At 45.5% G+C, this 72,089-nt stretch overlaps 3 protein-coding genes across 4 annotated transcripts; 1 reads left to right on the top strand and 2 right to left on the bottom strand.

Moving 5' to 3' along the window:
* Nucleotides 1-28,966: 28,966 nt before the first annotated feature.
* On the bottom strand, nucleotides 28,967-47,309 carry LOC130406519 (14-3-3 protein epsilon). Its single transcript, XM_056612149.1, has 7 exons — nucleotides 46,951-47,309; nucleotides 46,795-46,869; nucleotides 45,366-45,565; nucleotides 39,536-39,642; nucleotides 39,048-39,254; nucleotides 35,697-35,833; nucleotides 28,967-30,381 (listed from the first exon to the last, which is right to left on the bottom strand). The coding sequence occupies exons 1-7, from the start codon at nucleotides 47,060-47,062 to the stop codon at nucleotides 30,329-30,331; spliced, it is 891 nt and encodes a 296-aa protein (XP_056468124.1). The 5' UTR covers nucleotides 47,063-47,309; the 3' UTR covers nucleotides 28,967-30,328.
* Nucleotides 35,906-67,273, top strand: LOC130406507 (uncharacterized). 2 transcript variants are annotated; one of them, XM_056612129.1, is made up of 10 exons: nucleotides 35,906-36,208; nucleotides 61,676-61,748; nucleotides 62,826-62,890; nucleotides 63,146-63,264; nucleotides 63,472-63,873; nucleotides 63,981-64,191; nucleotides 64,473-64,684; nucleotides 64,764-64,911; nucleotides 65,351-65,460; nucleotides 66,294-67,273. In XM_056612129.1, exons 3-10 carry the CDS (start codon nucleotides 62,851-62,853, stop codon nucleotides 66,603-66,605), a joined length of 1,554 nt encoding a protein of 517 aa, XP_056468104.1. In that variant the 5' UTR covers nucleotides 35,906-36,208; nucleotides 61,676-61,748; nucleotides 62,826-62,850; the 3' UTR covers nucleotides 66,606-67,273. The 2 variants fall into 2 exon arrangements, with proteins under 2 accessions (XP_056468104.1, XP_056468105.1); XM_056612130.1 differs by lacking the exons at nucleotides 35,906-36,208; nucleotides 61,676-61,748 and having other exon boundaries at nucleotides 62,245-62,890.
* LOC130406527 (uncharacterized) lies at nucleotides 57,869-60,737 on the bottom strand. Its single transcript, XM_056612158.1, has 2 exons — nucleotides 60,629-60,737; nucleotides 57,869-60,177 (listed from the first exon to the last, which is right to left on the bottom strand). Exon 2 carries the CDS (start codon nucleotides 60,103-60,105, stop codon nucleotides 59,071-59,073), a length of 1,035 nt encoding a protein of 344 aa, XP_056468133.1. The 5' UTR covers nucleotides 60,106-60,177; nucleotides 60,629-60,737; the 3' UTR covers nucleotides 57,869-59,070.
* Nucleotides 67,274-72,089: the final 4,816 nt, after the last annotated feature.

Genomic DNA, 72,089 nt, shown 5'->3' with positions numbered 1-72,089 from the left:
CTTTTTAATCCAAAAAGTAAAAACAACATATCTATGGATATATTGTATACAACCTGCGTACAGGGTCATATAGGCTAGGTTTCATTTCAACATTTTGGGGGACAAATTATAGGTGGGGGGTATGGGGGTGCTCCCCCAGAAATGTTTGAGCGTCAAACACTTAATTTCCTGCATTCTGGTGGATTTTTATTCATCTATCTGTGCCTTTTCTGCATCATTTTATAGTGGAAATATTTTTTTTTCTGTGAAGGAAAAGACAACATTCAGTGTTCCTAAAGAAATAACTATTATGGAATATAATGCAGTAAGGCTCTCAGGCATCCTGGATTTTTCAAAACTTTCTGCAAATTGAAAACATATCACATGTTTTGGGTATTTATTTTTTAGAGAATCATGAATCAGCACCCGTGTTAACTATTTATTACACTTAACATTGGTAATGAAATGACAGCCAGCATTGGAATTGAAAAGGGCAGCAGCTAGTTAGTTAGCTAAATTGTAACTTAAGGCAAAAGTTGGAAACAAATCATGTTAGCATTCATCCTTAGACACTTGACACAATCAGTCATCAATATTGGCATGCTATTTAGCCTCATAGATTGGCCTATTTACAGACCACAAAAAACGGATATATTTTCTTCAATGCAAGTTCATAAATACATGGCTTAAAATCTTGAGCAGCAGAACAGAAATTCCTAGCAGTAAGCTACGCAAGAGTCCTAACAAATGGGGGCATGTGCGACGTGTGGATATAGCGCAGGCTCTGCATGCAGCAAAAAAAAAAAAAATCATATATATTTTTTCTTTTTTTAACAAAAAAGATTCGGGGCTAATCAAATTAGATCCGGGGCTTTAGCCCCGAATAAAACAGCCTAGTGACGCCACTGGACGTGATTGGCTGCTGCATCGGAGGGCCGAGGATCCGGGAGTATAAAGCACGGGCGAGCTCAACATCCACGGCAGCTGGCCTTGGATATGAAGCTTGCCATATTGGGTCTTCGAATGGATTTGTTGGTTGATCGAGGTTCTTGTTAATTGCTACACGGGAACTTATCCCATGCTCTGGGCTAAATAAACAAATAAACAACTTCCAGTTAACCAAAGACATCTGGTTTTATGTTGCCACCCCTTCCGCTAGCGGGGGACGTAACAATCGCGTATGCAAATTTAAGCGCTGTGACGCGACTCGGGCTCTGACGATACTGCATGGAAAGCGGGTCATCTTGCATCATAGACATCTTATAGATAGACGGAGCATTGGCTGCTGGGAAGCGAGAAATACGGCCGCCATCTTGGAGTGGTCAACCGGGAGCAGCAACAGCAGCAGAAACAGGATGCCGGGCTGTTGTTCAGCGTATTCCTGCTCAAATCGGCGGACAATCCATAATAGGAATCGGGGGATTACTTTTCACAAGCAAGATTTAACATTACCGTACTATTGGTATAATTAATATTGAATAATAAAACACGCCAAACCATGTGGCCTTTATCATAGCTACACGTATGACAAAAAAACGCATGAAAATCTGTGGTATTCAGTGAGGTATGATTAATTAAATGCGCTGACAGTTCATTGCTCCAGCCAAACGGATTACACTGAGTGGAGCGGATGACCACTCCAAGATGGCGGCCCCGCGTCTCGTCAGCGCCAGTAGGCGGTAGCATTCGATGCTCCGTCTACCTATAAGATGTCTATGTCTTGCATCGCAACAAGCAGGAAGTAGCGGGAAGAACCCGGCGAAGCGATTTGATTGGCTGACGGATGCATCTGCAAAGACTACTCCCCCATCAGTCAGCCACGCCTTCCCACATCAGTCAACGGACGCATGTAGTGGGCACGGGGCGTTACTCGGTTCAACGCTTCCAACGCGTCAACGCGCCAACGCAGCTAGATTAGTCCATGTCCATGCAAGTGAACGGAGCGTTCCCTCTTCGTCATAACTATCAAACCAAACAGCCTTCTCATTCACCGAGCGAACATTATGAAAGTAAAATGCACATTTCTCGCTAAAAATGTTTCCATAAACGCATTTAATGGCGTAACTATGTTACTATTTCCACCCAGAATAAAGATAGTTGTCGGCCGTGGCTGCGCTGGAGTCCGAGGTAGGAACCCCAAACGCCGCCGTGTTTGGGTGATAGAGTTTAGATCGGGTTAGATTAAATAATCTCTGATATAAATAACAATAATCGGGTTAAATAACTTCACATGGTGTGTCTGGTGTGTTTCCAGCATTCGTAGTGTTGATCAGCAGAGAAATAGTCCGCCAAGACGTTGAGGTTGCTTATCTTCCAGACACTCAGTCCATGCAATGGAACGGAGCGTTCCCTCTTCGTCATAACTATCAAACCAAACATCCTTCACATTCACCGAGCGAACATTATGAAAGTAAAATGCACATTTCTCGCTAAAAATGTTTCCATAAACGCATTTAATGGCATAACTATGTCACTATTTCCACCCAGAATAAAGATAGTTGTCGGCCGTGGCTGTGCTGGAGTCCGAGGTAGGAAACCCAAACGCCGCCGTGTTTGGGTGAAGAGTTTAGAAAATAATAGAATAGAATAGAATAGAATAGAATAGAATAGAATAGAATTGACTTTATTTGTCATTGTGCATTGGATACACAACGAAATTTGTTTGTGCAACCACTAACAAAAGTGCAGTTGTGCTGGGTGGAGGGTAGGAGTGTAGTGTGATTATTAAGTTCTGTGATGGCCCTGGGGATGAAACTGTTCTGCAGTCTGGAGGTGCGGGCTGTGGTGGCCCGGTAGCGCCTGCCAAAGGGTAGCAGGGTGAAGATCGGGTTAGATTCAATAATCTCTGATATAAATAACAATAATCGGGTTAAATAACTTCACATGGTGTGTCTGGTGTGTTTCCAGCATTCGTAGTGTTGATCAGCAGAGAAATAGTCCGCCAAGACATTGAGGTTGCTTAGCATCCAGAGACTCTGTCCATGCAAGTGAACGGAGCGTTCCCTATTCGTCATAACTATCAAACCAAACATCCTTCACATTCACCGAACGAACATTATGAAAGTAAAATGCACATTTCTCGCTAAAAATGTTTCCATAAACGCATTTAATAGCGTAACTATGTTACTATTTCCACCCAGAATAAAGAAAGATGTCAGCCGTATGCTTCTGTCCAAGCTCACTACTCTCTGCCAGTGACGTTGGGTCAAGCTCAACGCTGATTGGCTATCGCGGCCAAGCGTCACGCGTTGGAGCGTTGAAAGTTCAGATTTCTGAACTCCGGGCGTTGGCGCGTTGGGCGCGTTACTGCGTTTACGTGCGTAATTACGTGCGTCTGACGCGCCTAACGCCCCTAACGCGACGCTTCATCGCATGTAACGCGTCTACGCGCCTATACCAATGGTTCCCTATGCAAAAATGCCGAATCTTGACGCCCCTAACGCGAGTAACGCGTTTGGTGTGGCCGTACCGTAAGACCCCGTTTACACAAGGGCGCTTGCGGGTAAAAACGACAAAATATTTTATCGGAAGTGCCTTTCGTTTAGATGGTGACGGCGTTTTTGGGGCATGAAAACGCATAAATCTGAAACCACCCTCCAGAGTCGAAAAGTTGAATACGCTCCGCCGTAGCGTTTCCGTCTACACTGCCAAGACGCAAAACACTGCTCAGATCTGCTCACGTCGCGTACGCGTTTACGTCACATACATGTGCCAGTACAAGGAAATAAATAAACATGTCAGATTATTTTCATGCGTCGGACCTTCAAGCTGCTCTGGCAGCTCTAACAAGCGTACAGGAGTCTTTCCACGAAATGTACAGGATATGTACAGATAGAATTACTGAACAGAGAAGGATCTTTTTGGTTTTTGCGGCACGGATAAGAGAAGAAGGAAGATTCTACGCATGCGCTCAGACATGGCGGTGTTGTGTGATAGTGTATCACAGCACCACCTAGCCGCCTGGCATGCATACCCAATCGAATTCCACACACTTTTGCGTCACCGTGTGCACGCAGATTTCCTCCCGAAAACGCTTGTCTAAACGCGGAATAAAAAGTGAAGACGGGAAGCCACTTTTGCGTCTTCTGTTCAGACCGTCATCGTGTAAACGTAGCCTTCATTCAGAGGTGTAGCCATGGTTTCAACATTGGGGGGGACAAATGCCTGGGGGCGTGGTCCGGCCCCCCCCAGGCAAAGATTTTGAACATGCATTAATCTGGTGCACTCTGAAAGCAAAATCTCAATACCTAGCACCTCATTTTGAAGACCTTTTTAGGGATGGATGTTTAAAACACTTTGTCAGGCGGGCTCTTGGAGGAGGACTCAGATGCAGAAAGGCGAACGGTCCAAACAAACTTTATTTCAGACTCCCTGTCCTCTCGTCAAAACAAGCGATCAAAAACTTAACAAAACACAAGAAACAATAATCACGCTTACGTGGAAAAAACGAGAAACTAGAACTCAACTCTGATTCTTGGTTCAGGTCGTGGCAAAGACAAGGCTGGGTCCGGAGCTGGAGGTACATGGACAGTGACGAACGAAATACTCTGGCAACAACGACAAGGGAAGACAAAGCCTATACACATGAGGAGGGGAGACACAATCAGGGATCAGGGGAGTCACCAGACGGACACCAGGATGGACACGGTGTGACACACTTTAATCTGGGAGTGTGGAAGACTTGAAATTAGGAAAAGGTTGACACACATATACTTCAGAGCTCTGTTTTCCTTTACTTTTTAAATTAAATATGATATTTTGTGCTCCTCAATATTTCAACCAATCCAGTCAGTTCTTTTTTTTCCACATTATATTCATTGATGTTTTGTCTTTTTTAAAAAACACCTGCACCATCACAACAAGGACACAATATCCAGCCAGTTCTTACTTCCATCACATTTTTTATTGCATAACCATCACATTTGCCAATGTTGAGTAAAACCCACCCAGGTGCATCAATCTCATCTCAACCCTAACCCTAACCCTTACCCTCATAGCTCATGCTCATTGCTACCCCTAACCGATCCCCTACCAAATGGGACAACCCTACCCTGTGACATCATCATGGCCTCCCCGTGCCCCCTAGCAGATAACCAGACCCCTGGTAATGTTACAAGAGACAGACTGGCTGCAATTTTCTCGGGCAACGAGCAAGACCCATTGTAAAGATGTTTAACCTGAAATGGTATTTATATTTTGTAATTGGCATGTTTAAATGAAGGATTTTTTTATTTTTTCCCTCGTAATATACCTTTTGTCCCTCGTAATATACCTTTATTTTGAATGTCACTTAGCTACATGTTAAAGGTGGTATTAGGGTGCACTCACACTAGGCCATCTGGCCGTGGCCGTTGGCCGTTTTCACACCTAACCGTGCTCAAATTGCCCCATTGTTCTCTGGCCTGCACTCACACTAGGCCATCTGGCCGTGGCCGTTGGCCGTTGCAGCTGTGGCCTGGCCACGGAAGGCTCTTGTACATACGTCATCACGTCGTAACACGTCATCACCAAGCGTCCGCTGCATGGACCATAATAAAGTCTGCCGCCAGTCAGAGTTTTAACAACAATGGACAACAACACAGAGAACACACCAACAGTTGAACCGCTTGACGCGATGTTTACCGTTTAATGGGAAAGAAGGCTCGTCGCCTTTATTATGTCCGTGGTCGTCGCATTGACTATACGTCATCCAGCTCAGGTTGCGTAGCCGTGCGTGTGCGCGTGTCGGCTCATTAGCATCTGTACCGTAGCGGCCCGTGCCGTAGCAGCACACCTCTCCCAAGTGGCCAAATTGGCCCGGCCTGGCCAGACTGGCCACACTCACACTGGCAGATTTGAGCACGGTTAGGTGCAAAAACGGCCACGGCCAGATGGACTAGTGTGAGTGCACCCTTAGATAATAATCGGTTAAGAACACAAACACTTTAGAAGAAACACTTTATTTAAATAAGAAACACTGAACCACACATCTAAAAATACACACACATGCATTTAAAAATACACACACACGCACACCTAAAAATACACACACACACACACACACTCTCTCTCAGCTTTTGAGAGAATGGTGGAGAATCACATCTTCTCCACCATTCCGCCATGTTTGCCTCGCTCTCCTCATGCCTCGCCTGCTCCCTGGCACTCTCCTCTTGGAAGGGGTGTCTGGGGTGGTGGAAGAGGTGCCTGGGGTGGAGGAGCATGAGGGAGAGGTGGGGGGGGCTGGTGGCAGTGGACTCAACGATGTCCTGAAAGAAAACGAATAAGAAGGAATTAGGAATTATATGCCAGAACTGGGTGATATGGCCATATGTTATGTACAATATATAATAGCTATGTACACAATATAGTACTGCCAAAAAATACATTGATTAACCATGTAATATTACTAATATAATATAATATATTAGTATATATAATAGTCCGCGGCCGGGCTTCGAAGCCCGCAGGCGGGCTGCAGAGTATAATTAATAAAATAATTAATAGTTAATTACAGAGAAAACACTTACATTTGTGTTTTTCCAATCCTGTCGCATCTTTTCGCCCTCCATCTTGTCTAGGAAATTTCTTGATTTTCCGTTTTCTCGCAAGGTATTGTGGGAGCAAGTCAGAACTGAAGCGCTTTGAGTGTGCCCATCGAAAATCTCAATTTTGAGGGGATGTTAGCCCTACCCCTTAAGCTACCTTTAAACTGGTATTGGGATACGGCTCCACGGCGCGTGAACGCGCAACAGCGAGGACTAGGGCTGAGATTTTCCTTTGAGCAAAGGAATGAGATTCTACAGGTTATTTACGCTCCATGCAAACTTTTATATATATTTATTTCATTTGTACGGTGGCGCTGAGCATTCACCAAATAAAAAAAAGTTTCACAGCTGATGTAGCCGTTAGAACACTCACGATCTCGTAATAACGAGATAAGGATCTCGTAATTACGAGATAAGGATCTCGTAATTACGAGAAGAACTCGTATTTACGACATAAGGATCTCGTTTACGAGAAAAGGATCACGCCTCTCATTCATCAATAACGTTGCTGGCTAGCTGCAGGCCGGTAAAGATGACGCTATCCGACGCTATCGTATTTTATTTCCTGCTCGGGTTGAGGCATTGGGAAATATTGATGTTCCTTAAAAGCGAGGAGGGCATTAATATAAGTGTGTCAACATTGCGCAGACATCTGAAGAGAGCATCAGTTCCTATTTATTTCATAAACGGCAGTAAAAAAACATATACCGGTGGGCATAAAAATAAAAACGGTGGGAATCATAACAAAAACATAAATAAATAATTTATTAAGCACACCATATGTGCTTGGTATTCATTAGACTTTCACAGACCCATAGTATGGATAGGGCGTTTAGTACGGTCCATCACCGTTGCTTCTTTCCCCATAAGATGCTACAGTCAGTAAGACGCTATCAAGAAAGGAAGTATTGCCCGGTGTCACAAAACGAATGTAGCCATTCCGCACGTGAACGACTTCATGCCTGTCTACGCTTCAACCTCGTGCATGTTGCAGAAAATGTGCAACAGTGCCGCCTGGGGTCACAGATTTCGGCGGGTCGCAGAATTCGGTGTAACACCGGGGCCAACGTCATCTAGCTGGCTTATTACATAGGTAACACATAGCTAATGATGCTGCTCGCTAGAGAAGCGACAACAACCCACGAAATTTGAGAGACCCTATAAAAAGCTTCACAACTTACCAGTGTTTTCGATCGTAACACGCCACTCATTTGCTGTTGTTGAGGTTTTTGATTCCGTGGTCATGTAATAAAGACGGTTGATGACCAATGCAATCGAGTGACAAGTCACCGTCACCGAGCCGCACGTGCGGGGACAAATCAAATCATGGATCTATCCCATTGGCTAGCTAGCCCGAACAGCCATATTCCCATTGGCTGTAAGAGCTGTAGATGGAATCGGATTGAGTTATTTAGGGTGTGCGGCGCGCACTGTGTGCAGAGATGCGTTCAGGGAACGGAGTGTAGCCTACTTCAGAGAAAACCTAAGTGTTCTACCCATAGAAATATTGAATTGCTATATCCCTATTCCCAGCGATTTATTTGGGGGGACATTTTGGGCATATCTGAACATTGGGGGGGACTTGTAACCCCCAATGTATATGGCCGCTACGCCTTAATCTGCCCATGAATGTACACATCAGAATTCGCTCCAATGCAAGTTAATGACGCTGATGTTCCGTGGCTCACACACGGATCCCCGTTTCAACGAGCGAGTCGACCACGGGGGCTTAACTCAAAACCCGGGGTGGTCTCACTGAAACACTTAACACGGATTTCAAGTTAAGCGTCCGACCGTAGTCATTTCACGGATTCCTGTGAGACCATGTTGTTAACCATACACAAAAAACGATGTCGATTTTCGGGAAACTCTTCCTCTCATCTGGGCGCTTTCAGCATTCTCTGTCAACGCTCGGTTTCGTCCTTCTCCGCCACCTCGCCCCCCTCCTGCCAACCCAACTCCGTTGTGATTGGTTACCTTCCTTGAAGCGCGCGCGTGGGCAGATTTAACCAGGCATATGGGGGGCGCGGCAGGAGTGCCTCTACGTAGATGATTTCCCGGAAATGTGAACAAGTGAATCGCAAACGTTGTCCCGAGTGTTTAGCGCTCTGCACAGCCTGTCAGCAGGGAACACGTCCAAATGCATGTACGTCATTATTTTACACTTTAGTATGGTTAAACATGACTATCAATCTTTATAACAACGTTTATAGGTCATAAAAGTCGAAAAGGCATAATAGGTCCCCTTTAAATGTGTGTGTGTCTGTGTTTGTGTGTCACTCTGTTCGAGCCTGCACGAGAGTTCAATGTTGTCATTAGCTGTTACGTCTTTCTGACCAATCGCAGTTCAAGGCCGACCTGGGATGTACCACTTCGGGAGGGGGCGCTCAGTTACTCCCCTCTAGACAAAATCGAATTGGTTGCGACGTTGACGGATTGTATGCGTTGCGTGTTGTGGCATCCCGCCCCTTAAACCTCGGCCCGGGTGGGGCCGAGGTACAGTGGTAGACGGCGTATACTGCCGTCACCCACCAGACGGCGACCGAGAGCAGCCCTTTCGCCTCCCCAATCCGCGTGATTGGGGGACGCCTGGCCGGTGGCAGAGGAGCCATGTTAAAAGGAGGTCGAGGACAGACAGGAGGACAGCACGGAGCGACGCGGAGATAGAGGCTCACGGAGACCCTATAGGAATGAATGATTGTGTTCCATGTGAACCATAATTGCCTGTTGCAATAAACGCCGTGAACGGCTTTAAACCCTGTTCCCCGTGTGATTCGTACCTGGAACCCGACCCTCCAAGGACCGGGTTACCACATATGGTGGAGAATGCAGGCAGCCGAAGACCCCACTACAAAACCCCGGCAAAGAACCTCCCCAGTTCGACATGCAGAACCCGGAGGGGACCGCCGCCACCGCCGCCACCGCCGCCCAGCGACAGCAGCAGGCGCAAGCCGCCGAACAGCAGCGGGAGACGGCTGAGAGCCTAGCCCTGCTCCGCGAAGCAGTGCTCCGACTCACACAGCATGCCGTCCGCGACGCCCCGATCACCGCCCCGACCAGCCAGCTCACCAAGCTCGGGCCCGAGGACGACGTCAAGGCGTATTTGGAGGTCTTCGAGCGGACCACCCAGAGGGAGAGCTGGCCAGAGGAGCAGTGGGCCCATATCGTGACGCCGTTCCTCACCGGACCAGCCCAGCAGGCGAGCCAAGACCTGCCGGCGGAGACCGCCCGGCAGTACCCAGCCCTGAAGCAGGCGATATTGGCCTATTACCGCGCACAACGCTTCCATGACTGGCGATTCGACGTCCGGGGCCCGGTGCAGACGCAGATTGCCCAGCACAGCCGCCTAGTAAAGCGGTGGCTGTCGACTGGAGAGGGTCCCAGCCCTAGGGACCGGGTCCTAATAGACAATACAATCCGACAGCTCCCGCTGGGTGCCCAAAGGGTACTGGCCCACCACCATCCCGACTCGGTGGACGACCTAGTCAGACAGCTCGAGAACTGGTAGGTGGCCCAGCGGCTGAGCGACGGCACCGGAGACGCCCCACGACCCGCCGAGACCCGCCGAGACCGACGGGGAACCCCGGCCGGCGTCCCGGCCCCTCCGCCCGACCCACCGATCGTGTCCCAGGAGAGACGTGAGCAGTGGCGGTGCTACTGGTGCGGTCAGCCCGGCCACCTCGCCCGATACTGCCCTGGAGACCGGGATGTGCCGATGCCGTCGCCCTACGCGGACAGAGGGAGGGGCCCGCCCTGTATGCTGGCGACTTGTTGGACGCAAGGACCGTCCGGGAGCCCGACCATTCCGGCGCGGGTCATGAACCGGGACACGCAGGCCGTACTGGACACCGGCAGCGTGGTCACCCTCCTCCGCCCCGACCTGGCGGGAGGACGGGAGGGGAGACCCATGGAGGTGGCCTGCGTGCACGGGGACACCCGGATTTACGAAACCTGCCATGTGGTCATCCGGACACCACGCGGGGTGTTCACGGTTCGGGTAGGGATTGTACCCCACCTCCCGGTGCCGCTCCTAATCGGGACGGACTGCCCAATATTTCACCGGCTCTGGGACCCGACCCGAGAATCCCGGGGCAGGAGAGAGCCTCCCCGCCGAGGGGCAAGGGGAGCGCGGCCGGCCTGTGGAGCTACACGAGTCCCGACGTCCCACGGAGAGTCGACGGTAGAGGACCAGGGGTCCGAGGGGAATGGTCCATCCCCACCGGGGTCCCCGATCCGCACGGGGGGAGGAGGGACCGTCCGATCCGGGTCGCGGGGCCCCCACGCCGACACCCCGGACACCCTCACGGCATCTGAGCAACCCGACCCCCCGGAGGAGCCGGAGAGTTCCCCCCTGACCGAAGTCTCCGACTTTTTACCGGGGAGGGCGGAAGGTTCGACCCAACCAGGCCAGTTCGCCAGCGCCCAGCTACAAGACGAGGCCCTGAAGCATGCCTGGAGCCACGTTGTGTCCCACGACGGACAGCCCCGAGACTCGGTGAGTCACCTGCCACACCCACACTTCAGCACTAGGGGGGAATGTTGTACCGGGTAGCAGAAGGAGAGGGGTGAGTGAGGGAACAGTTGGTAGTCCCCCGAGCATATGTAAGCAAGGTGCTTTATATGGCCCACACCCACCTCCTGGGAGCCCACCTGTGGATGGACAAAACCCGGGAACGGGTCCTTGCGAGGTTCTACTGGCCGGGGGTAGAGCGGGACGTAGAGCGACACAGTCAGGGGTGCCCCGAGTGCCAAAGGGTCGCGCCTAGGGCCACAGTCAGGAACCCCCTCGTCCCCATGCCGATCATCGAAACCCCCTTTGACCGTATAGCTCTAGACATTGTGGGGCCCCTGCCCAAGACCAGCCGGGGTCACCGGTACATCCTGGTTCTAGTGGACTACGCCACCCGGTACCCCGAGGCTCTACCCCTACGTGCAGTCACCGCAAAAGCGGTCACCCGGGAACTCATGCTATTGTTTAGTCATTTGGGGATAGCCAAGGAAGTTCGAACGGATCAGGGTTCATGCTTCATGTCAGGCGTAATGAAGGAATTACTCAGGCTCCTGCAGGTGAAGCAGCTCCGGACATCAGTCTACCACCCCCAGACGGATGGCCCAGACGGAAACCCTGAAGCAGATGCTAAAAAAGGCCATGGACCTGGACGGCAAGAACTGGGACCAGCTGCTACCACACGTCCTGTTCGCCGTACGGGAGGTGCCCCAGGCGTCTACCGGCTTCTCGCCGTTCGAGCTCCTGTACGGACGACGACCCTGCGGTATCCTGGACATAGCCAAGGAGGCCTGGGAAACCCACCGCACCACCCTGGACCACGTGGAGCAGGTGAGGGACCGCATGGCCCAGGTGTGGCCCATTTTCCGGGAACACCTCCGGCAAGCCCAGCAGGCACAGGTGAGGGCCTACAACCGGGGAGCCCAGTTGCGAACCTTCCAGCCCGGAGACCGTGTACTGGTCCTGGTCCCCACAGCAGAGTGCAAGTTCCTGTCCAAGTGGCGGGGACCGTATGAGGTAGTGGAACCAGTGACGTGCAGTCAGGGTAGGCAAGGTAGGCACTGCCTACCCTGACAAAATTCAAACGTAAAAATGTTTATTAAATAATTGTATTTAATAAACTTGTATTTGTATTTGTACCGAGTATTCTTGTGTTTTATATATGCAATATATACGTTATTCCAATTGTTTAGACGTTACGATGACAATTGTATCAGTTACGCAACATCAAATACAAAAAAACGGTAGAATAAGCAGTGCCTTTACTGTCCATTCATTGTGAACGGCAACGAAAAACTAATGTGGCGCATGCGCACTTCGATCCTGTATTCTTTAACATCTACGCCGAAAGGCACAACTCTGCTGTGCCTTTGTACGTAAATATGTTATGCCAGTAATCATCTACGCTACGTATCAAACATGGACCAATCGAAATCGAGATATTACTGGACATTTGCGCAGCTGACGTCATTACACCGGCTACACGTAATCCCCGCGAAACTCAAAAAGTTAAAATGACAGCAGTGACATCTACCGATATTTTAGAGCTAAGAAATTTCTCTAAACTCAACTTTACTAGAAAAAATGAGCTACTGGCAAAAGGGAGGCCAACACTTGATGCACTCTTGCAGAAAAAGGGACCGAAAATTGTTCGCTCGTTTCAAACGGATTGGTACGAGAAAAAGGATTGGCTTTGTGGCTGTGCCACCAGTCAGCGGCTGTTCTGCCATCCCTGCCTGCTTAGCCTACTGTTGTCACGTAGCCTATTAGCCTAAACAATAAATGAGGTAATCTGGCTTTCATAACTCAGTGCCTACCCACTTACTGACTTCACCGCACGTCACTGAGTGGAACGGGAAGGTGACGTAAACTACCGGGTTAGACAACCAGGGAGGCGGAAGCCTACCAAGGTGTACCACATCAAAATCCTGAAGCAGTGGAGAGGGGGAGGGGAACCCCCTGACCCTGCCCCCCTAGCACTGGCGGCCCAACGCGAGATCCCGGAGGTTCCGGTGGGGGAGGACCTCAGCCCGGCTCAGAAGCAAGACCTCGGGGAGGTCATCATACAGCACCGGGACGTATTCTCCGAGCTGCCAGGGAGGACCACGATCGCCCAGCATGACATCCGGACGGCGCCGGGAGTGAAGGTGAGGGATCCCCCCTATAGGATCCCAGAGGCCCGGAGGGAGGCCATCCAGGCCGAGGTACGTCGGATGCTACAGCTCGGTGTCATCAAGGAGTCTCGCAGTGCCTGGTCCAGCCCGGTAGTCCTCGTACCGAAGCCAGATGGGAGCTACCGGTTCTGTGAACGACGCATCCGAGTTCGACGCCTACCCCATGCCCCGGGTGGACGAGCTGATCGAAACGTCTTGGACCAGCCCGGTACCTCACGACCCTGGACCTGACCAAGATGTATTGGCAGGTACCGTTGACCCGGGCTGCCCGGGAGAAGACGGCGTTCTCGACCCCAGGGGGGCTATATCAGTACACCGTCTTACCCATCGGAGTACATGGCGCTCCGGCCACCTTCCAGCGCATGATGGACCAGCTCCTGAGGCCCCACCAGGACTACGCCGCCGCCTACATCGACGACATAATCATCCACAGCCCTAGCTGGGATGTCCACATCCGCCAGCTGAGGGCGGTGCTGGGGGAGCTGCGGAAGGCGGGCCTCACGGCCAACCCAGCCAAGTGTCGTCTCGGGCTGGAGGAGACTGCGTACCTGGGGTACCAGGTAGGGCGGGGGACCGTCCGACCACAGGAGAGCAAAGTGGCCGCCATTCGGGACTGGCCCCAACCCCGCACCAAAAAACAGGTGAAATCGTTCTTAGGACTCGTTGGGTGTAGAGTGAGTGAGAGGTTGTGGTCGCACAGCTCAGGCTACCGGACGGCGCTGTAAGGAAGTTTTATGAACGCAATATTGTTATCCCGCAGTAATCAGCCCGGCAGCCCCGAAACATTAACGGCCCACAGGGAATTCACCCGATTACCACTCCGCCTGTGCATGTGTCTGTGTGTGTGTGTGTGTGTGTGTGTGTGTGTGTGTGTGTGTGTGTGTGTGTGTGTGTGTGTGTGTGTGTGTGTGTGTGTGTGTGTGTGTGTGTGTGTGTGTGTGTGTGTGTGTGTGTTTTAGCATGCGTGCAGGCGTTATTCGATTGCCTGGTAACCTATGGATCTGTATCAACCTCACTCTGACCGTCACTACGGTCTAAAAAAGGAATGAGTACATCGTTCTGCCTATCCCCGAAACCATATGTCAAAATTCGAGCCCGCTAGGTTGCGTCCGCGCACTGGTGCGGGCCACCGCTGCGCTTTTTAGTTGCTGTTTGTGACCAAACACAAGGCGAGCCTTCGCAACGTGTTCGTGCGTGCCTGCAGGCCACCTTTGCACTACGGGCAGATTGTTTGTTGCCGGTAGTATATTGTTTGAGTTAAAAACTCCCAGAGTGAACTCTCCCTTATTTAAATCTTTGCACTACTCCACCGCTGTTGCAGCTGGTGAGTTAGTTAAGCCAGCTGGTGCATCCGTGCACTGGCATGAGCCACTATAATTTGTATTGTTGTAGGCACAATATCGTGTTATATACTTTTGATTTGTGGTTAGCTTCTCTACTGGCATTTATAGGTAAGTAGCCAGGAAGAGTGGAGATTGTTTAAAAAAATATAATTATTTATCATTTTGGTGTACTGAATTAGTGTATGCTTACTGAATTAGCAATAAGTGTGCATTGTCATTATTCAGCCAATTACTGTCTTCACCTGGGTAGTCAGTGTAGTTCAACCAACAGCACCCTAAAGCCGCTGTTCGCCGCCCCTGGGGGGAGTACGTGCAGGTAAGTCTGCACGCCCTTGCCGGCCACCAAGGTGTACTCCTGACTTTGCGTAAGTAGAAGTGCTTAATACAACAGCACCCTTTAGCCGCTGTCCGCAGCCGCTTGGGAGAGTGTGAGCCGGGTCAGGTGCGTCCGCGCGCCCTTGCCGGCCACCAAGGTGTACTCCTGACTTTGCGTCGGTAGAAGTGTTTAATCCAACAGCGCCCTATAGCCGCTGTCCGCAGCCGCTGGGGTAAGTGTGAGCCGGGTCAGGTGTGTTCGCGCGCCTGTGCCGGCTACCAGAGCGTACAGGTTATTCTGTGTTGGGAGCATACTGGTTATTCTGCAGCACGGAGATGAGCGCTGACGATGGGCACAGACCCCCATCCGCTTCCGACTTCCGCTCGGATGGCGGCCCGCCATGCCTCCGGAATGCGGTAGGGCCGGAGTCGGACTCAGACTCCCGGTTCCGTCCTGATGTCATGGCTGACGGTCGCGGTCCTCCCGGGCCGCTCCGAGAAGACGTCGAGGTGCTGGAGGACCACTTCCTTCATGTTCTGGGTCTGGCTTGGGCTCAGCTGCTTCCCCACTGGTACCTCGGGCAGGGGTAGTCGTGCGGACAGGGACAGGAGGGCTGGTTCTCGCGGGGCTGTTGGTGGGTGCCACTGCTTCAGCAGGTTGATGTGGTAGACCTGGATGGTCTTGCGTCTCCCCAGTTGCCGCACCCGGTAGTTGACGTTGCCGACCCGGTCGATGACGTCGTAGGGACCTTGCCATTTGGCCAGGAACTTACACTCGGCGGTCGGGACGAGGACCAGCACCTGGTCCCCCGGGTTGAAGGTGTGGAGCTGGGCCCCTCGGTTGTATACCCGGGCTTGGGCTTGCTGGGCCCGTCCGAGGTGCTCCCGGACCACGGGCCAGATCTGCGCCATCCGGCCCCGCATCTGCTCCACATGCTCGATGATGGTGCGGTGGGGGGACGGTTGGCTCTCCCAGGCGTCCTGGGCGATGTCGAGCAGCCCTCTTGGTCGCCGGCCGTAGAGGAGCTCGAAGGGCGAGAATCCCGTGGAGGCCTGGGGCACTTCTTGAATGGCGAAGAGGACATGCGGAAGCAGCTGGTCCCACTTTTTCCCATCTGCTTCCATGACCTTCTTAAAGCATGGACTTCAGGGTTTTGTTGAATCTCTCCACCAACCCGTCGGTTTGGGGGTGGTAGACGGAGGTCCGGAGGTGGCGGATCTGCAACAGACTGGTGAGGTCTTTCAAAACCCGGGACATAAAACAGGACCCCTGATCCGTCAGGATCTCTCGGACTATCCCCACCCGGCTGAATAAAACCATTAGTTCCCTCGCCACCGCCTTGGTTGTGGCGGCACGGAGAGGAACTGCCTCTGGGTAGCGTGTGGCGTAATCCACCATAACTGAGACGTAGCGGTGGCCTCGACTAGTCTTGGGGAGGGGACCTATGATGTCTAGACCCAGCCGGTCGAACGGGACTTCTATCAGCGGCATCGGTATGAGGGGGTTCCTTACAGTGGGTCTCGGGGCGGTGCGTTGGCACTCGGGGCATGCCCGGCAATAATCCTCTACATTCCGTTTTATCCCCGGCCAGTAAAACCGGTTCAGGATTCTGTCCCTCGTCTTGTCCATCCCCAGGTGAGCCCCCAATAGGTGGGTGTGGGCCATATAGAGGACTTTGCTCATGTACGGCCTTGGAACGACCAACTGTTCTACCTCCTTACCCCCTCTCTGTACCACCCGGTATAGTAACCCCCCCCTGGTGCTGAAGTGTGGGTACTGTCGGTCACTCACCGAGTCCCGCGAGAGGCCTTCATGGACCTCGACGTGTCCCCAGGCGTGGTGGAGGGCGTCGTCCTCCAGCTGGGCGGTGGCGAACTGTCCTCCCTTGTCGGGACCTCCCCCGTCGGCCAGGGGGTAGTCGGAGAAGTCTATGAGGGGTGGAGTCTCCTCCCCGTCTGGCGGAGGGGCCTGCCCGGAGGCAGTCATCGTGTCCGGGGTCCCCTGGGGAAGGGACACCGTGGACGAGTCGTGGGTGTGCCGTGCCGCCTCTCTCGGGGGCCTGTCGGGGGTCTCGTCCGAGTCGGACCGGGAGGGCGCCGGGTGGGAGGCCATATAGGCGGGCCGGCTACGCAGCCGGCGGGGTCGGGTCCGAGGTGCTCGGTGCCGGGGTGCCTGAAGCTCGGCCCCTAGCAGTTGGGCGAAGATCGGGCAGTCCCGTCCGATTAAGAGGGGCATCGGGAGGTTCGGGACCAGCCCGGACCGAACCGTGAAGGTGCCCTTCGTAGGCTGCCCGTGGATGCAGCCTACGTCGATCCTCCGCCCGGAGGTCCCGTCCGCCAGGCCGGGTCGGTCCAGCGTAACCACGCTCCCTGAGTCGAGCAGGGTGTGGGTGTCGTGCCTCCCCACGTGTACCGGTAGGCTGGGGGTGTCGGTCCGCTCGTGGGACCAGCAGGTGGTGCGGAGACAGACCCCCCCTCTCCTGTCAGACGGACGGGACGTGGGCATGGATACGTCCCCTGCTCCGGGACAATGGCCGCACGTGTAGCACCTCCACTCCTCTCTCTGGGTCCGAGGGGCGGGCCCTCGGCGGTCCGCGATGGTCTGGTTCGGGTAGGCGGGTGCGCGGGAGGGCGGTGCCTGGGTGCGCTGGCTCTCCGGTGTCCGTCCGCGTCGCTCGGTCCGCGTCTCCCCCGCCCCACCGGGGGCCGGGGTCGCCCCGCTGCACAGCCGCTGGGTGACTTGGTGGTTCTCCAGTAATTCCACGAGGTCGTTCACCGACCTGGGTTGGTTCCCTGAGGCCCAGCGTTTGGCCCCGGTGGGCAGGGCTCGGATGCAGCGGTCGATCACCAGCCGGTCCAGCAGCGGGGGACCCTCCCCCTCAACGAGCCACCGCTCCGCCAGGCGGACGAGTTGCGAGATCTGGCTCCTCACCGAGGAGCCAGATGTACGACCCCAGGTTCCACGACTGGGTGTACGACCCCAGGGGGTCGTACACCCAGTCGTGGAACCGCTGTGCCTGGGCTGGGAGGCTGTGACCGTAATGGGTGAGGATGGCCCGCTTGAGTGTGGGGTAGTGGGCCGCCTGGGCCATGCTGAGATCCCGGTAGGCGCGTTGGGCGTCCCCGGACAGGAAGGGCGCTAGTATGTAGCCCCACTGGTCCGCTGGCCACCTCTCACGGGCCGTGGTCCGCTCAAAAATCTCGAGATATGCCTCGACGTCATCGTCCGGTCCCAGGAAAAAAAAGGACACCGCTCCGGGTCTGGTCCTGCTGCAGGGGGGGGGGGGGGGGGGGGCGTCTCGATCCCCTGCGTCTTCGGCTGCTTAGTCCTGGGGAGAGGTGTAATGGCGTCAGCGTGGGTCCGGGTAATCTCCCCCTACCGCGTCTCTCCAACTCTGCCGCATTTCCCTGACTGGTGCGCGCGCGGTCCTTAAGAACCCTCCGCCGTCTCCCTCCGCCGGGTGCTCCCCATCTCCGTGATTGCGCGGGTGCGCTCGATGCGCGCTCCCGCGTCGCTGCGCTGAGCGGCACATATCTCCCACGGACTACCTGCCCGCGGAGAGGGCGCTGGCGGGGCTCGAACTCCTCCGTCGGATCGGGGTTGCCACAGTGTGTGTGTGTGTCTGTGTGTGTGTTTCTATTCTATTCTCGCTCGTTCATAATTCTTATATCAATAGCCTACTCTCCAATAATATAATAATAGGCTATATATGAAAATTGACAAACGGCAATCTCATAAAATCTTTTTCAAGCCACTGATTGTTTATATGTAGGGTACAGCTGGCTTTCCGTGTGAATACGCATAACTTTTCATTTATATTAATTCAAAATATTAACATACTATTTTAAAACTAAAGAAACGGGTGTTTTGTTTTATCTAATTTGTTTATATTGTTCAGTAGTTATATGCCTACATGAGTACGTAGCACAGTTAACAGACGAGCTGAGCTGGTGACGTCATCGAGTCCGCTGCTGTTCCAATTGCAGGTGCGTACTCCCGTCCTCGGAAGTGTTTACTTGAAGTCCGGACTTGCCAAGTACGAACTTCCAAGTCTGCGAGTACGTAGTACGCGTACTAGGAATTGAGAAACGGCCTCAATTTCCGTAAAAGTTAAGTTATACTTGCAGAGATCGGCTCGGGGTCCTGCGCTAACAGATGACGTATCGACACTTGACGTATCGACACAAGCCAACAGACAAAACGATAGTTATGATATTATAACTCTAGTTCTATGATTGTAGGCGTAGCCGTCTAGGCTTCGCCTTATGGGCTTGTCCCAACTATGCACATCAATCATGCACACCAATCAATGTGGGCACCGCCCACATTCCCACGGCACCGTGTATATAAGGCGGCGCAAACCGCCGCCCATTCTCAGTCAATAGTATCTGTCTGCGTCCTGCAAGACGGAGGCGTAACTTGTAGTCGGAGGATGCGTAACTTGTAGTAGGAGGCATAACTTTTAGTCGGAGGCGTGAGACTGTAGTGGAGGGTAAACGCACGTAAACGCCGTTTACGCACCTCTGGAATTTAGGAAATAGCGTTTACGCACCTCTAAATAGCGTTTACGCACCTCAAAGTTCCCTGTGCCTTGTATTATGCCTTTGGAATAATCGGAAATAAATTTGGTATCATTTTAAAACACCTAAGACAAAGTTTCATATTGTTGAACAAATAAACCCTGTAATCTGAATCATTTTCATCTGCGCTGTAGCCCTATGCTATTATGGTCTGTGAACCTCCAATCAGTGCCTTGCGGCTAGGGCGGCGACACCAATCAGGATCCAGGAAAATATGTAAACAGGAAGTATGTAAACACATGGCCCTACGCGTTGTGGATTATCATGCCTGCCTACCTGTCATTAATTAGCCATGGATATCAGGCGATTTTTGAAGAGACCTTCGAGTGCTCCCACTCCAACAGATGCCCGAAAAAGGCCTCAAGTACAAAGTAAGACTGAAGATAGGGGAACCGTATGGGGAATCCAAGTTGAAACAACTTGCACAAAGGTTCAGACTTGATGACAGAAAAATTCTTGAAGGCTATAGGGATTTTAAGGATAACTCAAGCATCATTCCAGAAAACCTTGCACCACTCCTGAATATCGACCATCTCATTCCAGTTAGCACTGCTGAGTGTGAGAGGGGGTTCAGCTTAATGAACATAATAGTGTGCTCCCTGAGATGCAGTCTGCACATGGTCACAGTGTTGTCCTTGATGTTTATTCAACTGAATGGCCCACCACTCACAAAGTTCAATCCAACACGTATGTGAAGTCCTGGCTGGTGAAGCACAGGGGAGCCATGAACCCCAGAACACGCCCCTGCAAGGCAGGACCTGACGTGGAGGACAAGGAGGCCCTCTGGGCACTACTGTGAAAAGCATGCATACTAATACACACGCATACACACATGCCATAGATAGATAGATAGTTCTTAATCTACACATACTTTTCTTTACTGTTGAAATTTGAATAACTTGAATAAACTACAAACACATTCATTGACTGTCATTGATTGATTTAATATGACTTTAATTGATAACATAATGGAATATAAAGCCAGGCTAGCCTTACAGAGTCGCAACACTTTGCGTTGCGTTGTGTCGAGGTCGGTCTGATCACAAAATTCATAGTTTACCCGCCTCTAATTTGACCACTACAGCCCTCGCGTGACTAGTACTTTTCTAAATCGCGGAAGTGATCTGTATGTAGCAGTACATAGGGTACATAAATGACCACAACTCGGACCTCAAATATTAGGCCTTATATAAAAATAATGCACCCGACCCGCTCATTTAAAAATTTGCTCTTGATTAGCTTAATCTTGATATGCTCTTGATTAGCTTAATCATAGCCTTACTTGAAACTGACATCCCTGAGTCACATGCATTTAAGAAAAGAAGCCTATTACAATTTTACAATGACATGTAATGCATATAGCAGTTTAACGTGGGGAACATGCTTAAGTTTAGCCATAGCCTACTTAATCCCTTTATACCTTTAACAAAAAGACTGCAGATTAATAATTCAAAGAATTAAAGACAGCAGATTAATAATTCAAATAATTTTATTGAATACATATTTTTATTGATCGCATGCTGCATGTTTTCAAGGTCCCGCATGAGATAGAAAACAATTAATTAAAATAAATATTACTGATAGAAACAAGACAAGAACAATGTCACTAACATGAGGATAGTTATGGGAAAGCCTTCATATTATAGCGTTCACATTACAAGCCCTCATTTGCCGGTCTTCAATACATGGATTTCTCAGGTACGTCATCACTGTTGCACTGTGCAAACTCGGGGCAGAAAGAAGCAAGCAACATCTACTAGCCTGTACAGTATAGAGTATTTTGTGACTGTTCAGTGTGCATCTCAAACGTGTGCATTGAACTAACTTCACCGAGGGCCTTTTTTTACAAGGCCTTTTTTTTACCGCGAAAAGAGAAGATCTCGCGTGGACCGCGATTTAGAAAAGTACAAGTTACGCCTCCTAGTACAAGTTACGCCTCCTACTACAAGTTACGGCCACTACAAGTTACGCCTCCGTCTTGCAGGACGCAGACAGACCCTACTCCTTTTTTGAGATCAACGTTTTCAGACCTTTGACCAGAGAATGTCTAATATGAGGAGAATGGGCACTCACTGGTTAGTTCCGGTTTTCTGGACTGGGTGCAGTAATAATCTCTGTCCACGCGGGGCGCTCGCAGGCGAGTCCAGAATGAATGGAAGCCTATGGGGTTTTACCCTCAGTACTTTGAAAGTTGAGCTTGGTTAATGTTGGTTAATGTTCTCCATATGTCTCTCTATAGCTACACTTGTCAATTTTGCCCAGCGGCCACAAGGCCCAGGGCACAAAATGTTCAGAGCAAGGATGCCAACTTCTCCACTGCCCCTTTTGCCCGCTTTATAAGGGTGATTACTCAAAAGTGGAGACACATTTGCAGTCTCACCTAAAAACAGTGGTACAGCATGGAGGTATGTTTACTGCTTGCTGATTCATTGGTGAAGTTTAATAACCTTTGTGTTGACTTTTGTTATTAAAGCCTGGTGTGTTTTTTAACTTCCTTTCAGAGTATGTGATGTATACCTGCAATTGGGGATGCAAAAATGACTCCCATTACCACTGCTGTGCGTGTAGTCTACTCTTTTCAAGGAAAATACAACTGCTTAAACACCTCATTACCTGCCACCCTAAGCCATCTGAAGGCCAACCTCACTCCCAGCCAGCAGAAGGCCAACCTCACTCCCAGCCAGCAGAAGGCCAACCTCACTCCCAGCCAGCAGAAGGCCAACCTCACTCCCGGCCAGCAGAAGGCCAACCTCACTCCCAGCCAGCAGAATGCCAACCTCATTCCCAGCCAGCAGAAGGCCCACTGCACTCTTTTTCCACCTCAACCCTTAGATGGCCCATTGAACCCTGTGGAGGCCACGGTGAGACTGGACATGGCGATGCTTGGCGTGTTCAACAGGGTTTCAAACACATTCCGAGAACTAGTCAAGCAACAGTTAGAAAGATTTACAACAATGCAGGCTGTGGCAGTGGCCTTGCACTACGTCTCAAAGGCTTCTCAAAAAAGAGGAATTGGCCAAGCGCACGCCTGGTACTGAGGCACGTTGGATATGGCAGGTATGTCATAAAAGATCTCTGCCTAATAGCATAATGTTCTTTTATTACTCCTTTTTTGTTTTATTGGGACGTCTTGTTTTGCAATCCCTTTCATTTGTAAATGTACATACTACTATAGTAAATGTATCTGCCCAGAAATGCTGGTATTTTATTACTCCTTTCTTTTTTGTTTTTGTGACAAATGCTATACAATGTATAACATACATTTGTGCCTAAGATGTATGTTGTAAGGTTAATTGTTACAGAGCAATTACTGTATTTTGTCTTTATTGAAAACATTCAGTGGGAAAAGTAAGTGAACACTTGGAGTCAAATGGCCTACTTTTTGAGCCTTCATAGTGTCTGGTAACTGGATTTGAACTGCATAAGGTCCCAAGTGTTAATTTAATCTATTCATTATCTAATTTATATATTCTTAAACAACTGTATATCAAACATCTCACTTATACCTAATACCCTACCTATACTAAGTAACCCAGAAGATAATAAACATGTAGGCATACTGCACTGCACAACCCAAACATTCTCATTCGATTTAGCAATCATGGAGCCGCCCTGAAATGATCGTGTTGTAATATCAAGTTTGATGCAAAGTTTGGGCCGAGATCCGACACATAAATGTAAGCTAACATTCTGTAGGCTTAGCTGGCTATCGACCCGTACTACGAGATCGAAGATGGGGGCGCTAACGTCAGTTCTATGCTGCCCATACTACTAGATCGACGAAGAAGAAGAAGGGAGCGTTCCAGCCTGCGTAAACGAGAACGCCGGGGGGGCGTTCTAGTCTGCGTAAACGGGAACGCCCACCACACGGGAACGCCCATTTGTGTCTGCAGTCGGATGATATTTGTACAATGGGGCGTATAGGAAGTGCCCAGGCTCTTCGTAGACGGGCTCTGCTTTGACTAGCCTCGTGCCCACTGCACCGTCAGTCAAAGGACGTCGGAAGGCTTGGCTGACGGATGGGGGAGTTTTCCTATGAAGGTATTATTGTAGCAAAAGTCTTTAGCACCTGTAACTGCAGAATTTGAATGCGTACACTAAAGTCACAAATGTGTAACAGTACATTTGAAGTCGTAAATATTTTATCTACCATTGTAAACACAAAATATGGTCTACGAGTACGCAAATCTGTGTTACAGGTACACAAATCCTTTTGCTACAATTATTGCAGCGCAGTTGGTGCAAAATACATTCGCACACCCGTGTTTCATAATCTGAGGACATGTCCAAAATGTGTGAATTCGTAAACCCAAATTTGAACTAATGCATGTAGATGTGAAAAATTTCCTCAAAAATAAAATGATAAAGAACACTACGTTGATTCAGCATTTTAATGAGTGAGCACAAGTCCATCGTTACAACTGCTCGAATCTACTCCTGCAAGTCTCAGCTGTGGGTTTTTTTGCAGGAAGTTTTGCAACACGTCTAGGTGGTAAATGTGTAGCAAAAGTATTCGTATCCGTATATGCCAGAGCGTCCGTGGGCGGGACTGGCTGGGCGATTTGGCCTTTTTTCTGTTTTTCTCTAAACAAATGAAAAAGACCAAGGCAAAATTTAAATACATATTTTCTTTATTAACACAATAAAAATAACTGATATTACCAAGTAATCTAGGACTATGTGAACCAATCAGTTGTTCAAGGATAAAAAATAAAATCAGCACCACTTGGCTGTTATTATTGTGCAAAGATTTTTTTATATCAAACTGAAAAATAAAGATCTTGTAGGCCATCCCTGAAAAACTTGTAAAATGCGATCGACTTTCTACAAACCTTACACGGAACAGTTTGTTCTATGTCTGACTGCTGGTACCCGAACCACTTCCATACAACTGAAGTAGCACCCTTTTTATGAATGAGTTCTTCATCTGTGTTCGTGGACATTTTTATGGTAGGGGAGATCCGGGTCGATTGAAACACGGGATGATTGAAACACAGCGATTTCCTCCAAAACCACTGAAGGCTTTCACGTCAAATTTCGTCACTACGTTCAGCACGCAAGACCCCACAAAATTTCGTGTAATGACGTCCCACCGTTCAAATGTTATCCCCCAAACCTGTTTTCGAGAAAAACATTTTTTCGGTTCAGCCATTTCACAAACCGTAGCAAAGTAAAAATGCTAATTAATCGTTTAAACCGAAAAAATCGCCCAGCCCTAGCGGGACAAAATAGTTCCGCCCATAATTTCCTAATCCAATGTAAATCGCCGGCCGGGACGCATTTCTCAAATTACACTGGGACCCACCGCGTGCCAGCCATAGACCTATTCATAAGGTTAATCTATGTCACGTTTTCTGGAACGCCGCCATTTGCACGACCGATCTCGCCAAGTATGGCCACCCCCACCGCTCATCTGAATGTTACAGAGGGACAGAGATATCTGGCTCCGATCCTTATTTGTTACCCCTAGTTATTTTTAGTCCATTAGTATCGGTCTCATGCTTGCCTCAAATCAATCTTCATGACATATATATTTATTTAGTCCACAACCCCTCCCAATACAGTGGAGATATCTTGAAAGCGTTCAAGAGCACTGATGCCTACCAATATGCTGTGGCTGGATGGGTGAAGGACGCTAAAGTGAGGCACTTGGCCACCAATAATCTTTATCTGATAATGGCAAACAGAAACTTAAGTACTATATATTTGTGACTTCTTGTGAACAGTTTGTGGTGGGTTACTATCATTGATCGTGGAAATCAGTCATCAAATCATAGACGATAATTTCGCCGGGGACGCGTTTTCTTCAAGATTCATTTTGTACCCAAAACCATAGGCGTCGATTACAGAGGGGGACGGGGGGGACATGACCCCCCCCACTATTTGAAATTCGAATTTTGTCCCCACCACTTTTAAAAATGTGCAAACCAATTGCGACTGAAAAAATCCCCACACACTCAACCGAAATCGTCGAGTCTAAAATCATGCGATAGGCGCGCACGAAGAAATCATTTATTAGATAGGCCTACCTAATAAACCGTTGGAACACACAAGACCGGAACCCATAGCAACGCCGGTAAACAAACCCCGACTCCCGAAAAGCTCAATCCCTATGAGCTCCCCTCGCTACGGCCATCCGAAGGCGCACAGAGCTTTTGGCCGTGATATTATATATACAATTATATTATATTATATACCATTATATATAGAGCTCCGAGAGTCGCAAACGGCAACAATTACTTTCTCCTCCATGCTGCAGTTCACCCCGGACTGCACTGCACTGAGTTTGACGGTTGAACGTTGATTGGCTGTTACGTTACACATGTCACTCAGTGACCACGCTGTTGAACGCTGATTGGCTGTCATCACGCAAAATTCATGTCAAAGTTGAAATATTCCAACTCGAGCGAATCTGTCACGCCACAAATCCTCGTGAACGCGCTCACCTGTGCACGGCGAAAGTGTGGCGCGACAAATCAAAAAAATGTGCCCGATACGCGTCTGTACGTTCACTTTGTATGGGATCTTGTCGCCCCATTGCGTTTGATGTGAACGCACTGGAGAAGTTTCAAGACAGACAGCCAAAATTGAAATTTTTATTCAGAAAAAAGCTGGTCCTTTTGCTTCCTATAAAAAGCATGTTTGTGACACTGGATAACGATATGGATACATCATCTAGCCTGCATGTGGAGGGCCACATAAGGTAAGAAATTGGTTTACGTAAACTTTGCTGCTGGTTCTGTTTGCTCGTGATGACCTGGCCAATGGTTACCCACGGTCCTAAGCGATTGTGATCTGATTCTGGTTGGTGCTCCAGCTAGTATATATAGATTGCAGCTAGTAGCAGCTACACACGGTGCGATTGCTATGCCAATGTGGTTATAGTTGTTTTGTCTGATTGAGATATGTGACGACTTGGAGCCTGGTAGGCCTATCCTGACATAAATAAGTTCTCGCATAACCTGTGTGATTATCCTAAACTGTAGGGGCATTTTCATATTTGCGGGCAATTTGCTTATGATGTTGTAACGAGTGAAGTCTACATTGGTCCTTCGCAAGTGTTTACTGGTGGTCAGGATTTGGCAGATGCAATTCTCCTCTGGGCGCTTGTTTTTTTCTCCTTTTTTTAATGCAGCATAACATATGCTACAAGCAGCCCTTGCTCGTCTTCAAAAGGCTGATGCTCAGTACCTCGTTTCATTTCGTACCCCCTTTACAGTCTGGCATTGTTTGTCTGGTAAACTTTGTTGATGTCAAGATAAGTGTTAAATTGCCAACACTGTTCTTTGTCCTGTGTGTATTAGTATTACATATCCCGAGCCAATACCCTGGTGTTTCCAACGCCGTTTTGCAAAACAAGCCAAAACACAAACTGTGGTTTTCAACTTTTATTGTTCGAATAGGATTTTCAACACCTGACAATACACTGTAGAGCATATTGTAATGCAGCGTTGAATGGATGAATAGCTTACATAAGGGTACCCAGCACTTTTCAAACCACACTCAAGCTTATGGTTAATGTCCCCACCACTTCTAAAAACAAACTGACGCCCTTGCCCACAACACAACCCAAATTGAATTATTATGGATTATTTTGGACAATGAATGAGGTATTAATACCAATACTCTTTGGCTGGGACGATGTCAACATTGGGTATATGGAGCAGAACATAGTGGGTCCAATGTTTTTTGTATGCATTTTATTTATTAGTAAGCTACATGGATAAGCCATCTTTCAGAACCTTTCATTACCTGCACTAAAGACAATTAAAGAGCGCACCCTCATTGTTTGATTGGTGTCGTAGGTGTTGTTGGTGCTGAGTTACCACTGAAATCAGTGGGTCAGTGGGTGGGATCGGTCGTCAAGATGGCGGCGCAAAGTTAGTGACGTCACGTGAACCAAACGTCGCAGGATACGTTCCTTTCTGGAGAAGTGAAGAGGGCGTCCTACTGAACGGAGGTAACCTATATTATGTTAAATGAAATGACCTAGTTCAAGTGAATTCCCCCCAAAGTATTGCAGGATAAAATAGAGCACAAATTAATGTTTGCAGATGTTCTAAAAAAAAATTCTGGCTATAATCTTTTTTTTCTCAGTGTTGCAAAACCTTTTTTACAAGGTGTTTTTCAAACAGACTTACAAGCCTTTGAAACTTTATTCAGGATTGAATTATGACAGGATACTGGCTCTGTCACACTAAATTTGTACCGGCTGCCAAATTTGTACCACCTGCCTGTCAGCAGATGATCGCGTCGTCCGTTGCCGGGCAGGTTTCAAAAAACATTCGCGCTCATGTTGCCAAAGACGAAATAACATAATACAGTTAACGGATCGCTAGATAACACTTGTTTTTACTTTATATTTGTATTGTATTTAATTGTTTGATCAAATTTAGCTAGTAAACTGAGTGTTTAAAGCGGGTTTCAAAAAACATTCGCGCTCATGTTGCCAAAGACGAAATAACATAATACAGAAAACGGATCTAGATAACACTTGTTTTTACTTTATATTTGTATTGTATTTAATTGTTTAATCAAATTTAGCAAGTAAACTGAGTGTTTAAAGCAAGTCAAGGACGAAATAGCATAATACAGATAACGGATCGCTAGATAGAAGGTTCGGGAATGTTCGTGGACCTTTCACGTCATTCGACGCGATAACGGACGAAGCGATCATCTGTTGCCAGGCAGATTTGGAGTGGATTACGTATGGATGACGCGCCCGGTACAAATTTGGCAGCCGGTAAAAAATTTGTGTGACAGCTCCATACTGGCTCCCCTTCACAGCTGGCGAAATCGAGCTGACTAACAAGCAGGCAATGTCTGAAAAACGGTCGTCTACCAAAATAAAAACATATATAATTACGCTGTGTGACAATTCAAAAGAGGTAGCTATTTGATCAATTTATCCCTAGATACCTTCACAGCTTGCAACGTCGAGCCAACAAACAGCAAGCAACTGGTTGTCTACCAAGATAAAAAATATATACAATTACGCTGTGAACATACAAATACATTTCAGGTCATGAATCATAAAGGGCCTCTGATAGAATATAGTTAAAATTTCAAAAGAGGTAGCTATTTAATCAACTTACCTCAGAAGTTACTCGGCGGCCAGCAATGGAAATTAATGATATCCAACGCCGTAGAACGGATGTTTGGAACTACGCAAGGCTGCATACCCCGGAAGTAGGCGGCAAAAAGCGTAGAACGGAGTCCAATGGAAGTGTCACCACTCCGTTATATCTATCACTCTGGTTGAAAGCATTTAAGTCAACATGTTGACTTATGCATTAATAGGTCCATGAGCTAACCCAGGCTTTGAGCGCAACATACCTTGCTAACCCACTAATCGAGGTTCGTAGTACAGGCCAGAGGCAAGTGTTATCCATCTCAGATAAGCCTCTATAAATATGTTCCCAGTTGCCATATGTGGCTTCCACTGCAACATATGTTGCATATATAGCAACAACTGTAGCTATCAAAGTCATTTAGAGGGTACATTGTATTTCTTAACCATTTGTAGCTAAAATTATTTCACTTTGAACGCTCAAATATTTAGTAGCCCTAAGGATTGCTAGGAATGTTACTTTGGGTCTTCTGTCATTACAGCACCAACAACTGGCCTTTATTTCCCTCCCACATGGCAAACACGACTATCCATCAAGATTTGAAAGAAACAAAACCATATTGTTTTTTAACGTTTAATTTAGATTGTTTAATGTTAATTCCATGCTGTTTCAGTAAGAACGGTACAGATCCCCCCCGTCTGTGGCTCCAGTCAGATATCCAGTAGTACAAATCAGCTCCAAGTTACACATAACCAAGCAAGAAGAGAAATTAAAATATACCATTGACAGGAAACTGCCCAGAGACAGATGGAGAAAAGCACCTCGTGAAGAGAAGGCTTCTAGTAAAAAGTAGGATGAAGCAAGAAAATCAGTATTTGTCATTTGCCTCAACATGCAAGCACTGACGGACAGGGTACTTTTACAGCTCTCCGTCGAGGAGCTAGGGGGCCAGATTGAGACGCGTCTTCCCATACAGGTGATCGTTTCTACTGTTTATTTTGTCCAATCTTAACCACCGCTAAGCTATCAGTCAGACCTCAAGGAAAGGATGTGTACACAGATACAGTATTTCAGCACAAAAGAATCCAAGGACGACTCCTGGAAAGAAAAATAACTACAATTGGAGGACGACGGTGTAAAGGTCATGGTTGTTCGCTTCTACATGGATATCGCAAATTTCGCCAACTGCCTCTGAAAAACTAAGTTACCAAAAAGGGCACTTAAAGTATTATATTTTATTCTGCCCATAAAAATAAAAAATAAAGTAAAATGATTTGCATTTGACATTTTCCTAAAAACAGATAAAAAGGCTCCCAAAACTAATAGTCAACATATCAGTAATAAAAGTTAATTTCTGCAATTACATTAAGAAAAAAATTCTCAATATATCCAGCAACTGATAAAAATATTGAGGAAAAACTCAAAGGGAAATAAAATAAAATCATACATAATGAAAACATAACATTTGTTAAATTCAGGGACTCTTTCTTTGTCTTTGCATTTCTCACATTGTATTTACTGTCTCAATTAAGTGGTACTTACTTCAACTGAATTAACGGGCTAACAAAAATAAAATATATGCAAAGAGGAGAAAAATAAGTGGGTCCGCTCCTTGGCCCTGTGAGACATGAAGCTACTGAGGTTTGATGGGACAGGGGAGGGAGAGAAAGAAATATCCAAAAGAAATTAGATTAGACGAGGAAGGAGGAGAGAGAGAGGACCGGGAATTTACACTTCCTCAGGGTGGGGCCTGGTTATAGAGGAGGAGGGGTGAAGGAGTGTGAGAAGGGGGTGAGGGTAGGGTCTCAAGTTGTTGGCTGTTGTTGGCATAGTCTCACTGGGCTTCGTCCTCAACGTCTTGCAATGCCTCTTTGTTCTGTTCTTCTCCTGCAGAGAGGGGACATAAAAAAAAAAATCAGCATCACTGCACACGGTAGGAAAACACAAAATGGGGCTCCTTCACAACAAACCGGTGTCTTCATGGAGAAGTCAACAGATGGAAGTTCACTCACACACTGTTGTGCTTCCGGCTTAGTGAGGAGGGAAGTGATTCCCATCCTGTACACGCACTCAGGCCTTGGATGTGTGATCCCAACCTACTGCTGCTCCAAGTGTTCAACAGGTGGACATCATGTGATTCGTTCAGAATGCACTAAGTCGACTTGGAAATCAACCAGCAAGTCTCTTCTCCTTCGGATTATAAAAACATATGCAACTCTATTTGCTATTTAAGCTCACGTGGCGAAGAATTGCTTGGCCGGGCAAGATTTGTGGTGAATAACCTGCCTCTTTGCAGATGGCAAAGAAAACTACCTTTCAGAAGAACCAAAGAGCAAAACCAGCACCTACCGGTGAGTCCTAACGACTAAGACAATAGTGTACCACTGATTGATTATACTCAAGTTCTCCAGCTCAGAAAAATGTCCTTGGAGGATGTAGGCAATAGGGATCGACCGATACAGGTTTTTTAGGGTCGATACGATAGCGATTTTTCTTCATCTGCCTTAGCCGATAACCGATACGCTGATACCACAATTTGACTTGGCTCAGCGAGTCACTCTGGGAACGAGCAATATACTGTATATTCTATATAGAATAGTGTATATTCTGGGCCTCCCCTGGCCCAGAACATTAATCAATCACATCGACGTATAAATATAGGCGGGCCAAAAGCGTTGCTGTTTTACCGACCAGATACGGCAAAAGTCTTATCTATTGGTTAGCTCCAATGATCTGGATACGTCACCCCTTGTATTCTTCTGATTGGTCATAGTGTTATCCAATGTGTGTTATCCAGTGATATTTTCAAATGCATGCTTGTTGCCGCCCCTCGAGTTGGGCCATTTTCATTGCTCGTTGCCAGACCCTACAGCTTTCTAGATGTGGGTCTGGATTTCCAGGCTAAGCCTCCCTCAAATTACATCATAAAAATGACACAATGATAACAAATGTTACAATGTCTCAATAAAAAAATATTAACATTAATTGAACCGTCTGTAAATCACGGCAAATAAATTGTAAAAAGACACCATGTGAAGTTATATTTTTGAAGTGTCTAGTTCACCGTCATGCAGGCTGTGTTCAGTAAAATAAATAAATAATTGGCGATCCGTTTTCGGCGCATGTAGGTCTATCTGCCCAAGCCCACGTTGAAATAATTTTGATGTTGAATGTTGATGGCGCAGTTGTTGAAATAAACAGTTTGATTTCATACAAATCACAATGACAAACCTGTGTCATTGTGTGTGGGTGTACCCGAGGTGCGTGCGTGCGTGGGGGGTTCTTGATTGAGCGATTTTAGAAAAACTAGCTGTGCGAACCCAGCTCACGACACTATTTCAATAACCCCTGTCTGGGAATTCAGAAATGCAAATGCCATAACCAAGTGTATTGGTGTTTTCATTGCTGCTGATCTACGGCCATTCTCCGTTGTTGACAGACAAGCAGTTTTTTTTAAATTGTCCACTTAATTATGAACCGTACCATACCGTGACTTAAAAACCGAGGTACGTACCGAACCTTGACTTTGTGTACTGTTACACCCCTAGGGTTCATGTGTACAGTTTTACATTTTAATAAAATAAGCGGTATATAATAAGACAGGTGGTGTTTCTTTGATTTGTTTAAATATTGTTCTTTATGTCTTAAATGTTTGGATTAAACCTGCACTACTGTAAATGTTCCTGACAAATAAGCTGTTAATATGCTTAACCCTTGTTCCTTTGATGTTAAAAGTTGCACTTTTGATAATATATAAATAAATAACACTTACACTTTTTTAAACTATTTCAGTTAGCGTAGGCCTATCAGTACTTTCTGAACATATTCAACACTCTTAAAAATACCACGAAAATACCGAAAACCAGGATAATTATGGTCACAATAACCGTGAGGTTAAATTTTCATAGTGTTACATCCCTACAACAATGATTGATATTTCACAAATAAATGCTTTTGTTTAGGCATTCAACACGCAGAACCCATGTGAATTAACCAGACCAAGAGCGACCAACATAAAGGTCTAAAGAAACTCGTATCTCTGTAAGTCATAGTGGAAAGTGTCATGCCAAAATCCATCTCCATCGCTAAATATGTAACCTCTTCATTGCATCAACTGACAACCTTCGTCTAGGTGCTGGCTGTATATCTAGGTACAGACTCGATTAACCTTGAGGAATATAACTCTGGGGTTGGGGGGGCTTAAAGGAGCATTTCACCGGTGGAGGCATGAATATGTATTGAAATTGGGTCCTATATGTAGTCGAATAATAAAATAAAATTCTAATTTGGTGCCGTCTTGACCGAGAAAAGGCAGAAAGTGACTTTTTGGCGCTTGTGGATTGAAGACAACAACTCCCACCATGCACAGCTTCGCTGGCGGCCACTCCCGCTGATCATCTCCGCCTATCGGACACCTCCTTGTTCCATCTACTAATGGAACAAATCAGCGTGGAGCTTGACCCGACGTCACTGGCAGAGAGTAGTGACGCTTGCACAGAAGCATACGGCCGACATCTTTCTTTATTCTGGGTGGAAATAGTAACATAGTTACGCCATTAAATGCGTTTATGTAAACATTTTTAACGAGAAATGTGCATTATACTTTCATCATGTTCGCTCGTTGAATGTGAAGGTTGTTTGGTTTGATAGTTATGACGAAGAGGGAACGCTCCATTCACTTGCATGGACAGCGTCTCCGGTTGCTAAGCAACCTCAACGTCTTGGCGGACTATCTGCTGAACAACACTACGAATGCTGGAAACACACCAGACACACCATGTGAAGTTATTTAACCCGATTATTGTTATTTATATCAGAGATTATTTAATCTAACCCGATCTAAACTCTATCATGCACCCAAACATTGCGGCGTTTGGGTTTCCTACCTCGGACTCCTAAATCCAGCGCAGCCACAGGCGCGTTGGCGCGTTGAACCATTTTTGTGACACACAATGATCAAGCGTCAAGTTAGGCACGTTACACGCGTTTGGTGTGGCCGTAGCATTATGCGGTTTCACCCAAAAAATCGGCTTCGTGTGGACGGGGCCAAGAAGGCGAACATCACGTCACCAAGTCACCAAGACAGCGCCAGGCGACTTACGCCACTATCTGCCAATGGATCGTGGATGCCTGGGCTGATATAACAGTCTCAACTGTGGTCCAAGCTTTCACGAAGGCAGGAATAATCACTGAACTGCCAGGCAACAGCAGCGACACTGACTCGAATAATGACGAGAGGGATCCGGGCATGTTGGATGCCGTACTCGCCCAACTGTTCAATTCGGACACAAGAATTCGAGGGATTCGTAGACGGGGAATGAACTGAAAAGTGAGCTTATTGTTAAGAGATATTGATATTGATCAGATATTGATGAGATATTGTTAATATGCACATTAACGTTTGAACATCGTTACCATGGGAGTGACCGGAGTTGTCAGAACGCTTAATAAAGTTTGACTTTATCTGACTGTTTTGTTGACATTCCCTTTAGCACAGCTCGGTCTAGTCGATGCATAACACAACCCCAGTCAAACGTTTGACTGCAGTATCTTCTATTCTATGCACCTTATAATCCGGTGCGCCCTATATATGAAAACAGTTCTAAAATAGGCCATTCATTAAAGGTGCGCCTTATAATCTGGTGTGCCTTATAATGCGGAAAATACGGTGGTCCTCGTTTGTATTTCTTTCGAAATGGTGAACTTTTGCATGGAGCCATCTTCTATGTCAGATCCAGTACCCTCCGCCAATGTACTTCAGTTTTATCAACAGCCTCTGTTATCTTAGCTTCAGACGCTGTGGATGTTAGTTTCTGCTGGTGAAGTCCCACCCACTGGCACTGCTCTAATAGGTCTGTAGCGTCAGTGGGTCCCACCCCCCTCTAGGGGGTGGGACCCACTAGTGCCCACTAGTGGTTGTAGTCTTACGAGAATCATCCCCTCTTACACTTCCTATTTTCTTGTACGCATAAATCGTCATATTGCGTCATTGAAAACAGGAAGTGTTGGAGATCGATACGGATCTCTCCAGTCTCTCCAGAAAATAAGGGAATGATGCTAGACCAATCAAAAATATGCGGGGGGTTCTAAAAATACAAAGCTTATGTGAAATGGGTGAAGTTGCCCTTTAAGGAAATGCATGCAGGTGTAGGCTCTAGTTAAATAGGAAATAGTTTTTCTCCAGGACGGTTCATTAGCCAAGACGATGAGCTCTCTCCCTCTCTCTCTCCTCTTTTCCAAAATGAGGCTTCAGGGAAGAAAGGCGAGGAGGAGAAAGGGCTTCACAGACTCCTTTGTACTGCTTTACAACAGGACACACAAGCCACTGCAAACACTAGGAACAGTTTTCTTTTGGGGTGGAGTGGCGTTGACTCAGCAGTATCCGTGAGCTGGGGGAGAAGAGCCCGAGGCTAATGCCGCTTTTCCACCGCACATGTAGCTCGACTCGACACGACACGACTCGACACGACTCGACACGGTAGCAGCGCGGGTGCTTTTCCACCGCAAATAGTACCTCAGGGACGTGGGCGGGGTCGTCTGCGCGAAAGGGCCGTGACGTATTTTTGTACGCGACGCAAACAACACCTACGTAACCCACACATGGACAGAACCCACATAACAACAATGGAGAACATCGATGCGATGGTATTCGTGTTCGTATTATTAGCTGGCATGTTGAAGAAGTGGAATATGTTGGCTGCGGCGCTACTATGGCTGTTCTATCGTTACCAGCATGGTTGCCATGTCGCTCTCGTGACTTCGTCACACTCTCTGGCCAATCAGTGGCCGGCCGTCTGCCGACGTCACCTTTTAGCATCGGCTCAGCCGCTTGGAACCTAGAGCGAGGCGGTACTAGAAAAAGCAGCCACTTGAGGTACTAGATCGCGGTGGAAACGCAAAAAAGGCGAGCTGAGTCGAGTCGAGTCGTGTCGAGCTGGTACCATGCAGTGGAAAAGCGGCATAAAGGACCGCACCATCTATCAATTTAATCTGTTCATTTTGAAAAACGCTGCAAGAATTTACTTTTTTGCTTGTTGGGAAAGGATATGTTAAACTGAGAAAGTCTGCAGGTGATTTTGCATTTATTTGAACACTAAACAAAAAGTAATTTAAGGTTTTGGATCTGCCAAAATTAAACCCTTATCAAGACCAATGTGTTTCATACGTCATTATTTTACTCAGTCTTAGATCAACAGACTCACCGTCCCCCTGCATGTCTGAAGTCCATAGTGTCAGGTTGTCGCGTAACAACTGCATGATAAGCGTGGAGTCCTTATAGCTCTCTTCACTCAGCGTGTCCAGCTCTGCGATTGCGTCATCGAACGCAGCCTTCGCCAACCTGTGTGAACAAATAGACATGAGTCACAGCATTGGCTCCTAAGGGCACATTGTAACATTCTGACGACGAGGATGACCATCCGGGGTCGTTCAGCCCATCTGTGTACATTGATTATTTATCGGTCTTCCTTACCACTAAATGTCGACCGACCGTGAGTCGATTGGAATAAGTTAAACATTTAAATATACACGCAGCAAACAATGTATTCGTGGCAGCAAACCCATATTTAAATAGCTGCATCGTCTACAAATTGGTATGCGACTTGACTATGCCCACAAAGGTTAAACTTCCTGGATACTACTACTAGTGTTATCCGCCACTCCGATGGAGCTTCAGCCAACACCAAACACAGACTGGTTCATACTATGCATAAAGGTAAGCAGCCCTGGACACCACTGTTGACATTAAAACCACCACTATTAACATTAACAGTTCCAATGCCGGTCCATACATTCACACAGGACACTAAAATACACATTACGATTTTCTCCATTTATTGGTTATAACCGTGAACTAGAATACAATTGCTTGCTTTTAAATAAAGTTCTGCCAGTTTAACTTGCTGGTTGTTGTCAGGCATGAAAACGGGTCAGGCGTGAAAAAGGTGAGAAGGATATTATCCCTCTAGGGGGGTCCGGGGTATCCTCCCCCTAATTTTTTTAATATTCTGTTCGAGCCTGCATGAGAGTTCAATGTTGTCATTAGCTGTTATGTCTGTCTGACCAATCGCAGTTCAAGGCCGACCTGGGCTGTACCACTTCGGGAGGGGGCGCTCAGTTACTCCCCTCTAGACAAAATCGAATTGGTTGCGACATTGACCCGGCGCCCCCCCGAATCATTAACGGGCCACAGGGAATTCTCCCAACTCTCCCGATTACCACTCTGCGTGTGCGTGCGTGCGTGCCTGTGTGTGTGTGCAGGCGTTATTCAACTGCCTGGTAAACATGTAGGCCTACGGTAATATTCATACTGGTTTAAATAATGCATTTGATAGTAGGCTATTTCCCATCGTTGCTGAGCAAGAGTTTTGTTCGAAAGTTCAGTGATAGAAAACAAATAATAGCCCGGGCTATTGACGTTTTACTCACTGTAATGCACCTACCCGATGTCAAGTGGACCGGGTTGAATTCAATGCGGATCTCTTTTATATCCATCTTACCAAAGATATTTTGGTACTGTCCTTCTCAACACTCTGATCTCACTAAAAGGCTAGCAGCACGAAACAGCAATATCAACGAGATGCGCTATGCATAGAGAAGAAAGAATACCGACGTTAAATTTACAACATTTTGCAACAAATTATTCTAAATCTGCCCATACATGGACACGGCAGAATTTTGCGGTTTTCACTCGCTACAAAGTTGCATCCGTGGCTGCTGGTAATTCAATCACAAAGAAGTAAACTCTACGGGGCTATTTTCAGCATTATGATGTTTTTTTTACGGCACAGCGATCCGGGGCTATTCCCAAAAGATCCGGGGCTATAGCCTCGAATGCCCAGGTCTAACAACGCGCCTGCTCGCGCATTCAAAGTTCTCCGTCGGGATGTCGGATACGCATTGCAATTCTCCGCCCGATCGAACTTATATGTTGACAATATATTTGTAAATAGTTTTTTAAATAAACTTCCAAAGCTTTAAAAATCCTATTTGGTATTTTATTGGTCCTGTGCAAAGTAAACAACGTACAAAGTAAATAAGGTCCAAAGTCAAACCGAGTAGCGTTTCCGGAAATGATTTTGTTAGAGGACCAATCACAGCCCTTAACGTCTCTGTTGCGTCGACTGATAGTTAAAAAATATTGGATACGCACGTAAACTACGGAGAGGTTCTCCGACAGGATCTCCGTGTCTAAGTACAGCACTTTACGGAGGAATATAAACTGGCCGGCCTCTGAACCTACACCCCCCCCCCCCCCTAAATATTTTTTCACGGAGGTCACCTATTTTGGTTTCAAAACTGCGAATTTCGCCGAAAGGTGAGTGATTTTCATGCCTGTGTTGTAACTAGGGATCGACCGATTTTCGGCCGGGCCGATAATCTCCTAGTAACATTACTGTGAGCCCATTAACGTTATTGAAACATAAGCGGCAGCTCTGCTCGCTCGCAGTCCGTTAATCACTCGAAACAATGTTGCTGATAATATCGATATGGATATAGTCTGTGAAAGTAGAAGTCTGTGTGTGAGGGAGAGAGTAAAAACCTAATAAACTCAATTCAGTCCAGTTTTATTGCAGGGAAGCATGTTAAGCGGTGGTTATACTTCTACAACTGCGTAATGCGCTATCCAACTGCGTAACCACGGAGCCCCTCGAACCCTTAGGGGCTTTAAGGTGCAGGCTGATTAGCTTTTAGCGTAACGTTAGCCCAGCGGCCCGCTTTCTCCTTCTGTGTGTGCGTGTGCGTGCCACATGAGAAACTGACAGCCAAGCACCGTCTGTCTGAGAGAAAACTGTCTGGCAATAATGGCTGTTTAACTAGGGAACTATTTATTTATATAAATTTCAGTTGTAAAAGATTAACATTTCAGTTCAGTTCAGGAACATTTTAGGGAGCCATTGATTTGTTTAAATTGTGTTATGTTGCAAATCTGATAAGCTGTTGTGTTTATTAAACATATGCTTAGAGGCATTTAAATGAAGTTAATTGTTAACGCCAATATTTTCCCCTTTTCTGTAAATTAATATCGGCTCCAAATATCGGTTATCGGCCCCCTTTACTACTAATAATCGGTATCGGTCCCAAAAAAACATATCGGTCTATCTCTAGTTGTAACCAATTCAGAGCCATGTTGTGGCTATGGTTTACAGGCCTGTGCTATGGCTGAAGGGTTTGAGCTAGTGCTGCCCACCATCACATCTTACAAAATATACATTTTATTTTCTTTAAAGGGGTTTCTTATATTTAAAGTGGGTATATCGCTGCCCTTTGGCTGTCTTTGCTAGCTATAATCTGATTTTCAGATTGGGGGAATTGGACCAAAACGGCCCAAGCAGGTAACCCATGCAATACCATGCGTTTTACCCATAGAGGGTAATTTGAGTCCATATTTAAATCTTATCCTAGGTTTTAAAAACGAGAGTTGGACCAAGATTAATCCATAGCACATGTCATGTAACCCACTACATGACTTTCCATTTAAATAAGGATTTTTCTCTAAAACTCCAGGCTAACCCTAGCAGCAGATATGGACCAGAAGCAGGGGAGGGGCTTACCTGCACGCACGGTCCGGCGAGTTGAGGATCTCGTAGTAGAAGACAGAGAAGTTGAGGGCTAGGCCGAGCCGGATGGGGTGTGTGGGCGGCAGCTCCGTCATGGCGATGTCGCTTGCCGCTTTGTACGCCACGAGGCTGTTCTCCGCTGCCTCTTTTCGGTCGTTGCCGGTGGCAAACTCGGCCAGGTACCTGTGATAGTCCCCCTTCCTGGAGAACAGCGCAATGTTGATGGTTGAAACAATGAGTTGAGCAGCTTATTAGTTGATCGATAGAAATGTCAACGTTGCTTACAGCTTAAAAAATATATATATTAGGTTGATTTCAGTGTTTCAGAGCATAATTTTCTTTTTGACATAAGAGAAAATACATGATACATAGAACAATTAAACAACAAAAACAGTTATTGTAGCTGGAACACAATGGACACATTACTTTGTGTGTAACTGGAAATTCCCAGTGGTTAAAAGTTCAACACGCAGATCTCTTACATTTTGTAGTAGAAGACTTTGGATTCTCCTGTGGTAGCAGCAGGAATAAGGTGCTTGTCCAGTACATCCAGAATTTCGATACAGATGGACTTCAGCTCGTCCTCAACCTGGCATCACAAATCATACACACTTAATATCAGTCACAGAAATGGCACTCATAACACTCAACTCATTGTCAAAACACCCTCTAACAATTCAAACCAGATCTGTGGTTTTGGCTTGAGTGTGAGCAATGGCGTGAGCAATGGCGTGGTCGTGGTAGAGAAATAAAAAAATGGGTCCCAGAGACAAATGTTGTCGAGAGAAGTAAGTGTTACAGCACATTAAATCTCTGAATGACATTAGCTCATTGACTGCATTCCAATGGCCTCTCCCATCAATCTGACACTCTGTGGCCTCTCCCACATTGATAGTCGGCTCTTATTTCCAGAGAGAGCTAGCCAACTATGACTCACATTTCTGTCTGGGACTGCTATTGAACGCAAGATGTAACGTCATGAGTATCAATAGAAGCTTGTATAGCTGTTATCCAGCTCATTTATATAATCTGGAAGGCAAGATTAATTATCTTTAACACAGCACAGTAATTATGGGATGCAAGGAAGACCATCTTTGGTATTTCGTGGAGACCGTTGTCCAATACACATTGTATGCCTGGACTAGGGCTGCACGATATGGGCAAAATATTTTTTGGTTGAATGGCGATATACGATATATATATCGATATTTTCTATAGAGTGGGATAGATGGTTTTTTTGTAAGTTAAAAGCCACATGTGAGATGATGCAAGCACTTTTATTAAAACATAGGTCAGGGTTAGTTACTGCAACATGTGATTATGTATCGTTATTTTCAACTAGGGCTTTGACTTTGTGATTCGAATATAATTAGAATATCAAAAAATAAATTAAAATTCGAAACGAATATTAGGCAGCCCTTAATATTCAAACCTGTTATGGGCAGGCCAAGAGGGAGAGACGTCGGAGAACCCCACGCAGTCTATTCATAATATTGTAATGACCACGGAAGAGGCAGTGAATGAAGTATTGATTAGACAGCGATTTATTAGAAACATAATAAACCGTTGGAACACGCAAGACCGGTAACCATAGCAACGCCGGTAAACAAACCTTGCAAAGCCCAATCCAGGGCTGAATCCGAATACTCATACTTATAGTATGCATTTTGTAGTACGCCACAAATATAGCGCGTCCAAATGCTCAGTGTGCATTGTGTAGTACGGAAAACGTTTCCGAATACGTACTACCGCCACAGTATACAACGGTAGGTCACTACGTTACCAGACTACGAGTCTGATAACGAAGAAGAGATGGCTGACCCGACACTACCAACAGCGGCTTAGAAAGACGTCATAGAAAGCGGCGAAAAACGAGACATTAAAAAGAGTAAAAGAGTAAAAAAGTAAAGTAAGTAATTAAGTAAAAAGAGACATTTTTAATTTAATAGCAACGATGACAAGACGGAAAACAGGTAACTTATCAAGGTAATTTTGCCGGCATCTGAGAAGCGTTCAGAGGCGTTCTACGCATAGCTGTAGACCGTTCTAGGCGTTCTACACATAGCTGTAGACCGTCAAGTAGTAGACACTGAACATAAATAGTATGTACTAAGTATTCGGATTCAGCCCAGGTATTACTGAAGGCATTTAACGGTCAAAATAATATTAATAAATATTCTAATATATTCGAATATTAATATTAATAAACAAACGAACTTCGAATATGATTTTTGGGCAAAAGTCAAAGCCCTATTTTCAACAGAATTGAATGAACAACAAAGGGAACCGTTTTCATTTTCTTAACAAGCATCACCTGTGCAAAACAATATAAAGCTGTAGGTTACACACATTAGCTACCATTAAGAGCATTGGCATCGTCGCATTGTCCTGCGTACTACGTTGAGGGTTTCAGTGCGCTGTAACTTTAATCCCCCGCCCCCTCCCTTCTCCGTTCCATTTGGGAACATGTTTGATTTCATTTCGTTTGTTTCTTATATTTTAATTAATTAAGAGCGCCCCCAACACATTTGCCGCCTTAGGCAATCGCCTAGGTCACCTTTGCCGGGATCCGGCCCTGGTTTCGGGGCAGGAGAAACTGTCGCGGCCGGTGATGCAGCCGCACAGCCACAGAGTTTTACGCATTCCTCATACTGCACTTTGTGCCGCTGCTGTAAATGGTGGAACAGATTTGTCGTGCTTCCACTTTTAGCCGCAACGTTTTTGCTACACTCTCTACAGATGACCTGCAGCTGCTGCTCATTAGTTTTTTTAAACCCGAGCTATTTCCATATTATGGAGCCGTTGTTTCTCCTCTTTGAAACAATTTCGTCTCCCGCCGCCGTCTCGTTTTCTTTACGGGTATCCTCCATGATTGTTGTGTTGTGAGGGGGCGACGGGGGCGGGAATGAGGCGTCTTTGCACACGGCACATTCGGAAAGACAGTGGGAGGGGGAGGGGTCGCGCTCACAGTCACCAATGCAAACACAGACGCTTGAGGCGGAAACTGACCATTTTAACGCATATATCGATATAAACTATATTGTCAAATCTTGCATCCCCTTGGAATTTATATCGATATATCGTACATAGCCGATATATCCTGCAGCCCTAGCCTGGACACATTACAAGTGAAAGACTTCACTTGAGTCACTTGAGATAAAACGATACAAATCAAATACAGTGTATAAATTATCCCAAAATGGGTTCCTATTAGGTTATAAAACTAATAAAACACTATGAGTCAAGATATTAGAAAACATGTTAGGTTTAGGTTCTGATATATTTCTTGAAGCCATCTCTACCCATGACAGTTACATCAAGGTAGCACTGGAGCGCATGGAAGACAGTAGTGGTGCAACGGGTTACCCGTGATCCGTACGGATTAGGGCCCGACCGATATTGATTTTTGAGTGCCGATGCCGATTATTTTCAGAGAAAAATTACGATTACGATTTAATCGGCCGATTAAAAAAAAAAAAAAAAAGCATATAAAACGTAGTTTTTGATACCTTAAATATACTTTAAACACTTTTGACGAATATGTGAATTGAATGCAGAACCTTTGAGTGTTTTAGAATACATTTACAGTCAAAAATTAGTGTAATTTAAAATGTAAAATAAATAACTGACTCCCAATGTGCTGCGCTCGTGAGCAGTGACTAACACGTGCGTGCTGAGCAGTATGGTCTCACCGTTAGAGTCTACAGTATAACAAATTAACATGGCCTGGGACCTAAAGAAAAACAGGCACAACATGCTCAAACAACGCGTCTTGTGTACATTGGTGAGGTGAGCGCGCAGCTGCCTGAGCGAGCGTGCTTTCATGTTGTACGGTAAAATTCAATCTCCTCTTTTTTACTCCAGCTAAAGTTGTTAGCTAGCTAGGCGAGTAGGAGCGCAATCTGCAGGATACTAAGCGCAATAACATTTAAAAAATAATAATAATAATAAAAAATATATTAAAATCGGTTGTAATCGGCGTCTTTTTGGCAGATGTCGATTATTTTCAAAAAGGCTATAATCGGCCGATTAAATCGGCAGGCCGAAGAATCGGTCGGGCCCTAGTACAGATCAGCCCTCACAGTTCGGGACGCAAGTGATCCATGGATCGGCTGATAAGAAAAAAGAAGGGTTTTCTGTTCACGTTAACAGCGCATGTTTAAAAGGACAATTCCAGGTATTTAGCACATCGAGCCCCCTTTCTGGTTTGTCTAGGATGAAATATAGTGGTTGACACACCGAAATGTTGACTATTGGTCCTGTCTCGGGTATTTGGCTAATTTCGAAACGCCCCTGCCTGCTTCAGAATGGCTGGCTTTGGGCATTCACAAACTAGTCCTTAAAACAACCCTAAACATTTGTTTTCCGAAATGTGCAACTCACGAGTGGTTAGTGGTGTTCGTTGATGTTCCTCAACAAGTAATGTAGCGAAATACAGTTTCTGTCTTGTTTAATTTGGCATTTTGTAAATCCCATTGATAACGGAAACCGGACCAGGAGCGGAAATGGGCTGTTTAGTTTGTTTGGTTGTAGTCTTTTTCGCTCGGTTCTCCGTATCAAAAGTAGGGCTAGAACCGAGCGAAAAGACTACAACCAACCCCCCTTTCCATTTCCGGTAAACGAGCAACAAGCCTTCAAACAGAAATCAATGGATTTACAAAATGCCAAATTAAACACAACAGAATGTTGACTGATACTTGATGAAAAAAAAAAAAGATGAGGATGTCTGCATTGGCTGGGCTCTAAACTCTCCCCAGTGCAGACATCCTGAATTTAAAGTTGTTAATCCAGGTCTGCGGTGCTTCCTTTGGACACAGGTTTATCTTTTATTATTTACTATCCATCTCAAAAAGAAGAAGGAATAATGCCTCAGATTGCACTTTATTTTGTTTTTATTTTATGTGGACAAAAGCATTTTTTTATATATATGTACTATGCTTAAAGGAAGCAGGATTATTACCAAATGTTTCACTTTATTTTTTTTTACACATTTGAAGATTTTATTTAAAGTCACATTTGTCTTGTTCAGGGCTCCAGACTTATTTTTTTCACTAGGAGCACTGTGGCCCCTAACTGAAAATTGTAGGGGCGCAACCAGAAATTTTAGGGGCACACACCGTTAATCAACATGCCAACCAAATATTCACATTTCTACAAATTTTCTCTGTATTACTAATTAACTAACTAACTATTTTGATAATAGATGCAGAAATTACAATGTGCCGTTTCAAATTCAGTGTCACATTTTATTGTGATTCTCATCTACCCCAACGGTTTCCAGGTTTGCGCATGCATCCGTTCGACAAGTACTGAAGCGACAGTTTCACAGGAGTGCGCCCGCTTGTCGTGCCGCTTGACAGGACGCTGAGCCTCCTCTCCGCCCGCTCGCCTCTCCATTGAGAATGCATTATCAGGCCCGACAAACGCCTCCCGTGTGAAAAGCCCTTTATGGTAGCTGAAGCAGAGTCCTGCACTGGTTCGGGTGACCCGCACAATTTGGATGAAACGAGTCGGGTCGGACGCCTGAACAGCGCGGGTCGGGCGCGGGTTTTGCGATTGCGAGCGAGACTTCACCGGTGCTGGATATGTTAATCAGGAGCGGAAGAGTCAACTAAAACCGTCAACAGTGGATGATGTGCTTTTTTTGCACAACAATCTAAAGCACCAAGCCAAACACCAGATAGTGTAATGCCCATCTAATGTTTCTAATTTTCCATCGGGTGCGGGTCGGGTGTCGATATCAATTTATAGCGGGTCTGGTCGGGCTACTGTCGGAACAGAGGTCGGTGCGGTTTGAAGTATTGCGGGTAGGGGGTTTGTAAAATAAGACCCGTGCAGGACTGACTTGCACTGGCACACTAGCCGAAGGTCGGAAGAACGATTCAATAGTTTGCTTGCTCATTGTAAATGCACGTGGCACGTTGTGAAATCTTTCTCCTTCGCACAAACTTTTATGCACGCTCGATAATCTCTAGGACCCTCCCCCTCGACACATTAGCCACTTACAGTGGCCATTCCCTATCTTTCTTACACTCATTGGCCTGCTAAAGATTCCGGAATCATTGACGCACCCCGTCCACGTTTAACATGTAAAAAAAAAAAAGGGCAAATTTGGTGATGGGAAATTCGGTCGCACAACTTTTTTTGTTGTTGATCCGAAAATGAGCCGACCCGGGCCTCAAAAACCGTAACACGATCTGAACCGTGAGTTTTGTGATCCATTGCACCCCTAGAAGACAGACAGCACTAATAGCTCTCGTTAGCATGTTATTAATGGAACAAACACACTGAGCACAGATGGGGCCACGTTACCGTTTTCCTGTATTCCCGAATCATCTTGAGCTTGTCTTCCCCGCCCTTGCTCTCCTCCCTCTGTTCGATGCTGCTGATTATCCTCCAGGATGCTCGCCGCGCTCCGATCACGTTCTTGTATGCCACCGATAGCAGGTTCCTCTCCTCCACCGTCAGCTCCACATCCATCCCCGCCACCAGCTTCATGGACTCCACCATCTCTGTTGGGAGGTGGGGCATACGACAAGACATGTATCAAGCTCATAAGGCCATGCATTTGTACAGAAACATAAACTTGTGAAATATTTTAGGTACAATAGACAGGGGTCAGAAACGAGATAGCCGCCAAACAAAAGGAGGTAAATTGTGGCTAAAAAAGACTCAAGTAATATCAACGTTTTATAAGATTTGCATTGCTTTAGAAACGTTAACCGGTGCTGAGCCATACCAAGAGTCAGATGTATAACAAAAGGTTAAATCACTTGTCTGTTGAAAGAGCACATACCTGGGCTGCCCACATTTTCTGAGAGAGGGTGTTTTGATTGGCTAAAACCTTGCAACTGGTGTGTTGCAAAATGTTTTAATACAACACAAAAATACTTCTCCCCAATGCTGTGACTCTGGGGTAATTGCACATTATTCAAGCATGTGCAAAATATTAAAGTCCGCCTATTGTGTATAGTAATCGTAAGCACGTCACACATGCATCGCCATAAATACACCCTGGGGGGCAAACCCCACCAATGACTCATAGGCACTATCAGACAACGTTACCGGGCAACACGCCCTGTAACAGTAGTTACCGTCCATCTAAAAACAGCCCGGCGAGGCCCCTGCTGGCACCAGGGTCTGGCGGTACTGGACCGGCCCCAGAGGAGGGTCGTTCTCCCGGGTAGATCCGTATATGTGGGCTGTAGGGGAACACCCCAGTGAACAGCTGCCCTCCCTCCCACCGCTCTCCCGTAGCACACAGGCTACTAATCAGCTAACAGCGGCTGATCTCATTAATAACGCTACAGTGTGACATTTGCATTTATTTTCATTAAATCGGCGTTAGCCTGAAATTACATAAGTTTACCGCAAGCTTATCTTAAGAGTGCCCACCAGTGGGTCAAAAACACTTAAGTTTTTCGGGCAAGCCTGGTGCAGGGAGCGAGAGTCTGACAGCTCACCGACCATCCGCCATTTTGTGTTAGCCGCTAACGTTAGCCAGTGTCGATAAATGAGGACCGCTCTACGACGTCTATCAAAGAATATAAAATATGTAATTGGTGCTGCACGTGAATCACACATCGGACAGCTGTCGAACCACGCCCATCAGCGGGGTGATTGAACACCGCTTGTCCGTCGACTATGTCCGACAGTCAGTTAGCGTAGCATGTTGCTATCCAGAGCTAACACCGCACTCCCAGGTCGAACCCGTCCCCCGCAGAGCCTCCCAGCGTCTTACCGTCGTACCGCTCCGCCTGCTCGGCAAGCTTAGCCTGGTACACCAAGTCCTCCCGGTCACCCATGGTGTTAGGATCTGTATGTGGTAGAGCGAGCTTTTAAAACGGACAAATGTTGAAAAAGCACGTCGGTATGAGTTGTCAGCGGTTCCTAATACCAATGGTTGGTAGAGAGTCGTTCCGCCCCACCGGCAGCACTGGGATGGAGTAAAGATGGCGCCCTGTTTCATCCGGGCACTGGGATGGAGCAAAGATGGCCCCCTGTTCCATCCGGGCACCGGTATCGGGTGAATATGGCGCCCTGTTCCATCAGGCAATGGGATAGAGTGAAGATGGCGCTGTGGTCCGTTGATGTAAAACTAAATTAATCCTTTGTGGTCTCGTGCTAGGTATGACTCGGAGTGGTAAATGTTCAACAACGTGGTTTATTCTAACAGAGACACAAGGTAAACGGGCTTGCGTTCTGGAGGTAAACAAACAGTTCTATGGAGTGGCGAAGTCACGCCCTTTCCGGTAGGGCTCATGGGACCTATGAGATCGAAAAATATGAATGGGTGTCAATGGAGAGAAAATAATTATTTTCTGGTCCCAGTCTTTATATGCCCTGGATAACACATGTTTGTGGATTTAAATGATAATTTTTCATGCAAAGAGTTCGACCGTTTATTGTGCATTTGTTCAGATAAAGGCTGTAGAGAAAACACAACGAGAAAGACTAAACGGCTCGTATGTGACGTCACGCTCCCTGCGACTGGCGTGGAGAAGACCGACAATCTTCCCATCGGCATAACTGAAACTCTGCACGTGCCCCGACTTATAATGGTTTTCACCTCTTTCGATGATTTTTTCCTCCCCTTGGAAAAAGCGGTGAAGTGGGGCAGAGAGATCGCCATCCTTGTGCCGAGTTCCAAGGGCGGGTGTGGTGACGTATATCATATGCGTCGAGAGCAGCGAAGAGCAGTAGTTCACAAAGCGGCCTCACATAAAACCTAAAATTATCAAACTTGTTCACGAACATTTTTAGTTTTCTTTGCATGAAAAATTATCATTTAAATCCACAAACAACATATGTGTAATCCAGGGCATATAAAGACTGGGACCAGAAAATAATTATTTTCTCTCCATTGACACCCATTCATATTTTTCGATCTCATAGGTCCCATGAGCTCTACCGGAAGGGGCGTGACTTCGCCACTCCATTGGGAGTGGGCGAAACGGTAAATAGGCCACGCCTACATGTTCTAATTTACCCAGGTAAACCTTTGGTCTCTTGGCTTAAACGGAAATGGCAAAGTGGCCATGTTTGTAGTCTTAAACTTATCATTAAACCCTTATTAAAACCGTGTTGTCAATTATGTGGTGAAGAAACTGTGGATAGCTTAAAATATGACAACAGAAATAGTGATCATAATGATGTCAATTATTTCAAACTTAATTAGAAGCATAGTTTATGTGTTACGACTAGATTGTTAGTGTGTGTGTGTGTGTGTGTGTGTGTGTGTGTGTGTGTGTGTGTGTGTGTGTGTGTGTGTGTGTGTGTGTGTGTGTGTGTGTGTGTGTGTGTGCGCTGAAATAAGGGGAGCTGTCACGTTAAAATTGTACCGGGGGCGAAAATTGTACCGGCCTACGTCATCGTTTGTTTACATCCTGACAACCTGCCCGGCAACAGACGACACGATGCAGAAAACATGTTTCCAAACGACGAAATAACATAATACAGATACCGGATCGCTATCTGTATTATGATAGATAGCGATAACACTTGTTTTTACTTTATATTTGTATTGTATTTAATTGTTTAATCGAAACAATAAAAAAATTTGCCCGCAAAACGGGCGATCGCGTCAAATGACAAATGTTTTGCCCGCGAAACGGGCGATCGCGTCAAATGACGTAGGAGGGTTCTTGAAACATAATACAGATAACGGATCGCTAGATAACACTTGTTTTTACTTTATATTTGTATTGTATTGAATTGTTTAATTGAATTTAGCTAGTAAACTGAGTGTTTTAAGCAGGTTTCATAGTCTAGAATGTTCAAGAACCTTCCTACGTGATTTGACGCGTCATTCGACACGATCGCCCGTATCGTGGGCAAATTTTTTTATTGTTTCGATTAAACAATTAAATATATTACAAATATAAAGTAAAAACAAGTGTTATCGCTATCTATCATAATACAGATAGCGATCCGCTATCTGTATTATGTTATTTCGTCGTTTGGAAACATGTTTTCTGCATCGCGTCGTCTGTTGCCGTGCAGGTTGTCAGGTTGTCAGGATGTAAACAAACGATGACGTAGGCCGGTACAATTTTCTCCCCCGGTACAATTTTAACGTGACAGAGCCATTCCCTAGTTAAAGGGATACTTCAACGTTGGCGATATGAAGGTTATATTAAGTAAAATTGTCTATGTATTATAAATGTGCAAAGAAAATGGAAATCGATTCATCCTAGCCAGATGTGTCTCTCTGGCTCAAAAGTAAGAAATCCTCAAACTACCACAGTGCATTGCGCCTGCTGCACAGCACGCTGTTTCCGTTTGGAGGGGGAATGACCAGAGAATAGCTGTGTTCGAAATCGTTCCCTATACACTCGTTCCCTATGCCCTATATAGTGTACATGATATAGGCCTAGTGCACTATATAGGGAATGGGGAACGAGAAATCGGACACTACGCTGAACATTTCTAAACGTCATTTGCGTCAGTAAATGCGCCTGGTATTTGTGTGACGTGATGCGCCGACATCATCTAAACAAACCGGGCTGGAGATGCATTGATGTTGAATGTTACATTTCCTTGTTCAAGTTTTTTTTAATTAATTTTGAATGTTAAATATTCTATGTTAAATCCCAAATAAATTGTTGACATTTCTTAACACAAGCCGGAGACTCCATCATTAAATGTATTCGTTTTCGCGGTTATTCAGCTTCTTCTTCTCCCCTGGAAAAATACAACCGCATTGCATTGTGGTATACGGGAGTAACATGTAGGGAACACGTATGTACCCTATTTTAAGTCCACTATATAGTGCTGTAGTGACTACATTATAGGTTCGTGTTCCCCTCTTACGGATCGAGTGGGAGGGAACTGGTTAGACGTCACGGGGGGCTAGGGGGACGCGTTAGAGTGTTACACAGCGATCTAGCCATGCACTAGCTGTGTTCGAAATCGTTCCCTATCATGGATGTAGTGCACTAAATAGGGTGCACGCCATTTTGTAGGGTGTTCGAATTCTCAGTGGTCCACTATATAGGGCACTATATAGTGGACTTAAAATAGGGTACATACGATGTACCCTACATGTTACTCCCGTATACCACAATGCAATGCGGTCGTGTTTTCCCGGAGGAGAAGAAGAAGCTGAATAACCGCGAAAAGAAATACATTTAATGATGGAGTCTCAGGCTTTCGTTTAGAAATGTCAAAAATTTATTTGGGATTTAACATAGAATATTTAACATTCAAAATTAATTAAACAAGGAAATGTAACATTCAACATCAATACAACCTCCAGCTTTCGTCGTGAGTGCCCGGTTTGTTTACATGATGTTGGCGCATCTGTCTGCGTCACACAAATACCCGGCGCATTTACTGACGCAAATGACGTTTAGAAATCTTAAGCGTAGTGACCGAATTCTCGTTTGTTCGTTCCCTAAATAGTGCACTATATCATGAACACTATATAGGGAATAGTGAGTGAGTGGATAGGGAACGATTTCGAACACAGCTACTGTGACTGTTTGTTCTGGGGCCGTATTCACAAAGGATCTTAGGGCTAAAAGTAGGTCCTAACCATAGACATCTTATGCCGCTTTTCCACCGCACATGTAGCTCGACTCGACACAACACGACTCGACACGACTCGACACGGTAGCAGCGCGGGTGCTTTTCCACCGCAAATAGTACCTCCGGGACGTGGGCGGGGTCGTCTGCGCGAAAGGGCCGTGACGTATTTTTGTACGCGACGCAAACAACACCTACGTAACCCACACATGGACAGAACCCACATAACAACAATGGAGAACATCGATGCGATGGTATTCGTGTTCGTATTATTAGCTGGCATGTTGAAGAAGTGGAATATGTTGGCTGCGGCGCTACTATGGCTGTTCTATCGTTACCAGCATGGTTGCCATGTCGCTCTCGTGACTTCGTCACACTCTCTGGCCAATCAGTGGCCGGCCGTCTGCCGACGTCACATTTTAGCATCGGCTCAGCCGCTTGGAACCTAGAGCGAGGCGGTACTAGAAAAAGCAGCCACTTGAAGTACTAGATCGCGGTGGAAACGCAAAAAAGGCGAGCTGAGTCGAGTCGAGTCGAGTCGTGTCGAGCTGGTACCATGCAGTGGAAAAGCGGCATAATAGATAGACGGAGCATTGGCTGCTGGGAAGCGGGAAATACGGCCGCCATCTTGGAGTGGTCAACCGGGAGCAGCAACAGCAGCAGAAACAGGATGCCGGGCTGTTGTTCAGCGTATTCCTGCTCAAATCGGCGGACAATCCATAATAGGAATCGGGGGATTACTTTTCACAAGCAAGATTTAACATTACCGTACTATTGGTATAATTAGTATTGAATAATAAAACACGCCAAACCATGTGGCCTTTATCATAGCTACACGTATGACAAAAAACCGCATGAAAATCTGTGGTATTCAGTGAGGTATGATTAATTAAATGCGCTGACAGTTCATTGCTCCAGCCAAACGGATTACACTGTGTGGAGCGGATGACCACTCCAAGATGGCGGCCCCGCGTCTCGTCAGCGCCAGTAGGCGGTAGCATTCGATGCTCCGTCTACCTATAAGATGTCTATGGTCCTAACTGGCGAATTTAGGAGTAACTCCTAAAAATAATGGGCGTGTCACTCTTACATTTTAGGACTAAAAGTAGCACCTAAGTCTAGGAGAGCTTAAAAAGTCCTCAAGAGGACTCCTAACTCAGTAAGACCTATTCACAAAGAATCTTAAAATGCCTGCGAGACGAAATGTTAGGGTATTCAATTTATTGTGGAGTTAATGCGTGATGCAATAACATCCCCGACTAACAGGAATAATCCGATTAGTCCCGAAATAAAATGTTATACAAATTATAAGTTATAAAAATAAAAATATAACTTATAAAAAATAGAAATAATTGCGCCATCAAAAGACAAGGACGTGTTCGTCAATAGGAAGAAAGTGCATTCCATCAACACGCAGGTTGTTTTTGATGCAAATTGGCCTGGATCTTCAGCTACCCATGATTCGCGCATTTTAATGGTGAGCGGTCTGAGGCAGCTTTTTGAGATGTACCAGTTGGGTGTCACTTGCTGGGTGACAGTGACTATCCATGCAAGACGTGGCTCTAGACACCCTACCTCAATCCACAACCGGGAGCACAGTTAAAGTGTAACATGTAAGTGATTACGCAGATTACGTATAGTCCTAGGACTAAGCGTAATCTGCGTAATCACTTACATGTTATACTTTAATGTTGTGGAGAGAGGAATTGGGCAGATGAAACGTCGGTTTCATGTCCTCCACGGCGAAATACGCCTCACCCCAGAGAGGGCAAGCACAGTAATCACTGTATGTGCCATTCTACACAACCTCTGCAAGCGGAGGAACTTTCCACAGCCAGACGATGATGATGATGATGATGATGGCGATCAACATTACAAGGAATTTGGCCGTGTGGAACCGAGTGGACAGGCATTAAGGGATCACTTTGAAAACACATTTTAGGTAAACACCTTGGCACAAATCAGTCAACACTTGGGTAGTTCGTAACATTTATTTTCTTTTAGATTTTACGTATTTTTATTGTTTGCTTTCTTTCTCTCTTGAACGTGCAGGCTACAACGTCATTATCGTGGTCTGCACAAAATTGTCATCATGCGTGTATTCTGCTAACTGCACTATAACTACTTAATAGGAATTAATTTCTAGCCTAGGCTATTTCCTTGTTTTTCGGTGATTCAGTGGGCTCGTCTGAACAACCAATCACCGAACTGACCGCTTCTAAACTCGTGCACGAGAATTGACGTAATCCATAGCAACGGCGCGTCACTCTTAGTTCACTCTGTGATTTTTCCTTAGTAAGAGTAGGTCTCAGCGGCTTTGTGAATAACTTTTAAGAAAAAACTCCTACGTAAAATGTTTTAGTGCGAGTTAGGAGCACTCCTAGCGGTAAGATAAAATGCTTTGTGAATACGGCCCCAGATCTGTTTCTTTTGATTAAACAGTTATAATTAAGTTGCCTACGTCCTCCTTTTCCTCCGGCACTACAGTGCCCTATATAGTGGACCACTGAGAATTCGAACACCCTACAAAATGGCGTGCACTCTATTTAGTGCACTACATCCATGATAGGGAACGATTTCGAACACAGCTATAGTCTAATATGAGGAGAATGGGCACTCGCTGGTTAGTTCCGGTTTTCTGGAATGGTTGCAGTTAGAGATGCACCGATTGCAAAATTCTTGGCCGATACCGATTTCCGGTTTTTAAGGAGGTCTGACCTGCCAAAACCGGTTTTTCCGATACCGATTTTCTAAGAAATAATTATAATCATATAATAGCAGTGATGTTGATAGGTTTTCAATGTAGTGAGTCCCCGGGACCCACAGGTGGCGAGTTGGGTGGGTCCCTGAGAAATTCAATGGGTCCCGACTCCCCAGTTTAAAAAATGTGTTTCTTTTTTATTATTAGTCTATTTCTTAAATTAAATTAATAGTGTTAAACTCAATACATGAAATTGTCATCTGAAAAGCGCAGCCATTTGTAGTATGTGGTGAGCCACTGCTTCAGAAAAGTTCGCTTTTTTTGGGAGGAACATGTAGAAGGTTGAGGCACTTCTTCTGCAGTGGGCTCATCAGGCTCAGTAGAGGGGGAGGCAGAAGTAGGTACAGGCAATGTTGAGGTACTCTCTCTAGGCTGATCAGAGTCAGGGAGGAGTGCAGAGGTAGTGGGGACAGAAAATGCAGCTGCAATAGTTTGCTGACCTGCAATAGGTTTAATCTTTTTCTTTGGTGGTATTTTTGCGTTCTCTCTTCTCTGCCTGTTTCTCGAGAAAAACTGGATCTCGTTGGAAGCGCGATGTATGCGCAGGCGCCGTTTGGGCATAACAATATGGCGGCTGCCGTTCAATGTCGTTTTCATCACCACCACCGGATTATGTTTCATTTATTTCATTACAGCACGTCCCCTAAACGTTACAACATAATCGACACGAATGAGCACAGCATCGAGCAGTTGAAACGTGGGTTTATTTACTATGAAGTTCGTATTTTTAATTGTTGAAATGAAATCAGCGGTGACGAGCTAGTTGTTTTGGTAGCGGCTAAATTAGCATGTCGCGATACTTTGTACAGGGGATCACGTCTGCGTCTGCGTCGAGTAGATGCGCAGAGGGTTGAAACAGCGCTTGTCCGGCCTGCTCACAAGAAGGTTTCTTTGGCCAGTTACTGTACATTAAACACGAGTTGTTTAATGTTCACAATGTATCGTTTTTCATGGGGAAAATGAGATGCGTCCCCGGGACGCATGGATAGTGAGTTTAGTGCGTCCTTTCAGATTTTAATGCGACATGTTTTCTTTCCGCGCTCTGGGCACCTTGAGCTACTACGCACCGCGCATGCGGGTGAGTTTGATCGGCCGAAAACCGGAAATTACGACAGTGACCGGCCGGTCACCGATTGTGGCCGATTGGATACAAAACCGGCTTTTTTAATCGGCGGCCGATTGATCGGTGCATCTCTAGTTGCAGTAATAATCTCTGTCCACGCGGGGCGCTCGTAGGCGAGTCCAGAATGAATGGAAGCCTATGGGGTTTTATCCTCAGAATCCACTTTTCTCACGATGTAATTTTTTGTCAAGTAATTTGAAAGTTGCGTTCAAAAGGTGGGGCTAAAATAATAAACTCAGCTGAATATTGCATTTTTTAAGGTCACGTATCTGTTCTAAAAAGGTCTTAAAAAAATACGATGACGTCACACATCGTCATACTGTCAGAGGTACTGCTTTACGGCAGTTTCTGAAGCACTTCCCGCAACGATAATACCAGCTGTTGGAGGTAAGGCTTTTTCTTGCTTACTAGTTACCGAGTTTTAGTGAGCTAATGTAAAAAAAAAGAAATGCGTGAATGTTTTACATATTGTGGTGTAACTGTTTTAAGTAGAGTTTGGGAGACCTGTAGGATGACGTCAGAGGTGGAACGTCAGGGTAGGAGGAGCGGCGGGAGTTGAGTATGGGGAGGCACTTGGTGAAATAAACATTCACGCTTTACAGTTGGACTCCGCGCAAGTTATTTAATAACACGACATGGTGTCAGAAGTCCTGTAGTTAGCGTGAGGGAGAAGCCACGGAAAAGGACCATTTTAAACCTGCAAACTAAAGAAAGAGAAGGTCAGGATGAGCGACGGAGAAGAGGATAGTAGCAGAGGTCGGCAGCCAACGGCAGCAACAACGGGACCATGCGCTACATTTAATATCCAGCCACCGGAATCCTTCGACTTTTCAAAGCCGCAATAGTGGGATAAATGTATCCGGAGAGTCGAAAGATTTCGCCTGGCAAGTAACCTAAATGCAAGCTCTGAAGAGAACCAAGTCAATACATTGATATACTGCATGGGGGACGAAGCGGATGACATCTTACGTGGGCTAACTTTAACGGCTATTCAGGAAAGCACTTACAAAGGGGTACGTGATGGCTTTCAAAGTTTCTTTGTGGTCAAGAAAAACGTAATTTACGAGCGTGCTAAGTTTAACTTGCGCATACAGAGAGAAGGAGAGCTAGTAGACTCGTTTGTCACTGCTTTATACACGCTAGCAGAACATTGCAGCTACGGTGTGCTACATGACGATCTTATCCGAGACAGACTCGTTGTTGGACTGTTAGATAACCGGCTGTCCGAACGCATGCAGCTGGACGCAGACCTTACCTTGGACAAAGCTGTTAGAATGGCACGCCAAAGCGAGGAGGTCAAAAAGCAGCAAGTTTCACTGCGGGGTGACACCAGAACACAGGCAAGTGATGCTAAGTCTGTGGATAGGGTCAGAATGCTCAAGACCAGCAAGCCTGCTACAAACAAACCTCAGCACGTAAATGAGCCACACAATGCCCGAAATAGCATAGGGAAAGCGCAGTGTTACAAATGTGGCAGTACTCCATCTCATCCTGCACGAGATTGTCCTGCAAATGAAAGTAAATGCCATGCATGTGGCAAAATGGGTCACTACAGTCGCGTGTGCAGAGCACCAAAATCTGTGCATGAAGTTGAAGAAGAGGAGGACGATGCAATCTTCCTTGGCAGCATCACAGCAAATGGTGAACCATGGACAGTCAGCATAGGCATCCATGACAGCAGTGTGACGTTCAAAATCGATACAGGTGCCGACGTCACAGTCTTGCCACACGCTGTGTTCCTGGAGATATTCAAGAACAATCCACCAATACTCCGAAAAGCAACAAAGCCACTCTTGGGACCAGGTAAGAGTCCACTGGATGTTGTGGGTGTTGTTAGGCTGCTGCTGAGGAGAGTTAAGAAAGCAGAGATGGAGGACGTATATGTTGTGCGTAATCTACACACTGCCTTGCTGGGAAGATACGTGAGCTGTAAGCTGGGGCTAGTTGCCAGACTGGACAGTGTCACTGTGGAGACATTAAAGCAAACCTACCCAAGAATATGCAGCGGACTTGGAGAAATGCGTCAGCCATACGCCATAAAGCTGAAACCAGGGGCTCAACCGTTCTCACTCAAAACATCTAGGAGGATCCCATTGCCATTGATGGGTAAAGTCAAGCAGGAACTGTCCCGCATGGAAGACCTCGGGGTGATATGCAGGATTGAGGAGCCGACAGACTGGTGTGCTGGTATCGTGGTGGTGCCAAAAAAAACAGGTGCTGTACGCATATGTGTTGATCTCACTAAACTGAACGAGTCGGTACGTCGGGAGAAGTTTATCCTGCCATCAGTGGAAGAAACACTGGGAATGCTGGCTGGAGCCAGAATTTTTAGTAAGCTGGATGCGAATATGGGGTTTTGGCAAATTCCCCTAACAGATGATTCAGTGAAATTGACAACCTTCATCACACCCTTTGGACGCTTTTTCTTCAAGCGTCTTCCTTTCGGGATAGCATCGGCTCCCGAGCACTTCCAGAACAGAATGGTGACAGAGGTCACAGAAGGGCTCGAGGGTGTGGTGTGCCACATAGATGATGTGCTGGTGTGGGGACGTACACAGGCAGAGCATGACGACCGCCTGCATGCTGTGCTGGAGAAGATCCAAAAGGCAGGCATCACCCTGAACATCGAGAGATGTGACCTGTCAAGGTCAGAGGTGAGCTTTCTAGGCCATGTGGTCTCTGCCAGCGGCATCAGCCCAGACCCAGTCAAGACAGAGGCTGTAAAGAGGATGCAGGAACCGACAACAGTGAGCGAAGTAAGATCCTTTCTCGGCAGTGGCGTGCACACATAGACACTAGGTGGTGCTAACGCACCAGGACTTTTGCCCTTTATCAACGAAAATGCCCTTTTGAAACTTTTTTTTTTTTTAATATTAACATTTTACTGAGGCCGGTTTTGAAATGATCTTTTAAAAACCTAAGCGATTAAAAACGACTGAAACAATGCCCAAAAATGATTCACGTCCCCCTTGCACAGACCAGACTCAATTCTCTTCCTTTGTCACGTGCACTCGCGCTGGCATGCGCAGGGCACCACATGCGCTTCAGTAAACAGAAGCGTCTCCAGCATAGCAGGCACGGTCGCAGACAGGCATCTTCTCCCGTGTTCCCACCAGCCAGGTAACATAGAAGGATGCTGCTTTAAAGCAGTACGCAGCAAGAAGTGGAGGGTAAACAGAAGACAGTGGAGGGCAAAGTGAAGTTTATCTACTTCGCCGAGATGTCTAGAGTTCATCTTGGGACTTAACAATGACTGTATACACTGCAAAAATTAACAATCTAACCAAGTCTTCCAATCTTGTATCTAGCCAAAAAGTCTTTTTGATCTTGTTTTGAGAGCAATATACTATGCAAGCACAGAATGAGTAAGATTATTATTCTTGTTTTGAGAATGTGTCTTTTTATTTCTTAGTTAGTAAGTAGATCCTAAAACTATATATTTTCCACAGAAAGTAAGCTGAATTATGTCAGATACTCTTTCATGACCACTTCTTAGCTTAGAAAACTTCTTTCAAGACCTCCCAGTAAGCATTCACACACACTCTGGTCACAGTTGTAACATGTTTATTCACATTCATTTCACTGTTTAAGTAGAGCAACATCACCAAGATAATATTTTGTCAGAACATACGTGGTGTTTTTGAAACTGACAGGGTAATATGATGTATGATCCACTAGTTTTTCAGCATCGATGAACTCTGTTGCTTGAGCAAGATTAGGCACTGCAACTTCATAGGCTAAAAGACCTCTATTCCAACCCACTGTCTCATAAAGCTGGTACTCAAAACAATACAATGAGCTGTTTACCACATAAATGTTTTTTATAAATCCGAAGACAGGCACTGTCTCATTTGTAGTGGTGATTATTAGAGACCTGTCACTTATGTACTTGTTCCCATTGAGAATAAGCCACTTTACTTTGACTGTGTGTTGTATGCCATAAATCCCCAAAAAATCTCATCTTTGCATTAACATACTCCATATTTGCTACTTCTGAGACAGGACCCAATTCTTTCTCATGTAAAAAAATCGGATGCTCCATACCCATTTCATTTTGACAGCATTCAAAAAGCTGATTATGTTTCACAAGTGACTTAGACATTTTTGAAGTTCAATTTAGATGACCACTGTTTGAAAAAACAGTGCTTTGACTCAAATCTCATGCACATGTGTCTTATCATAGGGCCCAGGGAAAGAATTTGGGAAGGGAGATGCAGCAGGTAATGTTGCTTAGGAATGACATTATTCTCAGGAAAAAGTTGCTTAAACTGTTTCAAATGCTGTTCAATCATACTTCTCAGTCTTAATACAGTCTGCACAGATAAAACAGGAGCAAAAAGTATATGAACTATCTCAATTAAGTCCAAAACAAACTGAACATACTCATTTTTCTCTATAGTATTCAGCAGAAAAGGCATGATCTTCAGCAATATCAGCATTTGCCCTGAGGACTGTTTAAGTTTGTTATCATTTGATGCCAAGGTACTGACACTTATAGGGCAGGGTTTGTCACGTACATCTACTGGTGACAAAGGAAAACTTTGCATGGCTGAATTGAACACATCCAACTCCATCTGTCCAGACAGAACAAGGTATTTTATCACACACTAAACTTCCATTGGTGCAACACCCTCAAGAATGATGTGCATTATGTCCTGTGGAGTTTGCCGAATGAGGTCAAAGGCTGGAAAATCAACCTGCTTGCTCCTTCTGTTTATACCATAGGTGGTTTTGAGGGCCGATTTCAAGAAGTCTGTGCTGGCCTTTTCTATTTCATGGCACTGTTGAATATGTTTTTCCATTGTCCTTTTTGGAAAGCGCTCTTCATTAAAATTAATTTGCATTTCCTCAAAGGTACATTCACAATGCCTACACTTACTGTATGCAAAACCAACTCCTTCCTTGAAACCAGCAAGCTCATGCTGCGCAAGTGTGTCACCACACACTGAAATTACAGCACCAAATAACTCGAATCCACCACTCTGTGTTTGGATTGTGACACCATTATACAGCAACTTTAAGTCTTCATCAATTCTTTGTAATACAAAATCAACACCACATTTGTCAATATCATCAGCTTTTGCTATAGCAAGGAGTCTGATTGCAGCCAGCTTTGACCTAAACTTGGGGTTTATGTTTCCTAAAGTATAATAAACCATCAGTAATTTATTTACTGAAGCATGTGACCCGAGAGGATTGCAGATCTCTATTTCATCAGTGTATAAAATGATCTGTAAAGCAGAAGGTTTCACTGAAAACAGTGGGTGGGATTTGAAAAGGCTCCCATCAACAATATCATACAAAAATCCATCTTTGTGACAACTCTGTGGCGTGGTGCGGATCATATCAAAAATCCTAGAATTGGACAACAGCTGTTCAAGACTCTTAACCAGGGATATATAGTAAAAGCTTCTGTTTTTAATTCCAAGAACTCTTGATTGTCCTTTTTTAACTCGACAAACCCTCTGAGACATAACTACCTCCTCTGGTTTAACTGGGTTAAAAAGCCTCTGGATGGTGCTGTCTTGCATGTATGTGGTGGCCATGAAGGAGAAAGGATCTTGAAAATTGTCTAATGTTGCCAGTACTTCCTCTTGTAGCTGCTCCACACTGTCTGAATGTCTTTCAAAGATCCTCTTCATTGTGTCCCTCAAGGTGCTCAGAAGAGTAGTTTGATACTGCTGGACTTCAGAAACAATGTTGTTGACGCTCCTCTGAAACACAGTCAAGAATGAAGTGTAAGATACATGATGTTTGTCCAATACAACTAGCATAACCATTCTTAAGACTCATTTGAAGATTGATCATACCAAAATGGTCACTGTCCTTGAACAATGTGGAGCATTTGCATATTCAAAATTACATCAAAATATGTCCCCCCTGTTGCACCAGCATTACAACAATTAAAGCTAACATTAAGTTTTGAAAAATATTGAAATTGAGGATAAATATGGGGCTGTTGTTACTCTGACAGTGGGAATATGAAATTACACTTTTTCCAGAGTCACCAAACACTCTATAGTGTATAATCTAAGAATATAGAGCATTTTAATACTTGCTTTATAAAATCAATTTTCCTACAGCACTTTTAATATTATTAAAGGATAAACATGTAACCATGATGTTAACATTATAATAATATTAACACTGGGTTATGTGCAATACCTGAGACAGGTGACATCTCTCCCTCACATTGATGGCAAATGCAGCTGCACGTCTGATATTTGCACTTGATGCACCAGCTCCTTCCTGTAAATATGTTGTGTTAATAATATACTATGTACATATAAGACTGGTTCACATCAAATGTTGAATAACATTGTCATACAAAATTGACAATATTAGACCTTACCTGATTATCAGGGTGTGGAATCTGATGACATGTAGGCTCTGGGTTCAACATGTCATTTGCGATGACAGGTGTGTTGCCTTCACTGTTGGTCCTTTGCATTCCCCGTGTTTCAGTGGCACAGTCAGAAAAAACTGGGATGTCAAAATGTTCACTTCCAACCCGAGATAGGTCAGGTGTAGCTGATGTCATCCATCCAGTAGGTGGGTGTCCGGTGGCAAAATATAGAGTATGTGTGCGTCTAATATGGTAGTAAAAGGAGTCGAAGACTCTGTATTCAGCAGTACAGCCATCAATCCCGCATATAACACGGAAATCGGGACTGCGACTATGTGCTGTGTTAATATGGCTCAAGAGGGACTTCAATGTTAAGGCAACGAAAACAAAGCAAATCACACACCTCCAACAGGCCATGTTTCGTTGAAAAAGAAATCCGCTGGACAGATGAATGCTGACAGAAGATGTTTAAGCCATCGAAAAATCTCCACTAATCTGAAAAATTAGTATACACTAGAAAAACACAAATAGCAAAAGGGAGTAGTCCAGGTATTTGATCTTTGAAGTAGAACAGCACTGCATAACCGCTTCAATCTGAATCATTTGAACTTTTCGAAATTTTGGCGGGCACATACTGACTAGAGCGGTCAATACCAAATCTGGGCGGGAGGGGGGGTGGATCATAGCAAGATTATTTAATTTGCATCGTGATGTGATTATACAGGGATCAATAACCGGCCTATAAATTAAAATATAATTTATAGTTCTAGGATTTGCCAATTATGTATGTTTGTATGTCATTATTATCAGTTTTTTTACACGTTTAACACACTGCACACTGCACCAACCCCCCCCCCCCCCCCCAGTACCCTCATGTGGTCACGTCTGCCCTGTGACGGTTGGGAGAACTACAGGCTATCTGGACTGGATTCTGCTGCGGTAAGGAGAAAACAACTATATATTAAAAATTATAAAGTTATACATTTTACAATTACGTTATAGTTTTACTCTTCACATTTACTCCACTCATCGCGAAAACTGCGGCCGTATCAATGAATAAGTCGGTCTCCTCAATCTGAAATCCAGCTAGCTAATGTTAGATGACTTTGCAGGTTGGGTGCTACAACATGGTTAACGTTAGAAGTGTTTTATTATGCTTTTCACCTGCGACTAATCTAACTAACTAAACGTTGTTGATACATTTTTCGCGATATTTTTTTTATCATGTGCTCTATGAATGTGGAACGTGGAATCAACACTAACTTGCGGGGAATGGCGCTAATACACATGAAGCGACCAGGTCACCGCAGCCATAGTCTGTGACCGCAGCCATGTGTTGAGGGAGGCCTGCATGATGCCACACAGGCGATTTTGGGGGGGGGGGGATCTCGCAAAGCTCATAGGCTGGCTTAACGTTACAGAACATAACAGCTGTTTAATGTTTTGTTCCGATTAATTCGGTGCTACCCAAGCCAGCCGTAGTGAGTGATGCACTTCTGGTCATTTTCACAAAAATAAAACACCCGTTGTCTTTTATTATGAAGAAAACCATGAGGGTAGAATTTGCGCTTTTATTTTGTAAACAGGAAGTGAACCTCCCCTCGCTAACGTCATAGCTCACTTTAATCCGTCGTAACTCTGTTTTAAATGACGCTATAGCTCCGGTAACGTCGTGTTTTAAAGCTTTTTCGTGTGAGAAAGTAGCAGTTTAGGTCCCCGTTGTTCCGCCAGTTTATCCAAATAACGCTTGTTTGCCCTTTTGCTCCGCCGTGCTGGGAGAAGTGCAGACCAGCCCCACCTGTGGTGGTAAATGGTTGAATAATGACATTTAAGTTACTGTTTGCCTTATTGTTTGTCATTTCCACATATAGAATTTAGCCTTTGCTCAGTCACCCTTGCAGCTTATCCAGGTGTCAGATTCTGTCACTTTTTTGACGGCTGAAAGGCTGAAAAACTGATCTAGAGTGATCCAACTTTACCTATCCATGACTTGTGTTGTTTTTTTGTGCCTTCCAGGAGCAACTAAAAGAGCCTTAACATCATGGAGGAATTGGATGATGTTACTGTTTCAGTTCTAAATGGTATGTTTAGGTGTTGCTGCATGCTACATAATATTGATGTGTATTACCATTTAACTGAATTATTGATTATGGATGATGATACCGATCTCAGAAACAAAATGTATTTCAGCTATTTTGCTATCTCAAAACTCCTAGTGACTATTTTTTTATTTAGATTTATTCTTAGATAATAGATAGAATAACACAGACACTGCAATTGGACTTTATTTACCTTGTCAAGTTGATTAGTGCTAAATGTAATGACTTTGTTTACAGCTGCCAGCATAGATGAGGCCTTACTCCACACCCTCAGTCGGGATGATTTAAGAGACCTTTTTCCTGGGCCAGAGAACTTTCTCAGGAGGAAACAACTGTGGGCTCTTATTAGCCATGAGGTAAGTTTTTGCCTTTTTGGTTCGTCTCTGTCCATGCCGGGTGTTCCTGTGGTGCCTCTGTGAGTTAATAAACTCTTTTTTGTTTTACGGCTTTGGGTTTTTTGTCTGTCTGCATCAGGGTCCAGTTCCCTAAACCGTAACATGTTGTTTCTAATTGTGTCTGTCATTTACCTTGTAATAATTGTGTTTTGATTTTTTTTTTCTGAGGATGAGAATGCCACTTTACCAGACAAAGCTGGCCCAGGTGAAACAGGAACTGTGTCATCACTTCAAGGATCACCTCCAGTATCCCCCCACACATCCACTCCTGTGTTGAAGAAAACCTTACAGCTTTCTAGTCCACCAGAATATGTTATATACACAGACACTGAGTTGGAACTGGCTCGTAAGCACCATTTTGAGATAGGTAGAGAGGGGGAATCTGTAATGTCTAAAGAGTTGAGATGCAGGCTGGTGAGGAACACTGTTACCAGCATGATCTCAATCTTAAGAGCAAGTCAACAAGGAGAGGAGCTCAGGTACCCCTCTAAGCATGAGGTCACCGCAATGGCTAAGAGACTAGTGGAGTATTATCCCATGCTACAGGATAAAGATGAACCCATCAAACATGTAAGTGATGGCAATTTTAGCCATATTATTTTCTTGAAAAGTTATTTTTTAAAAAGTTGTGTGATATTCAAAATGTTTTTTTCAATAAGTGACTTTTTTCACCACAGATGAGCATGTACAGTTATCTTCAGAAGAGAATTCTGAATGTGAAGTCCCCACAGAAGAGGAAGGGGCCCAGACCAGAGAGAAGCAGTTCAACCAAAAGACGTCACATTGACTTCTCTCCAAGTGACCAGGGAGAAGATTATGATGCAGACTCAAGTGGTGGATCAACAATTATTTTGCCACCTAGGGGCAGTTCTGAAGACGACAGTTCAGGTGAGTGAAAATGTGTAATTTTGGCAATAATGATGGACACGAAGGCTAGGTAATACTATTATAGTTTTGTATATAATGATATATTACAGGTATTTAAACTTTACATTGAAGTTATGATTAGGCTTTGATGTATTGTGATGTGACAGTAGTTTTCACTTATTTGATTCCATTGTGTAAAAATTTAAGTATAACAATCAAAATGTTATGTTTGCTGGCTTAAACCTGTCGTATCATTCAGATGACATGTCCAATACCTGTTGCTGATTTGTATTTCCTTTTAGCGGACAAAGATAGTCCGGCAGCACAGGCCAGGCATTACAAGACTCTGCAGGAGATGTACAAAAAACCAAAACCCAACCAAGATGCTGTCTGCCAGATCCTTGACCTTGAGTTTCAATCAAGAAGAGCCTTCATTGACAGTTGCATTCTGAAAGAAGAGGACAGACCAGCAAAGATTTTCGAGGCATATCCATGTTTCAAAGAGCTTCATCATGTAAGATATGCACTTGTTGTTTTTGGCTTCTCCACAAAGCTAGCATTGTTGCCGTTTTTAACACTTATTTGCATTGCAGGTGATGGATGAGCTGCGGCGGATTCTGGCTAAGGACAACAGCAAGTTCATCAATGAAGTAAAGAAGAGATGGGCCGACTTCTGCTCCATGGTGCAGTTTTATGGTGTTTGGAGGAAAGTGTTGAAGCCACCCATGAGCCTGGGTGCAGGTAAGTCATTTTGCTGTCTTTAATACATTTAGCTGTTTCAACAGACACAATTAATAGAACTGTAGTCAATGCATAACACTGATTAAATGATAAAAGAATGACAGTGTTGTTCATTGCAAAGCATTTTTACCTCACCATAACCATGGGGCAGTGGTGGCCTAAAGGTTAGGATCAATCTGGGTGGGGATAGTGAAAAAACAGCACTTGTTCCTCCCTCATTACCACCTGAGCAACTGCTCAGTGGCTGGCAGTTAAGACTGTGGTACTGGGCAGCTTCCAGGTGTGAGTGTGTAACTGTGTGAATGTGATCAGGGCGTTCCTGCAAAAGAGAGCCTCACTCTCAGTAAACCTACCCTGAATAAATAAAGGTTAAATAAAAAAAAACTCATCAGATGCTGGCTAACTTTGAACTAAAACTTGTTTATTTATTCTGTTCTAGTGGAATCCAACATTGCCTTGTTCAGGGCACTACCCACACTCTTCCCCTCACCGTCTGCGCCACCTAAGAAGATGGGACAGGCCAGTGAGGCATTGCTTCATGTCCTTCAGGTGAGTTTGTTCATATTTTGTTAAGAATTAATTGTCATTAATCATTAATTTCCCAAGTGTTTAGTGGCACACACTCTTTAAACAGTGACTGAGGCACAAGTTATTTTCATGATTTCTTAACCTGGCATGTCTTGACCCATGGTCCTATCTTTAGAGCTCCGTTTTCATATACCACATGTCAGTATGGTTGTGTTCATAGATATATACAGCTCTGGAAAAAAATGAGACCACTCTCACAAATGTTTCTTAAATCAGCATCTCTACATCTATGGCAGCCAGTCCATTCCAGTGTTTGTTCAATTCCAACACAAGCCTCCTCATTCTACTTATACTGATCAGGTGATCACCTGAACCAAATCTTATTTTATGAGGATTACAAAAAGATTACAAAAAATACTGCTGTGATTAAAGATTGAGATTATCCCACCAATAATGATTTCTAAACTCTTCCTTAGTTAAAATATAAGTGTTGTGTTGTTTAAAAATGAATATGAACATGTTTTTTTTTACATTATTCGAGGTCTGAATACACTGCATCTTTGTTTGTTATTTTGACCAGTTTTCATTTTCTGCAAATAAATGCAATAAATGGCAATATTTTAATTTCAAATATGAGAGAAATGTCAGCACTTTATAGAATGAAACAAAAATGTTAATTTTACTCAAACGCATACCTATAAATAGTAAAACCAGAAAAACCTATCTCTTAATTTTTTCCAGAGCTGTAGATGTACATAATGGTGTTTAAAAAAATCTCAGTTCACTTGCCCAAGCAGTTTTTCACTTTTTTAGTATACCATAAAGAAACTTCTGTTTTTTGTTTTCTTCTTCAGCCAACAGAAGAGCCAGCCATCTACCTCCAGAAGAGAACCCTCTTCAGCCCTGTTTTGGTCTTTGATGGGTCCCGCTGTCTTCTGGCAATTGGAAACACTCCTGTCACTACATTTGCCAAAGAAGAACTTGGTGAAGGGTTGCTGTATCTGATGGGTTATTACTATACCCTGCATCTCACCTATCCTAAGTGTGTGGCGACCATTCTCTCTGTCATTCAGACAGAGGTCTTACAGGACAGTATCCACGACCGAGACACCACAGGCTCGTACAAAAGAGTCATGGCAGAGTGGAATGCTTTCATTAAGAAATAGAGCTATTCAGGCTGTTCAGCCATGTTCTGTCTTATGAGATTGAGATATTTCATTGTTATCAAAGATAATGAGGTCATAGCCTCTTACCTCTGGGTTTCAGAGGTTAATTTTGCAAATATTATGTTATGATTGTAAATATTGTAAGGAATCTGCAAACACTTCAAATAAATGCTGTTAACAATATTCTCTGTGTATGATTTTAAATGTATTGATTTAAGATAAAAGCTAATCATAACTCTTGAATTAAGAAGAATCAGCTTGTTAAGTTGCTCTGGATTTATGTTTTTTTCACTCAATTTGAGAAAGAAACAAAAGGTGAAATAAGAATTGAAAAGCTAGTTTTGAGATTATTTGACTTGCATACAGTACTTGGAATGAGTGTTTCACCACTTATTTTAAGATATTTCTCACTTGCCTAATATGTATTTATTTTTTCTTATTTTAAGAAATCTTACCAAGTGTGATTATCTTACTGCACTGGCAGATTATTTAGCTTATATCTGCTCAAACCAAGTATTTATTTCTTATATTAAGCCTATTAATTTTTGCAGTGTATAGTTAATATAGGATGTGGATTTTATCTGTTGGTGGTGTGACTTTTTTCTATAGGAAACTCACGTGTAGAGAATGATACAAATAAAAGTAAAATTTCATTCAACATGTGCGTGTAACTTTTTTATAATAAGGTGTTCCGCGTGTGCTAAAAAGTGCCCTTCCCTTTCCCCCTGAGCACCTGCCCCCCAAAATGTCTGTGCACGCCACTGTTTCTCGGCATGGTGAACCAGCTGGGCAAGTTTATCCCGCAGCTGTCGGAGAGGGACAAACCCCTGCGAGATCTCCTGTCGAAAAAGAACTGCTGGATGTGGAACATTGAGCAGGCCAAAGCATTTCAGGATCTGAAGAATGCATTGACGTCGCCACCTGTGCTAGCCATGTACGATCCTAACAGAGAATGCAAGGTTTCAGCAGACGCATCATCATACGGGCTTGGAGGAGTGCTACTACAAAAGTGGGACGAAGAGTGGAGGCCAATAGCCTACATGTCGCGGTCTCTCACTCCAACCGAGCAGAGATATGCACAAGTGGAAAAGGAGGCATTGGGACTGACCTGGGCCTGCGAGAGGTTTCGCAACTTCCTGATTGGAAAACACTTCCAGCTGGAGACGGATCACAAGCCTCTCTTGAGTCTCCTGGGGTCTCAAGCTCTGGATGCCCTACCTCCTCGGATCCAGCGCTTCAGAATGCGTCTGATGCGCTATTCCTACTCCTTATCTCATGTAGCAGGGAAATGTCTGTGGACGGCAGATACACTGTCACGGGCGCCAGTCGAGAGAGCAGAGACACCAGCTGAGAAAGAGCTGTTTGAACACACTAATATCTACGTCGACATGGTAATGGAGAACTTACCTGCGAGCACCAGCTATCTAGCTGAACTGCGAGACGAGCTGCAGAGGGACAGTGTGTGTGCACGGGTGATGCAGTTGTGTTCAGAAGGATGGCCAGCCCATGGCATTAACGAACCTGCACTTAAGCTGTACTGGTCTGAACGTACTCTTCTCACAGTTCAGCATGGTCTACTGTTGAAAGGACAAAGACTCGTTATCCCCTCAACAATGAGAAATGATGTTCTTGTCAAGCTGCACGAAGGTCATCAAGGTGTGGTCAAGTGTAGAGAGAGGGCGCAACAGTCTGTATGGTGGCCAGGGCTGAGCCAGCAGCTGAACGAGGTGGTTCTGAACTGCCGGGCATGCTGCCAGGAGAGACAGAACCACAGGGAGCCGCTGACGCCAACACCGTATCCAGGCCGACCATGGCAAAAGTGCGGAGCAGATTTGTTCGTCCTAGAGAGCAAAACCTACCTGCTAGTAGTGGACTACGCATCAAGGTACGTGGAGATCGCACTGTTAAGCCATACAACATCTAAGGATGTGATCACTCACTTCAAGTCGATTTTTGCACGTCACGGGATCTGTGAGACACTGGTCACTGATAACGGGCCACAGTTCTCAGGGGCTGACTTTGCCAACTTTGCTGAGTCCTATGGGTTTCGTCATGTGACCAGCAGTCCAAAATACCCCCAGGGGAATGCTGAAGCTGAGCGGGCAGTACAGACCGTGAAGGGGCTCCTGAAGAAGTCGGGTGATCCATATCTTGCCCTGCTTGCATACAGGTCTACCCCACTGCAAAATGGATACAGCCCGGCTCAACTTCTCATAGGGAGGCGACTTCGCACCACTGTGCCTATTCTGCCTGCACTGTTAGAGCCTGCTCTTCCGGATGGAGACGCGGTACTGCTGAAGGAGGAGGAGAGGAAGAGGAGAGATGCACAACACTACAACCTGCGACACCGTGCACGGAACCTCAACAGCCTCACTCCTGGGCAGGACGTGTGGGTCACAGACCAAAAAACGGCTGGAGCTGTCATCGGAAGTCACACCACACCTCGCTCATATCTGGTGGAGGGACCCCACGGGATCATCAGGCGAAACCGTCGTCATCTCATAGCCATGCAGCCTTCCCCAGACCAAAGCAACAGTGGTGCAGCTGGGCAGAATCTAGTAGGTGTTCCAGAACGACCTGCAGCAGCAATACCGCAGCAGAATGTTCCAGAACCACCATCTACTCCTACAGTTAGAACCAGGTCTGGGAGAGCTGTGGTAAGACCGACCCTGTTCGACTTGTAATTTTGCTTATCACAGACTTTAGAGACCTGGGGCCTCATGTACTAAGACTTGCGTGGATTTCATACTGAAACTTGGCGTACGCCAAAACCCAGAAACTGTCTTACGCACAAATAAATTCAGATGTATCAAAGTGTGCGAACGCATGGATCCAAGCACGTTTCTTTTGTGCATCTCAATCAACGTGGAATTTAGCGCATATGCCGAGGTGCCAAACTCCTCCCTGTCCACGCCCTCATTTAAATATGCAATTTCATTTAAATAGGCCTCTGGACCTGAGATTCACCTCTTAATCCGATCACCTGGCACCATGAACAGAGGCAAAAAACGAAACTTCACGGAGTCCGAGCTCGAGATTTTGCTCCACGAGGTAGAAATGCGCAAGCATATGCTATTTGGAACCCTGTCAACAGGGATAAATGCAAAACAAAAGAGAAGTGAGTGGGAGCGTGTTTGCGAGGCCGTCAATGCAGTGGGGTCTCAACAGCGCACACACTCTGAAATTAAAAAAAAGTGGTCAGACCTCAAGGTGGAGGTGAAGCGGAGGGTTTCTGCCCACCGCCGAAGCGTGACTGCAACAGGAGGGGGGACGGGAGCGGGGGAACTCTCCCCCTTCGATTTGAGAGTGGCCGCTTTGATCGGTGACACCAGTGGCGTAGCCAGAAACTAGTGGTGTTCCTGTTTTGTTTTTCAAATTTATTAACTCCAAAATAATACATTAACCATGTATTTTAACAGAGAACAAATGCAACCGCTGCAAAACATAAAGGGACGCAGTGCCCAGAGATGAAGAACACATAGAACGTGTGCGCATACTCATGGAGCCATATTACGCATGGTTAACAAACCCATTTAATCAGTATCTGAACAACACCGCTGCTGGGTTAAGAATGTAACGCATTTGCTGCTATATTTGCGCTGCAACTGAATTCACAGGGCAAGGCGGCGTGGCTCGGCTTTGAATGCATTAATTATCTCATATTAATGCATTAATGCATATGAGGCCGGTCTGGACTCATATAAATCTCATATGATGATTCCGTCCCACACAGCTGGCATGGCTCGGCTCAGGGTGGACTGGCACACTCCTGACCGATCGGCCAGCTCCCGCTGGAAGGCCCCTGTTGCCAGGAACCCCAGCGTGGTCAGCACCTGTGTGGGCACGGACAACAACTGGCTCCTGGCTGTGTGGCGCTCTAGGGCCGGCCGCAGCTCTGCGCACAGCTCCAGTAATACTGGCCTGGGGAAACGAAATCGGCTCATGAGCCAATCATCATCATTTGCGAGTAAGTCCTCGCGTTCCCTAAATATACGTTCCCTTCGGATTTGACCATTTGCGATGTCCTCTAACAACGCTAACGCAGCCATTTTTAAAACAATTGTCTTCATCCATTGCGCATGCTTTTATAGCCACCCATATAATTGCAAGGTGTGTTAATTGTTCATTAGTGTGTCTCTGATGTGCAAATCACTCTGAGTCATTGTTTTCACCTTTTTTCCCAGTTTCCCAGCGTCACCTCTAAGTGTCGCCAAAGGAACAATAGCTGTAGAAACGTGCGTACGACAGCTCTGGAGCTGGCGTGGGGACCGCACATTTTTACGGTCATTTCACGTTTTGTACATCTGAACGTGAGCGTGGAAAAGGACGTACGCCACGTTTTTGTGCGTACGCAACCTTAGTACATGAGGCCCCTAGAGACAATCCCAAAAAAAAAAAAAAAAAAAAGACAAATATGTGTTCGATACTGTTATTGAGCCACTTTATTGTTGCATTGTCTGAATGTAAATGTTCACGTTTCAGGGTTAGAGTGAGCATAGACAGTACAAGGTGTTTTGTATTGTAGTTTGTATTTTCCTGTTCCGAAGCAAGGTTAAATTGCTGTGTGTCTGTTGTGAGTGTGAATGACTCATGTTTCAATGTGACCCAGACCATATTTCTCATTTAACAAACATGCGTAGCTTATAATGTGTTGCAGGGCAGAGCAATTATATTCAATGGCTTAAAACAAACCCATCTGTAAAGATCAGTGAATGCATAGCAATCAATGACCAGTGGTGTAGATGGTTTTCGCTCTGTGCAAGGTCATTAGCCCAAGTAAGTCCTACAAAAGAACTGGAGTAATAGCAGATGTTGAACTTGTTAAATCGTTAACAAACAATTTGTATGGAACAATCGGTTAAGGTAAGTTAAGTGCTTGAGTCTCGACACTCGCGATTTTACCCGGGCTCCAGCGCAACTTTCCCTACCAGGTGCAGCCTCAGGTAGCCTAGGACCATTCATACAGGAGCAAGCAAGAACGTTACCCTTTTCTGTCCTTGGGAAATGAAAAGACGGACAATCCGTTTCCACTGTTAGAGCAGTTTATCATTGCACATTTACGAGGCATTTCTTTTTTAAACTACCTTTATTTTCGAAAAAATAGACAATGACAGATGAAATTATATTGAGCGGGACATTGACTGTATAATTATTATTATTATAACTTTATTCAAGACACAGGAAGGTCCACATAGACAGCACACTACATATATATACACATATACATATGCATACACGCATATAAACACACACACACACACTTATTATTTAAGGTGGTCATACCGTAGGCTACCTACCATGTATATAACACATTGAACATTGAACACAAGAAATGGAAAAAATTCCATTATGCCCATGTACTTTGACCATACATCACTGGATCGGCTGGCGGCCGAGTGTGAAGCGGCTGGGATGAGGATCAGCACCGCTAAATCTGAGGCCATGACTCTTAGCAGGAAACCGGTGGATTGCTTACTCCGGGTA

The sequence above is a fragment of the Gadus chalcogrammus genome, chromosome 16, assembly GCF_026213295.1.
Source record: "Gadus chalcogrammus isolate NIFS_2021 chromosome 16, NIFS_Gcha_1.0, whole genome shotgun sequence".
NCBI lineage: Eukaryota > Metazoa > Chordata > Actinopteri > Gadiformes > Gadidae > Gadus > Gadus chalcogrammus.
The sequence above is the reverse complement of the archived record's forward strand: the minus strand, read 5'-3'. Positions and strand labels throughout refer to the sequence as shown.

What these genes read in the sequence shown, in the direction of transcription:
- LOC130406519 (XM_056612149.1), bottom strand. Translation starts at nt 47,062, where the DNA reads ATGGAACAGGGGGCCATCTTTGCTCCATCCCAGTGCCCGGATGAAACA. An exon ending in AAAGTCTTCTACTACAAAAT is followed by an intron (nt 39,255 to 39,535) that starts GTAAGAGATCTG and finishes GCTGTTCTCCAG; the next exon opens with GAAGGGGGACTATCACAGGT. An exon ending in TCGCCGGACCGTGCGTGCAG is followed by an intron (nt 35,834 to 39,047) that starts GTAAGCCCCTCC and finishes TTGTTCACACAG; the next exon opens with GTTGGCGAAGGCTGCGTTCG.
- LOC130406527 (XM_056612158.1), bottom strand. Translation starts at nt 60,105, where the DNA reads ATGAAGAGGATCTTTGAAAGACATTCAGACAGTGTGGAGCAGCTACAA.
- LOC130406507 (XM_056612129.1), top strand. Translation starts at nt 62,851, where the DNA reads ATGGAGGAATTGGATGATGTTACTGTTTCAGTTCTAAATG. An exon ending in GTTTCAAAGAGCTTCATCAT is followed by an intron (nt 64,685 to 64,763) that starts GTAAGATATGCA and finishes TTTGCATTGCAG; the next exon opens with GTGATGGATGAGCTGCGGCG. An exon ending in ACCCATGAGCCTGGGTGCAG is followed by an intron (nt 64,912 to 65,350) that starts GTAAGTCATTTT and finishes ATTCTGTTCTAG; the next exon opens with TGGAATCCAACATTGCCTTG.